Raw genomic sequence first — 66780 nt, forward strand, 5'->3', positions numbered from 1 at the left:
TTTTTGCACCTTTTCCTTTCGGTTCTCCTTCTTCAGTTCTTCCTCCTCTGTTCTCCTTCTTCCTCTTCTCCACTCCCATAGCGCAATGGAGTCCATAGTCGCCTCAGCCGCCCAGAAGCCACAGGAGCCGCTCCTCTTCGATCTCATCTCCGCCGTCGTCGAAGAGCCCAAGGTCCCTCTGCGTGAGTACCATTTGGGAGGATACATCTACCGGGAGGTCCGGAAAGAGCTGTAGGCTTACGGGTTACGAACTGCATCAACTTTTTCCGTTGCCGTCGGCCAAGGAGGTGCGAACTGCAGCAACTTTTTCCATTGCCGTCGGCCGAGGTGGTGCAGTCGTCCTCCACGCGTCCCTGATTAGGAGGGTCATTCAGATCCCACATTTTTTCTTCTTCTTCTTCTCTCGCGCTTTACTTGCTCAGTAGCTTGACGCGTCCCTGATTAGGAAATATCTACAAATAAACTCGGGTTCTTAACATCAAACCCAGAATTCTGGGCAAAACGGTATAAAAGAACAAGAACAAGAGGAAGAGGAAGAACTGAAGAAGGAGAACCGAAAGGGAAAGGGGCAAAAAAAACAAAAAAAATTAGACAGCTGTCAGATTGTTAGTGGCTGTGGTCAGCCCCTCCTGACCAGGGCTGGTCAGCCAAGTTCTTTCCTAACTTTAATCTCCATTCCTTTATGTGCTGGGCCTATGGGGGCAAATGTGCTGGGCTCCGGGCTCGCCTTCACAAACATGATGTAAACACATTTGGTATCGCGGGGCTGGAATGACACGACACATGAAGCACAGTAAGCTCATGACCGATAAATTCGTTGGCTGGTGGAATATAAACAGAAACCGCGAAGCTCTGAGGCTCAAAGCAACGGATTTTAGTTGTGAAATTGAGAGGATACCCAGACTTGATTCTTTCTGAAAATGATGCGCAAAACTTGTCCTTGTTGCAGCAGCAGCACAAGGGGTAAGCCATTTCTTCACTCTCCCACTCTTGTTGTTTTCATCAACAATTACATGAGCACAAGAAGCAGAGGGTTTCGTTCTCAACCCTCAAACCCCGCTGAATCTAGAGATACCCATCGAGGGAAGCTTGTGAGAGACAACCCCCAACCCTCTGTGCCCAAAGTCAGAAGTCTTGAACATGCCTTGAAGGTGTTCGATGAAATGCTTCAAAGAAGTCCTCTGCCTTCGGTTGTCCGTTTCACTCAGATATTGGGTCAACTTGTCAAACTGAAACACTATTCTCAAGTCATCGCTTTGAATAGACGAATGGGTCTGATTGGAATCGCTTCTGATGTTTATACTCTGTCTATTATCATCAACTGCTATTGCCATTTGAATCAAATGGGGTTTAGCTTATCTGTCTTGGCACAATTCTTCAAATTGGGTCTTCAACCAACTGTCACCACCTACACTACTCTAATCAACGGCTTTGTTCTCAAGAATAGAATGGCTGAGGCAGCAGGGATTTTCAGCAAAATGCTGCAGGCAGGTCATTGTGTGCCCAATGTGGTTACTTTCAGCACACTAATAAAGGGACTTTGCATGAGGGGTGACAACAGTGCAGCTATTCAATTGCTCAGGAAAATGGAAGAAAGAGGTTGTAAGCCTGACATTGTCGTCTACAGCACGATCATTGACAGTCTTTGCAAGGATACGCTAGTTGTTGATGCACTGAACCTCTTCTCAGAAATGATTAGTAGGGGCATTGCTCCAAACGTTGTTACTTACACCTCTTTGATTCAAGGAGTTTGCAACATAGGTCAGTGGAAAGAAGCTAAAAGTTTGTTGAATGAAATGGTCAGTAGAAACATCTGTCCGAATGTATTCACCTTCAGTGTCTTGGTTGATACACTTTGTAAGGAGGGAATGGTCGTGGAAGCCAAAAGTGTGATTGAAATGATGATCCAAAGAGGTATTGAGCCTGATACGATTACATACAACTCACTTATGGACGGTTACTGTTTGCGGGGAGAAATGGATGAAGCAAGAAAAGTCTTTGATCTAATGCTTAGCAAGGCCTGCATGATTGATGTTCGTAGTTGTAACATATTGATAAATGGATACTGTAAGCTTAAACAGATTGATCAGGCCAACCAGGTTTTTCAAGAAATGCTTCATAGGGAACTTGTTCCAGATACCATCACTTACAGCACTCTTATTGACGGTTTTTGTAAAGCGGGAAGAATACAGGTAGCAGAGAAGTTGTTCTCTCAGATGCAAGGTAGTGGCCAACTTCCAGATCTTCATACTTATGCCATTTTACTTGATGGCCTATGTAGAACCAACCAACTTTGTACGGCAATGGAACTGCTTAGAGAGATGGAAGACAAGAAGTTGGAACTAGATATTGTAATTTACACCATCTTCATTGAAGGTTTGTGCAAAGCTGGAAAACTTGAATCTGCAACAGATATCTTCTCTAGTTTGTCTTCAAAAAGAGTTCAGCCTGATGTGAAGGCATATAATGTGATGATTAATGGACTGTGTAATGGAGGCCTATTGGCTGAAGCAGAAAAGTTGCTTAGAGAGATGGGAGAGAAAGGCTGTTCTCCCGATGGTTGTACATATAACATAATTATCCGAGGATTTATCAATAACAATGAGACATCAAGGGCTGTGGGACTTATTCAAGAAATGGTGGAGATGGGGTTTTCTGCAGATGCATCAACTACGGAATTGATAATTGATTTGTTGTCTAAAGATAAAGTAGATCCAGCTTTGTTGTCATTGTTAAAAAGTTCATTATGAAGATAAATTGAATAGTTGAAACAGAATTCCCCGATGTACAACTGAAGGGATCTTTGGATGTATAATGTACTATATTTATTAATCCATCATTAGAAAATACAATATCGTTCTGTAGATGGACCAAAATTTTAGCATTTCCTAATTGGCAGATAGATTAGTACATTACTGATATCTAGTCATACAAACTTAGCAGTACCATACTATGGCAAAGTAAGTTCCATTCCACTGAAGCGTAGTGGCTGGATTTGTTTGGCCATGACTTTGAGTGAAATGAAGACCAACAGCCGTACAAACCTAGGAGTACCATACCATGGCAAGGGAAGTTCCATTCCACTGAAGCGTAGTTTTAGGGCCGGCCGCCATTGTTCAAGACCTGTTATAGTGTGCTGTACTCATGATATGACAGAGCATTGTTCAATGCATCCTTTTTATCTTTAGATTTTTGCCGCTGAATGTTTTTCAGTATCCCTTCTGATATATTACATTTTGTGGCTGATTGGGTTGAGGGCCTACTTCGCCTAGTCCCAAGGTCGGCCTTGATTATGGATCAAAAATGCAAGTTCTGATTAAATATGGAATTATCTGAACCAAAAATGGGAACACAGTATTAAAAGTGAAACTGAGCAAGTACAAAAATCTTGCATATGGATAGAGTTTCTTCCACGACCAAAAGTACAAAAATGTGATCTGATCTACTTATGGTACAATGTCTTCAGACCCTTATCTTGTTGGCCTAAGAAAATTGATCTAACTAGAAGTTCAATGATGAAATCAGGAAATTCTGCCACAATCAGAGTGGATAACTGACGGCTGAACAGTGACAATAAGACTGAATAAGATCAAAATTCAGTCTTCTTTTAATACTGTGTTACAGAATGTCCTCTACCTGTCACTGCTCCCGCATGAAAGTAGCTAGCCATCTCATTTCTGCTCCGTTTCCATTGGACAAGTAGTATATTCTCTTGCAATTTTCCTCTGAGAAAGCTTCCCGGTGTATAAGCCTCTGTCTGCCATAATAAAAACAGAAGATAAAGCTGATTATCTGGAAGTTTGCACAGACACAGCATTTCTACAGAGCACTGACCAAAGACTGGTTCATTATTTTATGTGGTTGCTGGCTTCCTATACTGATTCGAGTTTCAAGGACACCACACTATACCTTAAATGTTTTAAACTGAATGTTAAGCCACTCACTCGATGCATTATCTTGTACTATTTTTTTTCCCAGAAATTTGCATGACACAAAGTAAAACCATTGGAAAAAGATAGGCAAGAGATTCCAAGAAGATTGTGCTAAGCTAATGAATTGCCCATCTAGAATCCACTACTGTCTCGTGTAAGATAAGCCCCAATGTGATATACTATCAGTAACACTGCATTGTAAACTTGGCAATTAATCGGTAGCATACCTAAGGTAGTAATGGCAAACAGCTGCTGCTTCATCTAAAGTGTAACGAGGAAAGTTAATGCGAGCATCAGAGGGCACATCTGGCAAGTCTTGACGAAGTTTTCCTACTGCTGTTGAATGAGAAAAGGCACCCACCATCATGTCATCATGGATCATAGATCTAAAAGCCTTCACCTGCAAGAATTTGATCACATGTGTGTTGCATATCAGTCTCTAATGAACATGCACCTTCACCCAAACTTAAAACCAATTTGTACACTCAAAACTGAGATAAGACCAGGGTTTCAAGTAGAGAGATATTATTGAAGACGTATTCCAAGCTAGCATAAAGCTTAAAAAATCATGTTGATTCCTTTCAGTTTAACAGTTACAAATTACAACTGTACAACATAACTCTGAGACAAAAGGTGAGTACCTACCGTAGCAAGTTCTTTGGCATGTATTGGTCGAGTAGAACGAACAGTTACTGCCTCTTCATACTCACTGAACGTAAACCAGTTATTGTACTGCAGACAAAAAACAGCAAATTATGACAAAGCTCTAGAAACAAATTCACATAAAGAACTTGGCATCATGTGACCCAGTGATGTATCTCACCTGATCAATCGCAATCAGCACAGGGATATCTTTCACTAGAGATAACTCCTTCCTCAAACGAACTACCACTCCAACAGCTGCATGAGTGTGCTTGATTCCTGTATCAACCAGGTCATACAGAGTTGAACCTTCAGGCATTGCCATGGAATCAATTCCATCTTTCATCCATCCAACACCAGCTCCCTCTCCCAATGGAATAGGATCAGATATTTGGCACAACAATTGTTTTAAACGGGATTCATTAAATTTTAGGAAATCCTGGAATGAAATGACACAAAAGATGAATATAAATTTATGGAGATGGTGAGAAGCATATGATTCAAGAACTGCGTGATTAAAAGGGGTTCATATGTTACATCAAATTGATATTAATACAGCCATGTAGACAATCACTTTTTAAACATGATTTATTTATACACAAACACACACACACACACAAAAAGTTCATGAAGTCAATGACAAGGCCACGGAGGTTATTCATCCACATTTAAGTTAATAGTACATTATTAAAATTTTAATGTGACTTATAGCTAATAGAGAAAAAAGCTTCATAATCTTGCCTTGAGAATATTTTCAGCTTGAACAGGTGTATCCCAAAGACCTGTTTGTGGGTTTTTATAGAAAAAACCTCCATGAGTCCAGTCCTTGCCTCTGGGAACATACAAAACCAACCAACCTTCCTCACGAGCCCAATGAACTAGCATCGCAAGAGCCGTACTCTTTCCACAGCTTACAGGGCCATCCAAAACAATCTGTTTTTTAACTTTTGACCCTGAAAAAAATTCAAGGACAAACGCATTTTACATGTCACTGATTATATATGCCTACAAGATCATTCCTCCAAAGAATAATGCACAACTCATGCAAGGTCCAGATGGAGTGCGATCTAATTATTGACAAACTAAGAGTTCACCAATTATGAGTTGGGTGCAAATAACAAAGTATGGCCCCGATTATCTGAAAATGAGAAGTATAATGAGCAGCCGGGGGATCAACACATTCATTTCTAGCTTTCTAGCTTACATTAACAGTAACCCTTAGAAATCTACAGCTATTTAAACTAGACTAGACTAGTGATCATGTATAAATGTGCTTAATGATAATTGTAGTCCCAAAACTCTACTAGCTATAAATAATATATTTGCACTCTAAATCTTGAGCTTTAGTTCAACGAAGCAATCCAAAAAGCACATACCTTTGCTCCTAGCTGATCCCAACGGCGGGTCCACAACCCGCCGGAAATTGTCCCGGAGATCGAGAAAGCTCTGGCGAACAAGCACGGCGCTCTGCATTGCCTCCTCGAACTCCCTCACCATCCCCAACGGCAAACCCTCCGGCAACACCTTGTTCAACTCCTCCGTCCTTCAAACAAAACAACAATCACATCCCAAACATATCTAATTTCAGCAATTTAGGGTTAGGGTTTAGGGCTCTTATACTTGAACTTGAAGTAGGAGCAGCTGTCCATGCTGGTGAGCTGAGCCAGCGTCGGAGTAGAAGTGAAGAGAGGTCGGCCATTGGGCCCCACATCGAGCGAGGGATCGCTCTCGTCGGCCTGAAGCCGTCGAGCACGACCTTTATCGTCGAAGAGATCGGCGTCGGCGCCGGCGTAGGCATCGTCGTCTGCGGCGGCAGTGGCTTCGCCTTTAGACTTGTTACTCTTCTTGGCCTTCTTCACCGTCGACTTGGTGTCCTTGGACGACGAGTAGTTCGCCGTCGCCGTCAGCCTCCATGGGCCCGTCGCTGTTGCCCTTCGAAGAATCGTTCGCAACATTTCGCTCTCTTCACTCTCGAATTTCTGAGGTTTTGGGGAGAAGAAAAGAAGAAGAAAGAGGCTACTGGGAAATTGGCTGCACTGGGGAGATGGGTAGAATTGGAAATTCCACACTTCTTTGGGCCTCTTTTGCGTTTAGCTTTGTCCAATTCAAATTGGGCCTGGATTTTACCGAGATTCAAAATTGAGCCTGATTGTTAGATTGTGAGCCCAGTATAATTGGGCCCACGTACAATAAAAAACGCAAAAGTAGAAACCCAAAGCGTGGACCGAAAGAGATAACGATAAGTAGCAAATTGGTATTGGTACTTATAACTTTATACAGTGGGTGGTCATGGAGGGACAATAATATAATGAGGTTTGTGTGATCCGAGTCAGAAGTATTAGGTCCTATTATGAATTTCAACCAACAAATTTTAATTCAAAATAAAAATTAGCGTATCACTATATGTTTAAGTTTACATTATAACAGACGTCAAACATATAATAAGTTTTGTTAAACACAATCGTACGTTCTGTTAGAATTTCACGATTGTCTGTTTTATTAGAGATTCACAATCGTCTACGTTTACGAGATTATTATTGTGAGGGTAAAGCATGTAATAACGAGCTTTACTGCTGCTCTCCAGCACCTAATACTTATATCCAAAACTATTATGTTTAGAGTCCTTAATCTTATGTTGCTTGGGGTCATATTAATTTCACCCACAATGACAATAGCTTCGAATCTCATAAATCTGATGGGTGGATTCCAATATGCTGTTCCATTTTAGGAAAATGGGGTGACATATGCCCCTTTGGGTGGCACAAATTGACAAAGATTCAGTTAGGTCTTCGTTGGTTGCCATTTGCTAATATATATATAAGTAGGGCTACATTTTGTTTATGTTATGTTAATTACGTTAACTCCCACTAGGTAGTAGCCGAGGTAAACCCTACACTAAGTAGTAGCCGAGGTAAACCCAGCCGATAATATCTAATAAGCTCAAATATATAAATAATACTAATTCTTTTTTTCATTTTTTTTTATCCTTTGAGGACATCCGATAAAATTAGAATGATACAGAGAAGATTAGCATATGCCCTACGCAAGGATGACACGCATAAATTGAGAAATTGTCCAAATTTTTTGTCGGTGAGTTGTGGCCTGTTGATTAACTAGCCTATCTAACATTGTGGAGGTCATGGTTTCAAATCTCACTGTCGTCCAGAATCAAAAACTAGCAGGCCGCTCACCATGTGTGTGGAGAAAAGTTAAAGATAGTGGGGAAACTTTTCATACAACTATCACATTTTCTGCTATTTTTTATTTTAATTCTTTTGTTTTCTATTTTACAATTTACTATATTATCCCTAATGATTAATTATATTTCATAGTTCCATATATAATATTGTTTCTGGTGGCTTTCTCCGGGTACCTCACACAGAATGCTATACCGTCTGGGGTACCGATGCACCTCCTAAATCCTGTACCAAGAACACACGCTTAGAGGGGTAAACCGTACCGGACGGTTTACACCTCTCCGATGCCTGAGTGAGAAGCTAATATAGGTGTACAGTAAGTAAATAGTAGACAAAGGAGTTATTACCCGTAAAAGGTGGTTGTGCTAATGCCTTTATACTCGAGCATGTGAAGGAAGTCTCCCCCATCTTCGATGTGGGACACTAGTTGTTCTTCTGATGCCATATCAGTCCTGTGTGTAAATAATTGGGCTGTGCTGGCCTTGCCCAGGGTCTTGGGTGCCCGGGGTGGCATCCCCAATGAGCCCCGCCATGGTGGGTCGTGAACCCGGCCCATGGCATAGTACATGGGAGTACCGATGGGCCCAGCAGATAGTGCCAAACTTAGTTGAGACTTCCCTAGTATGTACAAGTCCCCCAAGTTCCCGTTCAAGATGTTTCTTGGGTGGGGACTTATTATTGTCTCGGAAGTTTGGCACTAGTGTGCCTATAGGGAGTCCCCCAAGTTTCCGTTCAAGGGATATCTTGAGCGGGTTACGTAGTAGGTAGCTAATCTACACGCTGCGATAGGGTGAGGGTTGGGCCTCCGGTACCCAATGGGGTAGAGAGGATTTGGCTCTGATACCCGATGGGGTAGAGGAGGTGAGACTCCGGTACCCAATGGGGTAGAGGATGTGAGTCTTCGATACCCGATGGGGTACAGAGAGGACTTAGCTCTGATACCCGATGGGGTAGAGGAAGTGAGACTCCGATACCCAATGGGGTAGAGGAAGGGCTTGGCTCTGATACCCGATGGGGTAGAGGATGTGAGTCTTTGATACCCGATGGGGTACAGAGAGGACTTGGCTCTGATACCCGATGGGGTAGAGGAAGTGAGACTCCGATACCCAATGGGGTAGAGGGAGTGAGACTTCGATACCCAATGGGGTAGAGGAAGGGCTTGGCTCTGATACCCGATGGGGTAGAGGATGTGAGTCTTCGATACCCGATGGGGTACAGAGAGGACTTGGCTCTGATACCCGATGGGGTAGAGGATGTGAGTCTTCGATACCCGATGGGGTACAGAGAGGACTTGGCTCTGATACCCGATGGGGTAGAGGATGTGAGTCTCCGATACCCGATGGGGTACAGAGAGGACTTGGCTCTGATACCCGATGGGGTAGAGGAAGTGAGACTCCGGTACCCAATGGGGTAGAGAGAGGGCTTGGCTCTGATACCCGATGGGGTAGAGGAGGTGAGACTCCGGTACCCAATGGGGTAGAGGATGTGAGTCTTCGATACCCGATGGGGTACAGAGAGGACTTACCTCTGATACCCGATGGGGTAGAGGAAGTGAGACTCCGATACCCAATGGGGTAGAGGAAGGGCTTGGCTCTGATACCCGATGGGGTAGAGGAGGTGAGACTCCGGTACCCAATGGGGTAGAGGATGTGAGTCTTCGATACCCGATGGGGTACAGAGAGGACTTACCTCTGATACCCGATGGGGTAGAGGAAGTGAGACTCCGATACCCAATGGGGTAGAGGAAGGGCTTGGCTCTGATACCCGATGGGGTAGAGGAAGTGAGACTCCGATACCCAATGGGGTAGAGGGAGTGAGACTTCGATACCCGATGGGGTACAGAGAGGACTTGGCTCTGATACCCGATGGGGTAGAGGAAGTGGCCTCGTTGTACCCGATGGGGTAGGCGGTGCATGTCAGCCACGTGGGGCAGACTGAGTGCAATAAATGCCCGTCCCCTCCACTGACGGTTTTCGAGACGTGGGACACGTGTAGTGATCTTGCGGTTGAGGTCCTTTTGTCTTCAACGGCCCTGATGCTTTGGAGATTGAATTTAAGAGGGAAACAGACTGTTTCCCTTCTCACTTTTTCCAAAATTCTGAGAATTTGCGAGTTTGCTTTTTCACCTTCCCTCTGTGTGCTTCTGTTGTTGTGAGGAGTGAAGACGAAAGCTTTGAGGTGCTATCACAGAGAAGGCCTTGGCCGGATTAGCGACTGCAGGAAAAGAGGTAAGAGAATGTGTTTTTCGTTTGGCATGATTTTTTTTGTTTTTCTTGGGTTGTTTTTTTTTTTGTGCTGCGCTTCTGGGTTTTTTTTTCTGGGTTTTAGTTTGTTTGCGTTTCTGGGTTTTTGTTTGTTTGCGTTTCTGGGTTTTTCAGAAAAGCAATACGTGTAAGTGGGTAGGGATTGCTACAGCCGATTGGGTGTTTATGGACTTTGCTTGAATTTCTGGGTTTTTCTGGGTTTTTCGTTTGAAGTGGGGAATTATCCGCGCTTCACCATGGTCTTAGATCTGGCTAGGCTAACCCTTGTGTTTCTGATTCCAGATACATCGAGTTTGAAGTCCCCGGTATCGTAGTTAGGATGGAATCAGAAACCAAGGGTGGGGATGCGGGATCGTCGTACCAGTCTTCCGCCAGGCAAGCTGAAGTGGACATCGATCGGTACTTAGCGCAAGTAAGTCAATTAGCAGAGAATACCGGATCCTCGACTGGGGTGTTCTCGGAGAGCAGTGAGGAGTCCGACGAGGGTGAGAGCGAGGGAGGGTCGGCTGAGGCCCCGGTAGTCACAGTGGCAATTCCCGAGGGCATACCGAAGCCTAGGTATACACTTGCGGACGGGACCGTATGCGACGAACCCCGGAGAAGCATGACGATGAAGGAGATCATCGCCATGCGACTGAAGTGGGGAATACCGGATACAGTGGAGCTTAGGCCTCTCAAGGATGGAGAGATGGCCGCAAATCCTGCCCCGGGGTGGGTGGCGCTGCACGAGAACCAGTTCCACCAAGGATTATCGCTACCTCTGCCCCGGTGCCTACAGTATCTGCTGCGGATGTTGAACCTGTCACCGGGGCAGTTGACCCCGAATGCTATTCGTCAAATATACAGTATGTTGGCCATGTGGGACTTGTGCCAACAAGGGTGGCCTTCCGTAAACGAATTCTGCGCGGTGCACAGGGTCCTGTACTCGAGGAAGCTGTCCTGTGCGGGTACGGTGACATTTGCTGCTAGGGACTACGAACCGCTAGTTACCGATATGCCTTCCTCGATGAGCAAAAGGTGGAGGAACAAAGTGTTTCTAGCCGGGGGCCGGTGGCAAATCAAAAATAAGAAGTGGCAGCTGACCGGTACCTTCCAAGCCATCGGGGACCAGGCCTACAGTTTGTCTGAGGTAGAAAGGAAGAGGATAGCCCGGGTATATGCCGTTTGGAGTGAGAAGGAGAGGAGCTCTTATAGATTCATCCGGCACTCTATACTTTATAGGCTAGGACTAGGATGGCTTCCCGGTGAGGCTGAAAGGTTTTTTTTTTTTGTGTTTTTTTTTTTTTTTTTTGACACCCTATCCTTTTCCCTTGACTAACTTCGAACTGATTGTAGTGAAAGCACCGAAGAGGAAACCCCGGAAAGGCAAAGAGGAGGACAAGATGGATGATAATTAGCTGATGGATATGCTGATGGGGCAGGGAGAAGACGCCCTTCACATCGAAGTCGACCTAGGGTCGAAAACTACAGGTCGGTCCGTTGAAGAGACCCTGCTGGAGCTTACTGATGCGGGATACGGGGAACCTGATCCTAAAGCTCCCGCGACCCAAGTCGTACAGCCGTCAGTTGCTGACGTCATTACAATTGCTGATACCGGAAAGGAGAAAGCGCCGGCCTCCGTATCTATTTCCTCCCGCTCCACTGGGAGTGATGAGGCCTTGCTTCCGGGTGAGAAGAAGAGATCTCACAAGCATCGGCACCGAAGTGAGAAGCACGAGGTGACGTACACCGGCCGGGACGTTAAAGGAGCCGGTGCCAAGAGACAGAAGAAGGATCACTCGGTACCCGAGTCGTCGCCTTTGCTTGCCCTGTTCGCTCCCGCTCTTCCGGTAATCCCCAAAAAGCCCATCAAGCAGCTGCTGAGTGAGTACGGGGTTGCTGATGAGAAGTTCGTGCGGGCCATGCTTAGTGACCTGAAGGATATTGATCTCGACCGGGTGCGGGCCAAAGACAATACTCCCAAAGAGAATCGCCGCATTGCCCGGGAATCCATGATGCGGGTACGAGTTTGCTTTACCCTTGTAGCCTTTTATTACCATATATATATTTTAATCGGTGCACTTGCAGGCACTCTTCAATGTGTACGCGGTGGATGCCAGCGAGGAAGATACTCAACTGAAGGAGGAGGTTAGCAATCTCTCCGGGCAGGTGAAGTTTCTTCATGGCGAGAAGGCCAAGCTGGAGAAGGAGCGGGACTCCTTGAAGAAGAAGGTTGAGTCTTTGACTCCCCTGGTTGCCGAGATGGACGCGGCCAAGCAGCGGATCGCGGAGCTTGAATCTGAAATCTCTGAGGCCCGGGAAGAGGTGAAAAGTGCCCGAGATTCCGAAAAAGAGGCTGCGGAGTCTGCCATATCCTGGAAGGAGAAAGCAGACTACCTGGAGGAGCGTCTTCCCGGTGAGAAGCACGAGGCTGTAGAGGAGTACAAGGCCTCCGAAGAGCTCATTGCCATGCTGGCTGCTGCCCAAGACAAAGCTGTTATCATGAAGTTCAAGGAATGGGTGGCGGCCGGGTACCTGGACAAGGCCAAATTCAGGCGGGGCCTTCTTGAGAAGAAGAAGAAAGACAAGGATGCCGCGGCCAGGTCTGGTGCCGGTGGATCCCAGAGTACCGGTGGGGGGCAGTAATACCTGGATACCCTTTTCTTTGTATATGTTTCCTTTTTTTTTTTTTTTTTTTTTTAGAAGTTACCCTTGCCTTGAACAATGGCGTAATTCCTGTGCTTGGTAGTCCAGGCTTTTGTGGATTAAAATTTTTTGAATTTGAATGGGAATTGGAAAGGAATTAAAATTTCTAGGATTTTGTACCTTAAGCACTTACTTGCATCACTTATTACCGGAATAGAGTAACTGACAATAGCTATGTCCGGGCATGGCGGAGTAGGTAAAAAAAATGCTAGAAATGGTCTGAATAATTCATTTTTCCATTCAAATACCACATGGTGGTTAAATACAGAATGAGTACCCGATGGGTAGCTTGCCATAGCTGTATGGCCAAAAAGCAAAAGCTAGGACAAGATGCTCCCGGAGCTACTTGTAATAGTACCGCAGGCGTTGGGTATTCCATGGATGCCGAGATACGACTCCGTCCATGTCCCGGATGAAAAAGGTTGCGGGGCCTACCTCTTCAATGATCTCGTAAGGGCCTGTCCAGGATGGATCCAGTCCCCGGGGCTCTGGGTAGACCTGCTTCATGACCCAGTCCCCCAACTTCAGTGTGCTGGATTGTACCTTGGCATCGTAGTAGCGAGCTATCCTCCGCTTGTTAGCCAAGTTATGCATGTGTGCCACATCCCTTCGTTCCTCTAGTAAATCGGCATCGAGTTGTAGACCTTCCGAGTTGGTACCCGCGTCGAAGTATTCAATCCGGGGGCTCTGGACCTGTGTTTCAATAGGGAGTACCGCTTCTGTCCCGAAAGCCATGCAGAATGGGGTCTCTCCGGTGGCCTCTGTTGCCGTGGTCCTGATAGCCCACAACACCTCCGGGAGTTTAGCAGCCCAAAGTCCCTTGGCATCGTCGAGCTTCTTTTTCAGTATCTTTTTGATAATCTTGTTGACAGCCTCGACCTGACCGTTGGTCTGGGGGTGGGCCGGAGATGCATATAGAATCCTGGTGCCCAAGTTCTCTGTGTAAGCCCTCAACTCATCATTGTCAAACTGGGTACCATTGTCCGTGATTATGGTGTCCGGGACTCCAAACCTGCAGTAGATGTTCTTCCACAGGAAATTTTTTACCTTTTCCGTGGTGATAGCGACAAGAGGTTCTGCTTCAACCCACTTTGTTTGATAGTCCACAGCGACTATGGCGTATTTGAATTGTCCCACTGCAGTGGGAAGTTTACCAATCAAGTCCAAACCCCACTGACAGAACGGCCACGGTGCCAGGAGGATGGAGAGAGCAATGGGCGGTGCCCTTGGGATATTTGCATACATTTGGCACTTGTGGCAAGAACTGGATATTGTTTGGGCTAGGGCCGACATGGTTGGCCAGAAATATCCTGCCCTTAGGGTCTTGTGTGCAAGAGACCGGGCTCCGGCATGGTTACCGCATACACCAGCATGTATGTCCTTCATTATTTTGTGACCTTCCTCCGGTGTTACACACCTCAGACTGGGGAAGCAGTGGCCTCTCCGGTATAACTTGCCATTCATGATCGTGTATCGAGCTGACCTTAACTGCAGTCTTCTGGCCTCGACCTTATCATCCGGTGCCAGGCCGTCGATCATGTATTTCAAAATTGGGTCCATCCACGAAGCTGTGTGATCCACAGCGAATATTTCTGACACCGTTTTAGAGGTGCTAGGTCTCTCGAGTATTTCGACCTTAGTGGCTCCATAGGTAGGACTTTGGGAAGTTGATGCAAGCTTAGCAAGGGCGTCTGCCTTGTCGTTTTCTGCCCTCGGTATCTGGGTAAAGATGTAGGAGGTGAACCTCTGCACTAATGCCCGAGCCAGAGCCTGGTAAGAGGACATGTGGGGCTCTTTTGCCTCGAAGTTACCGCTGACCTGGTTTACGACTAACTGGGAATCACTGAAAATACTAAGGTGCTGCACGCCTAGTTCCCGGGCGATCTGCAGACCTGCTATGAGTGCCTCGTACTCTGCAGTGTTGTTGGATGCCTTGAAGGCAAATTTGAGGGCGTATTCGTACACTTGATCGTCCGGGCTAATGAGCAAGATACCGGCTCCACTTGTTTTCTTGTTGGATGCGCCATCAACATATAATCGCCAAGTGCTCGGTGGAGGCGGATCCGGGGCTGGAGGTTCAGATGATTCCCGGGAAGGGTTATGGGAGGGAATCGCCTCAGAAATAAAATCTGCCGCTGCCTGGCCCTTGATAGCTGTCCGGGGTTGGTACTTGATATCGAACTCTCCCAGCTCGATGGCCCACTTAATTAACCTGCCCGATGTCTCCGGTTTCTGCAAAACCTGCCTCAGCGGGTGATTAGTGAAAACGGTGATTGAATGTGCTTGGAAGTAATGCCTTAACTTCCGGGCCGATACCAGGAGGGCCAGTGCTATTTTTTCAATGTCCGGGTACCTGGATTCTGCACCAGTGTACCCCTTCCCAGCATAGTACACCGGGTACTCGCAATCGGAGTCCTTCCGAATCAAAGCTGAGCTTACAGCCGTCGAAGATGCCGCCAGATATATGTAGAGCATTTCTCCTGGAACAGGTTTGTAAAGTAGAGGTACCGCTGATAAGTACGCCTTCAAGCCAATAAAAGCAGTCTCGTGCTCAGCTGTCCAGGCTATTACCTCGACGTGTTGGGTTTTTAGCAGATTGAAGAAAGGAGTACACTTGTCCGTCAGCCTGGAGATGAACCTTGACAGGGCGGCCACCTTGCCTGTAAGAGATTGGACCTCGTTCCGGTAAGTTGGGGATACCATGTCTAATATAGCCTGCACCTTCTCCGGGTTGGCCTCGATTCCCCTGTGGCTAATGATGTACCCGAGAAACTTTCCTACCTCGACCCCGAAGATGCACTTCTGCGGGTTAAGCCGCATACCATTGCGTAATATGATGGTGAAAACGATTGACAAGTTGGTTACGTGGTCCTCTGGAGTTAAACTTTTTACCAGCATATCGTCCACGTAAACTTCCATGATAGTACCGATAACCTCTTCAAACATAGAGTTGACGAGTCGCTGATAAGTGGCACCTGCGTTCTTTAATCCGAAAGGCATGACCTGGTAACAATAGAGACCCTTGTCTGTGGTGAAGGTAGTGTGCTCCTCGTCTGCCGGGTTCATTCGAATTTGATTGTACCCACTGAACGCATCCATGAAACTGAGTAACCGGTACCTAGCAGTGGAGTCGATTAATTGGTCAATCCGCGGGAGCGGGAAGCTATCCTTGGGGCATGCCCGGTTGAGGTTTGTGTAGTCCACACACATGCGCCATGATCCCTGAGATTTCTTTGGCACCATGACCACGTTGGCTAACCACCGGGGATACGTGACTTCCCTGACAAAGTTGATGGCCATCAACTTTTTTACTTCAGCCTGGATAGCCCGGTACTTATCGTGTGTGAAGGCCCTCCTCTTCTGTCTTACCGGTGTTGAATAAGGGACAATACTAAGATTGTGCGTGGCTATCTCCATTGGTATACCGGGCATGTCCTCATATGACCAGGCGAATGCAGATGAGTTTGAGCGGAGGAACGAGATCAACCTTTCTCTGATAACCGGAGAGAGCTTAGTACCTATCTTAACAGTCCTGTCCGGGAACTGCTCTGATAGCACCACCTCCTCAATGTCTTCTACGGCACCGGGCCGTTCTTCGTCTGAATCGGTATCGTTCCTGGGATCCTCGTACCGTTCCGACAGAGGGTTAGTAGCCACGGGCAACATCTCAGACTTTCCCTTACCGCGAGATACGGTTAATGAATAGCATTTCCTCGCTGCGGCCTGGTCACCCCGGATCGTAGCAATGCCGACCGGGGTTGGCACTTTCATCATCAGCATGTGACCTGCTATGAAGGTTTTCAGACGCCAAAGTGCCGGTCGGCCTAGGATAGCATTATAGGATGAGACGTAGTCCACCACGATGAACTCTGTTTGGATGGTTGAACAATTTGGGCTTTCGCCTACCGTGATCGATAGGTAATCTGATCCGAGTGGTTGAACGATATCCCCTGAAAAGCTAATAAGGGGCTCATTATCCTGTGACAGCTTGGCTCTCCCTCTGTTCAAAGCTTTGTACGCATCGCGGAATAATACGCTAACTGAGGCCCCGGTGTCCACGAGAACCCGGGACATTATATAATGGTCCATTTGGAGCGTGATTAAGAAGGGATCATCATGGGGCATTTTCAGATCGGCCTCCTCCTCTTGCAGGAATGTCACCGATGTCCATCCGGTACCCCCGTCCTGCCGCGGGGCCTTGTGGAAGTTGAAAACTTCCGGATGACCGAAACTAGAATTTCGCCTCTTCCTCTGGGGATGTAATTCCTTCGGGCCCCCACCGTGGATCGTGAAGATTTGGCCGTACACGTCCACCGCTCCTATCTCCTTAGCAGGCAGGTACCGCTGAAGCTTGCCCCTCTGGATAAGGGACTCGATAGTATTTTTTAAAGCAACACAGAGATTGGTATTGTGTCCAGCATCCTCGTGATAAGTGCAAAACTTTCCGGTATCTTGCTGGGTAAGTTTACTCTTCGGGAACTTCCTTGGGGGTGGGCCCGGTATCTCATCCTTACTTTTTTTCCAAATAGTCTCGTATGAAGCGTTAAGGATTGTGAACACCTCATACCGGGGGGGTGGTGGTGTTCGCGGGGCCTGCTGTACCCCTGGCTCCCGCTGATGGTGAGTGGTCCCATAACTGTTAGTCCTGGACGAGGACTCTTTGCGTCTTTTGCCTGAGGTATGGGGTGACCTGTCATGACTATGGGCCCACTCCCTCTTTCGTGGCTCATCCCTGACAGTTGAAGCCGGGGCTGGCACCCTTAGCTCTGGTCTGGGGGTGTCTCCTTAGGTTTCGAATTCGGCCTGGGCGTGTCTGATGGCAGTGGCCATCAGCTCGTCGTAGTTGGCTGGAGGATTATGGTTAATCCCATAGAGAAATTCTCCGCGCCTTAAGCCTCTCCTGAAAGCCAGCTCGGCCAGTTCCTTATTAAGGTCCCGGCACTTGGCGGTAGCCGCCTGCCACCGGTTTACAAAAGACTTCAAAGTCTCATTCTCTCCCTGCTGGACCTTTAACAGGCCCTTTGGTGTGTGTATCCCATCAGTGCGTAAGATGAATCGAGCCACAAACTTGTCAGCTAACTCCTTGAAGTTCCCTACAGAACCGACCGGCAGTTCGTAGAACCAACTCAAAGCTTCCCCTGACAAAGTTTCTTGGAACATATTACAACACACCTCATCCGTATATCCCTTGGCGCTTGTTTGCGAACGGAAGGCCTGTAGGTGCTGATAGGGGTCTCCAACCCCCGTGTAGTCAATCTTCAGTGGCTTCGACATATCCGCTCGAATGGCTCCTCTGACTTGTTGGGTGAAAGGACCCGGGCGGTCCTCGTAGGTGGCCAGGGCCCTCCATGTGTCCCTGTTTTCTGTGGCCTGCACCCTTGCCTGCAGAGCATGCAAAGAGTTGCTCATTTGCACAAGTAATGCCGTGTTTGCGTCGGTTACCGAGGGAATATTCAGTACTGGCTGTGGCAACGGTGGTGGTGGTAGATGCCTCAAGCTTTCCGGAAATAACTCTACCGGTACTTGGATTACCCGCTGGGCAGCGTTCCCGCCCGTTGCTGGTTGGGATGCCCTAGCCAGAGCCTGGGTGAGCGCCTCATTGTGCTGATGCCTACGGTCCAGTGCTCGGGCCAGCGCTGTGTTTTCATCTTCCAGCTCCTGGATTTTCTGTTGCGTAAGGCGGTTTGTTTCCCTATCGGTACTCTGTTGTTCCCGATCGATCTTGGATTGTTCCCTGAAGGCTGCTATCTCCGCCCGCATGGACTCAAATTCCGATACCGGAGACACTTGGTCCGGGACATGCGGGTCCGAGGATCCGAGACCATGAATTTCTTCAACACCTGGTGCTTCTGCTGATGAAGTACCCGGAGAGAATATCAGTGCCCGGGCGACACTTCTATCCCCTCCTGCCGTTCCTTCCGGCTCAGTCATGATTAGACCCCTATCTGGCGCGCCAATGTTTCTGGTGGCTTTCTCCGGGTACCTCACACAGAATGCTATACCGTCTGGGGTACCGATGCACCTCCTAAATCCTGTACCAAGAACACACGCTTAGAGGGGTAAACCGTACCGGACGGTTTACACCTCTCCGATGCCTGAGTGAGAAGCTAATATAGGTGTACAGTAAGTAAATAGTAGACAAAGGAGTTATTACCCGTAAAAGGTGGTTGTGCTAATGCCTTTATACTCGAGCATGTGAAGGAAGTCTCCCCCATCTTCGATGTGGGACACTAGTTGTTCTTCTGATGCCATATCAGTCCTGTGTGTAAATAATTGGGCTGTGCTGGCCTTGCCCAGGGTCCTGGGTGCCCGGGGTGGCATCCCCAATGAGCCTCGCCATGGTGGGTCGTGAACCCGGCCCATGGCATAGTACATGGGAGTACCGATGGGCCCAGCAGATAGTGTCAAACTTAGTTGAGACTTCCCTAGTATGTACAAATATATATAAGGGTTAAATTGGTAAAAAATTCAATTTTAGAGAAGAAATTCTCTTCTCTTAATAATAGTATAGATAATATGAAGCTTAAGCGTGTATTAGATTTGAATGAAAAAGCAAGCTGCCTGTCTGTATGAAGAAAATGGGAGACAATGACAAAGAAATAAATTTGCGGTGGGTTAGAATTGTGGTTATAGTTTATTTATACTCACCGTAGGGTTAACCAGTACGTACTTCCTTTAAAAAAAAAACCAATACGTACTTAATTAATAGTTAACTTTTTATGTGTGGTCTAATAAATATGGTCGCTAATGAGTGCATTCACCACCACTATCATTGACATTATAGTGGGGAGCTTAAAATTCCCCCCCCCCCCCCCCCCCCCGCGGTGCACAATAGTGAAATTCATGCATTAAGAAAGGAAATTGACATTTGAAAGTTGTATTCTCTCGCCAAATCTCACAAATACTAGTAAACACGTTCCAAAACTACTTGAAACCATAAAGAATTAATAATTTTGTTTGCCATAATAATAAGCTTATAAGTTATAACCTGCACTCCTCTAAATTATATAACCCGGTTCTACCTCTATACATTATTAAGTTGTTGCTTATAAAGGTTGGTAAAATGCAGTTTTCATAAGCTAAAAATTACAGTTGCTTATGGTTTAAGTTAAGCTTTCACAGACTAACCTTTAGTCCTTATTTTCTTTCTCATTCTCTTAGGAGTGCAGAATTTAAACTTAGAACCTTGTATACTACTTTGAAAAGAAATATTATTTGGTCAACTAGGTCTCAAACTCTCAATTAGATCCTTGCAACTAAGTATATTACCCATTTTTTTTATATGATCACTAAATTTTTTTTTCCAATATTAGTCATGATCGATGACCCTTGCCCGGCCCTTTGGACTTAGGGAAGTTCCAATTAAGGAAACAAATGGAGGGAAATAAAAAAGTACAACCAAGTAAATGTTGTTGGCCAATATAAAATTAAGAATATAAAACGTATTGGTTTGACATATGATCATGAGAATGAATTTCAATGATTTTGTGGTGATCCATTTTAAATTGAATTTTAAAAGTTAAAATTAAAACACTTAATGTTGAGATAAATCGTTATTAATGATAAGTGATCACAAAATCATTGATAATGATCCAGTGATCATGAATATTCATGACTAATGATGATTATATACCAAAAATGAAAAAAAAAAAAAAAAAAAAAACAAAGTGCTTGTTTTAAACTTAGTGAAGCATTAGGTCACCATGAACCATAAGCAATAAACGAGATAAAAAATAATAATTGTTACTATCATGTGTCCCATATATAATTAATAATTGCTCGTTTGAGTCGTATTGAAAAATCTATAAATTTCCACCGAGTTCATATTTGCAATTAAAACCGAAAGTAAGTAATTATACAACTTACATATTATTCCATGCAACCGTCCGAATTCCACACATGGTCTCCTACTCTATATAAACCTCAAAACCATCCAGCTTCCACATTCAAAGCCACCATTTCCAGAACTCAAAGCCTCAATAACTCAGAGCTCCAAAACTGGCTAACCCTCGAGAATGTGGCCTGGAGGGAGAAAAGAAAGGAGAGTTGGAGTCTCGCAACAAGCGAGCCGTGACGGCTCTGTACGACGCCTTCAACTCCAAAGACGTTGACGTTGTTCACCTCCTCCTCGCGCCCTACCTAGAGTGGTGGTTCCATGGCCCCCCTACTCATCAGCATTTGAACCGCCTCCTCACCGGTGCGCCGCCGTACGACTCGTCGTTCATATTCCTTCCTCTGTCGATTGTTGCATTCGGATCAATGGTGGTGGCTGAGGGATACGAGGAGGGTCATTCGGTCTCGTGGGTGCACGCGTGGACCGTCACAGATGGGATAATTACCCAAGTGAGGGAGTACTACAACACGTCCGTCACGGTTACCAGGTTAATCTCACCGGAAACTACATCACGGTCAGGTAGTTGCCAGAGTGTTTGGGAGAGTAAGCTCTCTGATAATAAGTCTGTACCTGGCCTCGTATTGGCCCTATAGCTAGTAGTTAATTCTGGCTGTTTCTAATAAATTAAACTCTTATGATAACAAATCATTATCTAAAAGTTTGGTTTTATGGATGCATGAGGCGAAGCTCATTAAGATTGGTGTATTAATTATGAACTGGTTTGTCTCTTGTATTTCTGGCTATAATTTGCCTTTGTTTTTATTTTCTTTTGGTTGTTTTTGTTTCTACAAAACAAAACCTGTTCGAATGTGGAAAGTGTAGAGTTTTAATTTAATTAGAGACCAGTAAGTAAACATCATTGATAATCAGTCATTGGTCTCTTACTCTCTTCAGGTTAGTAAGGGCTACAGTATGACATTTTTGGTAGTGCCACTTGACTGGTACGACGAAGTTAATGGTCATATATAATTTTCCATTCGAAAGTCTAAAGGCACTGTGCGATAAAAATTAAAAAAAAAACAGTTGCTAGTGCAATCCTAAGAAATGGCACCCTTATTATCGATTTATTTAAGGTTTTAATCTTGAGAACTTGTGGGATACACTAATTTATTTTCCTTGTATTAATTAATAAACGCCGGAGAACTATTCGATCGAAATGATTTCACTTATTTGGATCCTCATTCTAGTAATATAAATATAATGTACAAGAAACTATAGGCAATAAGAAATAACTTGAGAAATTTTATTTTTTTTAGCTCAAAAGGAGGGATAAGAGAGGCAAAAAAAACTTCATTACCACCCCATGTTATAAAAAAAAAATTAAAAAAAAAAGGAGGGACGAAGCCAAAACCTCCATAATAGTATACTGTATACATAAGACATTAAATAAAACTAGCTAACAAAAACAAAATTGAAGAAAACCTAAACGATCACTATTGCAAGTCAAAACAATGAATGGAGAAGTCGTCAAATCCCACCAAAGTAAACTTGTTAACATGGTGCCATGATCTGCTAAGATGTTAGCAACTTTGTTACCTTCCTGAAAGATATGAGGGTCGGAAATGCATTTGAGAAATGCAGTGCAAACAATTCATCCACATGCATGCATGTATGACCAAAGTTGAAAATTGAGGCATCATCGTAAAGATTAATTAGTCAAACAGAACAAAGGCAAATAGGAAGTTTGGGAATTTCTGATGTATTGGTCTTCTCCAAAGACGGAGTATATATACAAAGTATACACAATCCTAATAGGAAACTAATTACACTGTGATATTCTCCCCCTTAACTACACAATCCTAATTATACTACAATTCCTACCATTATAGAGAGTGACTCACGCCAACATAATTAGCTAGTTGAATACCTAGAGTGATGATAGCTAGCGTACACATACAGTTAATAATTGAGTTGATAATCTATGAAAATCTATTAATCTATACATATATCGCTAGCTAGCACAATATGCATGCACTTCTAAGTTCAATGCTACACACACACACACAGTGTTTCTCTGCTAATGACCTCCGCATATATTAAAATATGCAGATTTTCTTGATAGACTCACTTTTCGATCGCATATCCATATCTTAACCGTTCAGTTTTTAGGTATATATGAGTATATCATCTCTACAAATTTTCAGCCAAATTGATAATCATTAAGGCATTCAAAACTGCAATTTACAATTATGAACACGAACGGTTCAGTTTGGATAGATTTTCGGTTCGTTCATTGATTTAATCTAGTTCGATACTTTAACGATCATCAATTTGGCTAAAAATTTGCATAAGTGATATATACATTAGGACCTAAAAACTGAACGGTCAAGATGTGGATATGCGATCGAAAAGTGACTCTATCAAGAAAATCCGCATATTTTAATATATGCGGATGTCCTTAGTAGAGAAGCATCCCAGATGGAGTCACCATATATGCGGATGTCCTTAGCAGAGAAGCATCCCAAATGGAGTCACCATATATGCGATTGTCCTACACACACACACACACACACGGAAGCCGTTCAGAAGTGGACGTCCGCAAAACAGAAAAGGTGCGGACGTCCATCCTCACAGTTACATCAGGCATCGACTGCGGTGCTGCTCTTGCCGGACAGAGATCCTAAGCATCTCGGATGGCGTCACCATAAAGATGAAGGACAAGGCGATCGAGATCAAATTTCTAGGCAGCTAGCCCTCACGCACCATCAAGGTCGACTGTAAACTCGTAGCCGACGAGTCCATCGACAAGAATAAGCTCAAGATCAAAGTCTGGTCTCCGTCCGGAAAGAGCAGCGCCGCCGTCGGCGCCTAATTGAGGCGAGAGGATGGACGACGACGCGAATCCTCACTTTTTCTGTTTTGCGGATACCTGCTTCTGATCGGGCCTGTATGTATGTATGTGTGTGTGTGTGTGTGTGTGTGTGTGGGCCCGTTTTACCGGCAAGAGTCACGCCGCTGTCGACACCTTATCGCTGCGAAAGCATGGACGTCCACACTTTTGCAGCAGTGCGGACGTCCGCTTTTGATCCTCTCTCTCTATATATATGGTCATTCTAGTGAGGGATCTCTTTTTTTCCATCTTAAATGATTGATTATTTGACCAACTTTGTGATCACTTATCAACATCTCTACCGTTCCGTTGTTAGGTCTGTATGAGTAGATCAATTATGAAAATTTTCAGCCAAATTGATAATAGTTAAGGCATTCAAAACTGTGATTTACAATTATAAACATGAAGAGTTCAGATTTGACAGAATTGGTTCGTCAATTGATTTAATCTAGTTCGATACTTTAACGGTCACCAATTTGGTTGAAAATTTGTAGAAGTGATCTATTCATGAAGTCCTAAGAAGTGAACGGTCAAAATGCCGATATGTGATTAAAAGTGGGTCCCATAAAGGATCCTTTAAAATGACAAAAAAAAAGAGGATCTCTTAGTGGAAGGGTCATACACACACACACACACACACACACACACACACACACACTAGGACGTAAAACTGAACGGTTAAGATGTGAATGTGTGATCGAAAACTGACTTAAAAACTGCAGTTTTGGATGCCTCAACGATTATCAATTTGGCTGAAAATTTGCAGAAGTGATCTATACATTAGGACCTAAAAACTGAACGGTTAAGATGTGAATGTGTGATCGAAAAGTGAGAAAAAACTGGAAATCTGTTCCTAAGCTTAGGAACGGACCTCCGTTCCTGAGCAACGTTCTATATATATATATATATATATGTAGGGCTAAATACTATTTAGTACCCTGTGGTATGGGTCTAACATCGATTCAGTCCCTCGACTTTTAATTTCATCAAAAACACCCCTACAATATCATTTTCTCATCCAATAGGTCCTTCCGTCGGGATTCCGTCAATTTCTGCCATTAACTGCTGACGTGGCATTCCAACTCAGCAAAAGTGGGGTCCACATGGAAGTCAAATTCCCAAAATGATCCTGGCCAACTGAAATGGAAAAATCTAAAATAAATTCAAGATTTTGAGGTTGGGGAGATTCGAACCCATGTCTGGACCAAGGTTTTAAATATCTGCGATATATCCGATATCTCCCCCGATGTCTCCTTTTTTCGACGGACCGATATATTTAGGGGTGTAAATATCTTATCTTTCACCGTTTCTGCGAAATTTCTCCGACATCGTCAAATATCCCCGATATATTAGATATTTACGATATATCCCTGATAAAGTGAAGAAATATCTGTAAAATTTGAGGTAAAAATATGGCTGTTTTTTTTTTTTTTTTTTTTTCCCTTTGGGGCTTATAGTCTTTGATTGCTGACTAGTGACTATTGTTTATTTACACTCATTCGGACAATAGGGGCAGATAGGTGCTTATGTTTGTCTCTTTTTATTGATTTTAAATTATGGTGAAGCCTTAGAAAGCTGGTTCATGCCTAATTGCCTAGACAATCTCTATTGCTGGAATCAACGTAGAGAGAGTCTTATATGAAGAAGTTGTTAAAAACCCAGAAGATAATTTAGATAGTAATGATGCGTGGGGTGGTACAGCAACTCCAGATAGTTCTGATGATGGTGGAGAGGGTGGAAGCGGAACAGGTGGTGGAGGTGAAAGATATGACTATGGAGAATCTTCTGTGGATGGAGGATTCCAATTTACATGTGAAGGTAATTGTGACGTCCCGAACCTAAATTTACCAGTTTACGAGTCTTTCGATGGGTAAACGACATTTACATTTACTTTTTTGGCTCCGTTTCAACATTTTAGAGGCCCTAAAAGTTGACTTTTTGTTCGGGTCAAAATTTGAGAAAATGTTCTTCATGAAAGTTGTAGAGGACGTTAAACCGAGCGCGTGCATATATGGTACGTAAAAATCGGAGTTCGTATGCGAAAGTTATAAGCGAAAAGGTAAAATTACTGTTTATGGTAACTTTCTATAAATAGGACGAGTTACTGTGGTAACTCGTCATTTTCTCTCTCCTCGATTTTCTCTCCCTCTTCCCCCGCGTCGCCCTCTTTCCTTCTTTTTCCGATTTCTTCACCGTCCGGCGTCCGATTGACGTGATTCCAGTTGTCCTTGGACCGTCTCTTCCTCCTCTACACGATGGTACCAGTGGGTATCGGCGATTTGGCCGGCAAACCCCGAATTTATGCAAGCATGGTTACTGTAGCAGTTTGCTTCTCCGGCGAAATTCTCCAGTTTCCGGCTATCTTCGGCGGTGAAATTGGCTCTATTAGGAGCGCCTCGGGTCACTGATCATCTTCCCTCAAGACTTCTAGTTGGAATTTCCACGTTTGGAAGGTGAATTTGAAGGATTTCCAAATTTGTGGGTTTGGAGATTTCCGGGTTTGTGTTCATCGGCAAAATTGGAGCATTTCAAGGTATTTTCTCACTTGGTCACAGTTATGAAAAGTGCTTAGACTGTTGAGATGATTCTGTGGTTGAAATTTGGTGGCCGGAGGAGGAGTTGGCCGCCGCATGAACAGTGTAGCTGCATGAATAGTGCGACGGTGAATAGTGCGGTGTATGAACAGTGATTTATATTCTGTTTTTTTTTTTAGCTAGTTAAATCCTATAAATATTGTAGAGCTTGTATATGAAATTTGGTGAATTTTGGAGAAGCTTGGAATTAATTATGAATTTTTGAAGTTTAGGGTTTCGATTATCGAATTACGAGAATCCGGCCGTCGGATATCTCTTGGTTCTGCCTTGGAACCTTTAAATTAACGAAATGGTATTAGTGGTAAAATTTGGGTTGAATCAGAGAAGAAGTGGCGAGATGATTTATGAGGATTTGATTTTGAGAATCGTATTTAATTGTTGAATAGTTATTCACGAATTATAATTGTGTACAGGGCGATATACCGAACTATTGCTCGATGAAGGAACTCGTATGCGTGATCGCCTAAATAGTACTGTGAGTGGACATTTGTTTTTAAATTAATTATGCATGCAGTATTATTATTTCCTTCCAATTGAGATTTAAATTATGTTTTGAATTATTGGGTTTTATGGTTTATTGAGCGTTGATTTATCGGGATTTATTCATGAATTACGAGATTAGTATTGAAATTCCTTCCCGAGGGCTTTTAGTAGATTTTTGAGATAGTTATTCAGGAGTTATTGAGTTGAGAAATGATTTTCGGGAAGTGACTGATTAAGAAAATATTATGAGAATTATTGATTTCGAATATCAGTTGATACGATGATATACGAGTACGAAGGATTTAGTAAATATTTGAGCATAGTTGAATTATCGAGATTTATTGAGTTTTGAGCTTTTCAGCCTTGAAGTAAGATTGAGTTTTCTTTCCGAAAGCATTTATTGATTTACAGAGTATTTGATTTATGTTTTCGAGGATTTATTGAGATATTGAGGTATGAGTTAGCGGGATAATCCTGAGTTATGCTTTCAGTGGATTATTAATGATTTATTGAAGTATTATCGAGTTTATTTCCGAAAGCAGGTAATTGTAAGATGCTGTTTCCAGTTTATTGAGGAGGCTATTCAGTTTATTGAGGAGGTTATTTACGGCGCATGCGCATATTACCTAGTTGGCAGTCCCTTCTAGGTAATAATCTGGTTGGCAGTCCCTTCCGATGCGTCATTTGGGTGGCAGTCCCTCCCAAATGGCATGAGATGGTTAGTTGGCAGTCCCTTCTATCCACCGCCTCCTATTCCGGTTGGCAGTCCCTTCCGATGCGTTATCTGGGTGGCAGTCCCTTCCAGATGACATGAGGTAGTTAGTCGGCAGTCCCGTCTACTACCTGTGGTTAGTTGGCAGTCCCTTCTACCACCGCCTCCTATTCCGGTTGGCAGTCCCTTCCGATGCGTCATCTGGGTGGCAGTCCCTCCCAGATGGCATGAGATGACTAGACAGCAGTCCTTTCGAGTTATCAAGCAAGCCTCTTGAAAATGATGTTTTTATAAGGATTGAGGATGAGATTTTAAGAGATTTTAAGATGTTTTATTTCTACGCGATTAGATTGCAGTAAAGATGATGATTAAAAGTATTTTCAAGATTGTTACTGCATGCGAGATTTTAGAGAATAACTTGGGAAAACATTAAGTTTTACTTATTCATTCGAAATTACTTATTTTTCGTCCACTCACTCTAACGGATTTTAAATGTTTTCCCCTGGGCCCTTCGGTTTTAAATGCCCAGTTTGCAGGCCAGTTTAGCTTGAGGTCGAGCGTACTTGGGGTTGAGGCATAGTTGTCATAGCTTCCGCATTATAAAAGCATCGGTCATTTATCTTGCTTTCTATTCTCTTGTTCGCCTGTACATTAGATTGCTCTGATAACCTATGAGATTAATATTCTTAAATTCAGAATTGTTTATGAAATGAGATATGTGAGATGTTGTGATATAGGGAGCAGGGTGGCTCCAGGAGAATAAGGATGGATGATTTAGAAGTGTGGATGTTTTTCTACAGGTTTTGGGTTGTCCATTTTTAGGGGAAGTTCTGGCAAATTTTTGGTAGAATTTCTTCTAAAGTGGGCCCCGCAGGGCCTCTTCGGATTTCAGGGTGAAATCCGGGGCGGGTCCTGTCAGTAATTTTGATCATACCACCCAAGATGAAGACCACGGAGTGAGAACAGCTGGCCATGGTGCTCAAGAGAAGACCCGATATGGGAGGAGGACTAGAGGTGCAACTGATGATCAAAGTACCCCATCTGATGTTTCTTCAATTGCCTTAAGTTTTGACTCAATCAGTTTAAGCACAGAGCGCAGTGGGATTTCAAATGAATCTCATAAAGGCAACAATCAATTTGGTTATGATGCTTATGGATATAATCAATATGGAGAAGTATATGATCAGTCATCTAGTTGGGTTCATCCTTATTATCCCCTTATAGGAGAAACAGTCGGCAGCTCTAAAGAGATCTATAACTATCATGTTCATCACTACAATTTGCACTATATGTGTCATATGTCTTGGTCTGATTATTGCATTTTCGTAGACCAGCGAGCGGCTTTTCAACCGCCTAGAGTCTCTTTTTGGATGTAGATGAAGTTGACATTCATATGTATTTATATGTAATTCTAAATTTCTAATAAATTTACTTTTTTCAAAAACGACATTTTCTTACCCTGTATCCCCGATATATCCCCGATATTTCCAACATCTCCCTTTTTCAAAGTACCGATATATACAACGATACCGATATTTAAAACCTTGGTCTGGACACATGCAATTGAAAGCCAAAACCACCCATATATATAGAACATTGCTCAGGAACGGAGGTCCGTTCCTAAGCTTAGGAACGGATTTCCAGTTTTTTCCCACTTTTCGATCACACATTCACATCTTAACCGTTCAGTTTTTAAGTCCTAATGTATAGATCACTTCTGCAAATTTTCAGCCAAATTGATGATCATTGAGGCATCCAAAACTGCAATTTACACGAACGGACCGAATCTGTCGAACCGGAACCATTCGTGTTTATAATGGTAAATTGCAGTTTTGGATGCCTTAACGATCATCAAATTGGCTGAAAATTTGTAGAAGTGATCTATACATTAGGACCTAAAAACTGAACGGTTAAGATGTGAAAATGTGATCGAAAAGTGGGTCAAATATGGAAATCTGTTTCTTAGCTAAGAAACGGACGTCCGTTCCTGAGACGGACTCTCTCTCTCTCTCTCTCTCTCTCTCTCTCTCTCTCTCTCTCTCTCTCTCTCTCTCTCTCTCTCTCTCTCTCTCTCTCTCTCTCTCTCTCTCTCTCTCTCTCTCTCTCTCTCTCTCTCTCTCTCTCTCTCTCTCTCTATATATATATATATATATATATATATATATGAAAATAAACTCATTTGCTATGAATTTTTTAAACTTTTAGCATGAATTTCATTACGAACGTGTATACATTCATGATATAATAAAACTATAAATGCAAGAGGAAAGAAAATTATTGACCATCTGCAGTATCTATCTACAAAAAATTGTAATAACAACTTAGTTGATGCATCAACCTTAAAATGGGAGGAAACTTAAATGTGTGTAGATGTTTATGTGTATATAACATTAGATAATACCGTACCGATCATCATTCATAACCAGCATCTACATCAAATTATAAAATGTAAAACAGTTGAGAAATTTACTTGAAAGATTTTCACTAAACATGTTGTGTCGGAAATTTTTTTTTCCTTAAACTACCATTTTTCATGAATAGCATTCCTAAAGTTAGTCATATTTATAGGTAACAAAGATGAAATGGATTTACGAATATTAGGTTACATGTTTTACAACTTTATAGAACACGTGAGGCATCTAAATTAATTCTTTCTGAAATCATACAATCTATGTGAAAATTAAATTCTGAGAAACATGCTAAATATTTTTGTCTGCCAAGAAAACATTATGAACCCTACAAAAATAATCTTATGGTTATATTACCTATATATTTGAGTACAAAAGTATCTCCTTCTAGTATAAAAATAGAAAGTAGAAATAGATCAGTGGAGCCAGAAATTCTCTGAGCAACTTCTAAATACCCACAATGAATTTCAAAAACTCATTGTGCGGTGAAAGTCTTGGGAAAATATATATTTTTCTTGGTTTCTGTGATAGCATGCGAATATATCCAATGAAATTTTTAAATTTTTTTTTTTTTTTAAGGAGGTCGGTGTGACTGCTCTCAAGTCTTGATTAATGAAACCATAGAATACAAGGGGGAGACATAAAGCCTGAACCCCATATTACAATGAGTAATGTATTCTAACATGCACCAGTAGCAAAGAGTGATTGACTGACTACTCTATTTACTTTGACAAAGCAGTGACATAACAGAAAAATAGCTCTACAAAGGAGAAGCATCATAACAAGTAGCGCAACTTTCCTACTATGTTGCTGCATAGAATCTAATCCGACGACACTTTGTTTCATCCTACCACTAGGAGGTTGCGACCAATTGACAAAGCAAAAAACTCGCCTCCTAACTAGGGCAGGCACGCAAGGTGTGCAGACCAAGACAACGCCCATATCTTTTTATTGAAAACAGTAAATAAGTTACAACTAAAGAAACAAAGTAACTGAGAGCTAAAAACATAGCTGCCCAAATTGGGCTCAAATCCTGAACCCAGGCACAAACACTGTCCAAGATTGGGAGAAAGCCATGTCAGGCCTATGAGCATTCCTGCCTCAACTCTAACGTCGCACCACCACCCACACTAGGGCATAACCACAGTTGAGTGCTCCCCACCATCGCATCACCATTGTCGAACCAAAGCCACCTACCTTAACTGAGCTAACGACCCCGGTTAGTCGCATATCAAACTAGAACAATCTCCGGTCCAAGCCTGCAAACCATCGATCCACCCAGAGCACAACAAACTCTGATCTCGCCTACAATCAATCCCGACCAGACCAATATCTAATCCCGCCTGCAATCAAATCATATCATATCAACCTCCGATCTTACCCTCAGCCCAACAAGCCTATCGCCTGGACGCCGAGTCCCAGTGCTACTAAGTGGTGTGGTCTGCCCCTTCGCACCTGTCTTCCACCAACAATCCCACTACCATCGGTCCCGGAAACGCTCCTGTCCCACCACACAATCTCCCTTCTCCATTTTTAACCCAGGTTTCAGGCCCAAAGTCCCACCAGAGACCAACAGAGCAGCCAAGAGAGGCTCAGACAATCACGTCTCGTCTGACAATGACATCGCTAGAATGTGCTGCCGGACGGAGAAGAAAATAAGGCTGGGGCTACAAAAGTGCAAGGGCGCGTTCTGTTCTCTTAGGGTTTAAGGGTTGGGCTATAACGTTCAATTGTTTAAGAATGCATTTCTTTACAAGGCTAAAAATGTCCTCTTACTTTCGACATAATTGATTCCTTTCTTGGTTAGAAAATTTTACCTCCTCACATTTAGATAGCTAACAGGGAAAGGAATATATGATGATGACAATTAAGAGTGAGGAGGTAAAATTTTCATGATCAAAACAAATTTTCATGGGCAAAGATGTCAACTTAGGTGTTAGAACTGCTCTCTCTCTCTGTCTCTCTCTCTCTCTCAATTTTGGTGAACAAAATTTCAGTTCAGGAGTCAACTTTACATTGATCAACTTTGTCATAAAATCAAAATCATATCTGAAAGCGATCGTAGTAGACTCGTAGAACATATAGTGCCTGTAGAATCCACAGATATTGCGAAAATACAAAACTCGTCTTATATGATTTATGGCCGGCCGATCAGTGAAATATTCTCCAAATTTTTTGAGTTATTAAATAGGACTAAATTCTGCTTACTACCCTGTACTTTCAAGGGCTCATCAGTTCAGTCCCTGCACTTCTAATTTAATCAGAAAAGTCCTTGCACTCTCCAATTTCATCAAATCGATCCAATCAACTACCACTCCGTCAATTTTCAGGGAAAATTTTCAAACTACCCATCTGCATTCACAACACTAACACGTCGACGGACTGCCTAGTGATGGGTAGTTTAGGAATTTTCCCTGTGAGAATGTCCCACGTCAGCATTTTAACAGCGAAAATTGACAGAATAGTGACGGATTGGATCGATTTGATTAAATCGGGAGTGCAATGACTTTTCTGATTAAATTAGAAGTGTAGGAACTAAACTGATGAACCCTTGAAAGTACAAGGTAGTAAGCAGAATTTAATCCTATTAAATACTGCTCAAACAGTAGAGGATCGATATGTCTGAGAAACCAATCGAATACCTATAATGTATTATTTGTTCCCTTATATATTATATGATCTTTGGTAATAATTAAATGATCGAGAAGCAGTAGTAATATAGATCAGGCCATCGATCTCTACATTTAGTTTAATAGTACGTAGCAGAATGAACGAACACTCTGACCACAGTGACTCAGAGATAATACATGTTCAAACTTTCAGATAGCTAACACAATATCCGGCAACGAGCGCCGGAACCGCTCCTTTGAATCACTCTGCCACAGCTTCACCATCTCGTCCTCGGCCTCCGAAACCCTAACCATCAGCGTCACCCAAGTGTTGAAATACTCGCGCAACTGCGTGATCATCCCATCCTTGTTAACAGTCCACACCTGCACCCAATATGCCTTCTTACCTTCCCATCCCTCCGCCACCACACGGTCCCCGACCGCCTTGAGGCTTCGGGGCTGGAACTTGAACTCCAAGTGCCTCGACTGCCCGGTTAGCATCTTCATCATGTGCTGGCACTGCGGCGGTCCGTGGAACCACCACTCAAGATCTGGAGCCACTAGCATTACGGTGGTTCTGGTGTCTCTGTGTGCTAGGGCTTTGTAGAGGGTCTTCACAATTTTTCTGTGGCGGGATTGGGGATTTTCCGGCATCATTAACTCACCGAGAATGCCAGCTTTCCTGTGGGATTTGGTCAAAAATGGCGGATCCCAATTGTCAGAATCTCAGGACGAACCAAGGAAGGCTTTAGCTAGCCGGCTAGCTATAAGTCTTATTAACTTTATTGTGTTCGTGTGAGACATATATATAGGCACAGCTTTCCTTTTTTGTCTTTGGAGAAAGACAAATAGGCACAGCTGTAGTGCAAATTAACTGGGGAGGGTTTGGTATGACTTACCAGCTAATATATACCTGGGAGTGAAATCAAATTCACAATTACTTAATTAACGGCTTAGTTTTCTTGACCAGAAGATCCAATGCCCTCGGAGGTTAGTATATTCGTGAAAATTGGAGAGTCGTGTTCCAACAAGTTTTTACTTGAGAGAAGCATGCAGATCGTGATATTTAATTGTTTTGATATGTTTGAGGCATCTCGAATGATATTTGCTTATTTTTTTTCATCAAATATAGAAAAAAATTAATTAAAAGTTAAATTAGAAACTAATTTTAGTACTGTCATGAGAAATTTATTTTTTCCTTTGGGGAAACTATGCATGAGGTTTTTTTTTGTTTTGTTTTAGGACTAAATTCAGTTTACTCCCTCAAATTTTGAGGCAAACATCAATTTGGTCCATGATATTTTTTTTTTATCACGATCATCCATGCACTTTCAAATTGCATCAGCTGTGTCCAAATTTCAAAATCACCTTCATTTGGGACATAATACCTGAACCCCAAATTACAATAAGCATAAAGAAAACATCTCAAAATAAGATAATAACAAGAGTCTCTACAAAGTATGTATTCTAACAAGCACTAATTAGGGAAGAGTGCATTTCTAGCTCTCCATTCGCTTTACAGAGGTAGTGACATACCGGAAAGTAAATGCTTACGTACTCAAAGCCATAACATACTAATACGATAAGCTTTCCCACTATGTTGCCACAAAAAAATGAATCTGGTGACACTGAATTAGTTTCATCTTACCACTAGAAGGTTGCAACCATTTGACAAAACAAGGAACTCGCCGCCTCACTAGGGCAGACAAGGTACACAAGGTGTACAATTCAGGACAGAGCCCACGTTGCCCTAACACAGATTGATTGGGATTTATTTCCGGCATAAAGCCACAATCTACTAAAAAGTAACAATAAAACAAAGCAAGAAAAATAACAAGAGGCCAATAATGGCCCAATAACTCAGTCCAAGCCCCATCTTCGACCCATCCAACATAGAAATTGCAGGAGTCTACTTGCCAAGCCCAACAACACTCTTGACTGCCTGCCACCGTCTCACCCTCATCTCCTTCCCGGCCACCACCATCGTCGCTGCTCCGTCGCACTCACCAACACCCTCCTTTCTCATACCACATCCACCCCCTACCATTTCGGTCACCATCGAAGCCACCGCCTCCTCACCTCTAGGAAGCTCGGAAGGAAACTGACCTTGCAATCAAGGCCGCCGTCCAAGTTGCCCACCATTCAAACCATCGGAAACCACTTCCACGACGACCCATTCAAATCCAGCGACAGTCACTGGTAGTGCAAGCACAACTAACCAGCCACCAACCCGTGCAAGCTAGAGCAAAACCAAACAGACACTGTCGAGTCTCGATTCAGATTTAAAAGCACTGATCCGACCACCCACCGCTAGTTTGGTGTTGAACGCCTGTAAGAGACACCCACTACAACTCAAGTCATCTGAGAGAAGCAGCGGGAGGAACCTACAAGGCCAAGAAGCACAGAACCCGTCCGACTACACGTGCCACACGCCGATGAGGCCTTGGCGCTTGCAGCCGGAGGCCCACACCGACATTGGTGCGCTACCGGATAAGAGAAATTTTCGACCAGGGAAAACCCTAGCTATTAGAGAGAAAAAACGAGAACGGCTTTCCAAATTTTCTTCGTGTCTACGTTTCAAACGTAATAATTAGCTTACATGTTCCCAGTATTGTTAAACAATAGGAAAAAATTCTGTTTACCCCCTCGAACTTTGGGTCTAAAATCAGACTGGTCCTTAAACTTTTTTTTTAATCGGACTGCTCCTTGTACTCTCAAACAACATCACCCGAGTCCAAAAATAACGTCAGCTGCTGAGTTGGAGCCGACAAGGGGGCCTACACTTTAGATTTTTAAACCTTGAAGGAGGGCAGAATGGACATTCCAATTTAATATAATTTCTAATTTTTATTTTTACTCTCTCTCTCTCTCTCATCTTCTCTATATCGGCGACTGGATTACGCGTTTCACCTTCACCTCCTTCCCACGATGGCGCCGTCAATGTCATCCTCGAACAACTCTAGCTTCAGCCTTGTAATTTCTCCCCCTTCAATCTATTCAATCTTCACCTCCTCCCTCTCAAATCTCAGACCGCGACATCTCTATCCTCGCCAAGTCCGCCTTCACAGAGATGGTCGCTCCGCCGTCTGCAAGAAGCTAGCCTTCGACCTCATCCGCTCCACGTGTCTCACCGCCGACTTGTAGGACACTGTCTGCACCGGAGCTCTCACATATCTGACCCGCGTTGGACATCATCGCCAACTTCCTGAGTCGGGTCACGGTGTCGGAGACCTGGGCCACCAGGGCCCGCTTCTTCTTCTTCGGCTCCCTCTCTCTCTCTTCGCCTTCTCTCTCTTCCATCCTCTCCCTCTCTGCTCATGGCCATCAAAGGTGAGAATAAAGACAGTGGATTTGAATTTGATAGCATGCAACTGGATTTGAGTTTGGTTTTTGGTTTTGAATTTGATAGCAATTGGGTTTTGGATTTGAATTTGATAGCAATTGGGTTTGAGTTTGGGTGTTGATGGGTTCGAAAGAACAAGAAGAAGAAGAAGGAAAGGGAATTGGATGATTTTTTTTTTTTAATTATCGACCTCTACCTGTCTATTACTCCGGATTTCACTTCAAGTTCATGTTTTGAGAATTGGGATTTTGAGGTTACTGTTCATTTAGGGTTTCACTGTTCAAGATTGTCTATTGATATTTGTTGGTTTATTTCCGACTATATATATGAACATGAGATCGTGATTCTTATTGTTGGGTATAACTGAATTCAAGTGTTGGTTGAATTTGGAGAATTGGAGTTTTGGGTTTTGTGGCTACTGCGTATTCATGGCTCTTGTTTCCGTTTCCGATCAAGTAACAATCCCAGAGCAGAGTAAATTGGTTTGAACTGTTGTTCGTGAAGTCATTGTTGTTGATTATATTAATTTTGTATTGGAGTCACAGATTATTTGGGATAGAAATGGAGAAATTGAGTTGGAAAGCAAGAATTGAACGGGTTTGAATGATGAGCAATTGTGAGTGTAATAGTGTTTTGAGTTATGGAGTTGAAATGGAATTTGAGTTAACTGTATGTAAATTGACGAGGAAGATGGACAGTACGTTCAGTGAAAAAAGAAGAAGAGCGGTCTGAGATTCAAGAGGAAGAAGATGAAAGTGAAACGCAGCGTCGAGATCACGCCGCCGATATAGAGAAGGGGTTTCTAGCGTGGTCGGGGAGAGAGAGAGAGAGAGAGAGAGAGAGAGAGAGAGAGAGAGAGAGAGAGAGAGAGAGAGAGAGAGAGAGAGAGAGAGAGAGAGAGAGAGAGAGAGAGAGAGAGAGAGAATTTTGAGAAGAAAAAAAAATTAGAAATTATATTAAATTGGAAATGTCCATTCTGCCCTCCTTATGAGTTTAAAATTTTGAAACGTGGGCCCCTTGTCGGCTCCAACGGCTATAGTGACGTCACATTTGGAAGCAAATTCAAAATTTGGACTAAGGGTGATGTCGTTTGAGAGTACATGGACCAGTCTGATTAAAAAAAAATTTAAGGACCAGTCTGATTTTAGACTCAAAATTCAAGGGGATAAACTGAATTTAATCCTAAAGAATATGCTAATCTGGGGAGGCTATGTTTTTGGTACCAAGTGTAGACAAGTTCAAATTGAATATAAAATAGATGAAGTTTCAACAACTTCGAAGCAAAGCCAATATAATCACAAGAACTTTATTTTTCTACGCCAAAAAATCTTGTCTAATTATATATATGACCCACGCGAATCACGTACGTGTATGCGGAACAAAACGAATAGAAACTAAAAAACAATTCATGTGCATGCTAATAAGGACTTAACTGTGTGTTTCTATATTCACAGTTAATAGCTGTGCAGTTAGCACCTTCATCTTTAAGTAAACAAACAAAAATTAAATAAATAAATAAATAGAAACGTAATCGGTTAACATCTTTTCTTTATAATTAAGATTTAGAGTATTGAGTCATAATTAACGATGTCGTCAAATCATAAGCATGCATGAGTAGTTTACCTGAAACATTAGTGATGCATGTCGGTCATACTTCAATCGAGTTTAGGTACATGATATCATGACTGAAATTAAGGAGTACACGTTTTTATTTTCATTGTTATACATACTTTTACAAGAGTAGTTTACCTGAAACATTAGTGATGCATGTCGGTCATATTTAAATCGAGTTTAGGTACATGACTGAAATTAAGGAGTACGTTTTTATTTTCACTATTATAATAGGGAAAATTTTGCAAACAGTACATCAACTAAAGACCACTAATAATTTTGATACATAAAGTTTCAAACCGATCATTTTGGTACACGAAATCTAAAACCCGACCCACTATATATATAGACACGATGTCAATAACGCCGTTAACTTTTATGTCATTGTTCATTTGTTAAAGGGTAATTTAGTACTCTCACATTCTGGCTCACTTTTTTGGTAAAAAAAGAAAAGAAAAAAAAAAAAAAAGAGGATCTCCTCTCTCTCTCTCGGCCCCGACTCTGCACCAGCACAGCTGCCACTATCCACACACCTCTCTGTCAATCCATTTATCCCAGAACCCATCTCCTCTCCATCTTCCCTTTCAGATCAATCCATTATTCTGGCGGCCGGCCTCGATCCTCCAGGACCTCCACCATCGTTGTGGGGTGCGAGGGAATCTCCCAATCCGACCCGAAATTGAAAGGAGATTGGAGGTTAACTCCTCTGCGACCCAGCCGCCGTCGACCACCTTAGAGAACCACCATACCCTCCACAGACCTCGTCAGAGTCTCTTGAAGCCACCGCCGAACAACAAAACATATCCAAACCCAGAAAGCTCGACCCTTCTCTCTCTCTCTCGACCCCGGCGACCACCGAGGGTTGTTTGATGAATCCTTAATAAATGGCTTGTGTAAGGAAGGCAGGTTGGATGATGCAAATGGGTTGTTTGATGAATCCAATAGAGAGAAGATGTGGATGGTTGGAATTGCAGAGGTGATCGGGATTGGGAGGGGGAGGGGGGAAGAGAGATGGGGTGTTGATAGAGTCATAGTGAGAGAGAGAGAGAGAGAGAGAGAGAGAGAGAGAGAGAGAGAGAGAGAGAGAGAGAGAGAGAGAGAGAGAGAGAGAGAGAGAGAGAGAGAGAGAGGGAACGCTGGGTGCCCAGAGAGAGAAGGCCGGGTGCTCATAGTAAAAATCTGAATAGACCATATTACCCCTCAAATTAACAGCGTCATTGACGTCGTGTCTAGATAGTGGGTCGAATTTCAGATTTCATGTACCGAAATGCTCGGTTTGAAACTTTATGTATAGAAATTATTAGTAGCCTTTACTTGGTGTACTGTTTGCAAAATTTTCCCTTATATATACTTTTACATTGGCGTTGTTTGATAGCAGGATCTTTACAACCTCAATGCGCCAAACATGTCTATTGATCGATGATTTACAACTTTTCGGGCAGATATACACATGTAGATGATATGGGTGCTAACAAAACTTTTAATTACGATCTAAGCAGTTTGGTTTGGTCTGGTACGTATGACAAGAAAGAATAAGCTTAGATCGATGAACAACATCATTTGCTGCATTTGATCCACTGGTACGTACTAACAATTAATATTAAAAATCAATCCATGCTGCCATTGTGCTATGTGTTCTAGAAACTCCGGCCGGCTCATATCTGACACTCATAGTCGGCAGTAATAACAACCAAATTGTGTATTTGTTCCAACATATTCTTTTAGCTTGTCTCTAATCACAAATAATTAATTACACTTCTTGTATAGCTAAAATGTTTCGGTTTCTCTAATTTGCATCTTTATTTACCCTAAATACAAAGAATATATTCTTTATACTTCGCATAACTAACCCTAGCATATACCTACAAGAAAATGACTCATTAAAGTGATTCTAGACATATCAAGAGGGAGAGCAAGAGCAACCCTAGCTTTGATGGCGGTTCTTCACGCTGTGTTTAGTGTCGACGGAGACGTTGACGGGTTGGTGGCTTTTGGTTTGTGAAGGCGGCCTGTGGTGTCGTGGATTGCAGGTGAGAGACTTGCGTTGGGAAGCGTTCACGTCTTGCAGATCAAAGGCGGTTTGGTCTGAAAGCAGCAGTGACGGTGATAGCGTCGATCGGAGAGCGGTCGGCGGCGGTTGTTGCTTACTTTTGAGGAGAGATTCAACGACGACTAGTTGGTTTGGAGATTTCTTTCTGATTCCGGCCAGTTGGTTTTGTTGCTGGCTTGATGTAGTTTTCAAGGGTAGCGGCGGGTTGTTAGTTCAAGCCGGATTGCCGTCATTGATGCAAGGCTAGAAAGGCCGGCCGTCGGAAAGTTCGACGGCAACGGTGCTAGATTGGCAGATGCGGGCTAGGGTTTTTATCCACTTTACTCGGTTTTGGGCTTGGACCTTTTGGCCTGGGCTCAAAGCTGGGTTTTTAGGGTCTCTTTTGTGGACCTTTTAGGAGGGTGCCTTGCCATCCTCACTTATCACTTAGTGGTGAGGGTGGGCCTTACCTAAGAGGTAGACCTTCTTGGGCATTGAGGACTATGTATGGTCCATGACCAATCGTTTCGAATCAAGACTGCTATAGGAGTTGGTAATTATTTGGATTAAGATTGGCGTAGCGGTTTATGGATAAGGAGTTGCTCCTATTTGTTTGCTAGGAAGTGACGTTCTGTTAGTACCACAACTGGGTGATTGGCTAATAGGATGCTAGATAATGATTTTGTCTTAGAAGACACGGAGTTGTTCTTTGTTTATAAGCTCGCTAAAATAGCAAGCTCCAATCAGACTAGTAATGACTTACATTTACTTGATAGAGTTTCGGGATCCTTGTCTGTTTCCTATTTAAGTACATGTTAGACTCTAGCCCATTTTAACGGCTATTGAATCTAATGCAATCAATATCCTTTAAAAAAGAGTAAAACCCACCACTAGGGTCAAAACTTTTCTCCACCGGACAAAATGATACCCAACTTTCAAAAGTGATCAAAATGATACCTAAATTTTTTAAAGTGATCAAAATGATACCTAAATTTTTAAAAACAAATCAACTTGATACCCAACTTTCAAAAGTGATCAAAATGATATCTAAAGTTTTAAAAACAAATCAATTTGATGCCTCAGTTTATTTTTTTTAGGGCCAAATACTGGTTACTACTCTGTGGTTTAGGTCCAAAATCAATTCAGTCTCTGGACTTCTAATTTCATCAAAAACACCCTTGTACTTTCAATTTTGATCTAATAGGTCCAATTCATTAATATTCTGTTATGGGTTCAAGTTATAGTTAGATTATTTGTTGAAAAACTATTTATTTGATAGATTTCTAATAGTGAGACTCACTCCAAAATTGACTATGTAGGCCACCTCAACACCACATCATAAAACATAGGCCATATATGAGACACGTCAACAAGTTAAATGACTCATTTGTCGGAAGACTAACAAATTGGACCTATTAGATCAAAATTGAAAGTGCAGGGGTGTTCTTGATGAAATTAGAAGTTTAGGGACTGAATTGATTTTGGACCCAAACTACGTAGTAGTCAGTATTTAGCCCTTTTTTTTTTTAACTTCTTTGTTAAATCAAATGCAAAATCAAGCACAAAAATTGAAGTGATTTGTGGTCAGAGGGCCATCAATCATCTATAACCCAATCTTCTTCTTCTATAGAATTAAAAAAAAAATCTTCCATTCAATTTCAATTCTACCATCAATCGTACAAACAAATAAAGTTCGGATGTTTCCCAACTTCTAAAGAAACAAAGAAAAATGGGAAGGGAGAGAGATGCAGAGATAGAAGAAGAAGAAGAAGAGAATTAACAAAGTAAAATAAAAAATAATTGAAAAATAGTTTTTTGTGTAAAATATTATTATAACCTCATAAAATATTGCACCATACGTGATCAATTTTAACAAAAAGTTACAAAAAATTAAACCGAGGTATCAAATTGATTTGTTTTTAAAACTTTAGGTATCATTTTGATCACTTTTGAAAGTTGAGTATCAAGTTGATTTGTTTTTAAGAATTTAGGTATCATTTTGATCACTTTTAAAAATTTAGGTATCATTTTGATCACTTTTGAAAGTTGGGTATCATTTTGTCCCTTAGAGAAAAGTTTTGACCCTAGTGGTGGGTTTTACTCTTTAAAAAAAGAAAAGAAAAAAAAGAACTAACCCTAGCCTTATTCTCCTAAAACAAAAACTAACCGTAGTCTATACACTTGAAAGTATAAATAACTGTGTGGCTATGGCAAAGGCCGCCAATCAAATAGCTATGGATAAGGCTAGGAAGATAAATTCATCCATATGGATCGGAGAATCTCAAACGGGAGAATCTCAAACTCCTTGTGAAGGGCTTGTAGCTGCTGCCATTTCAGTATTTCATCTATGTTGTACCTTGATACTTGTTCATACAATTCCAAATGTGTTTTAAAGTGTCATTTTGAAGGATAGTCTCCAAAATGACATGATCGACTGCCTGAAACAGATATTTTTTCATCAACAGCCATTTATTTGCATTATGCTTGGACTCAAACATAATTGAAGTTTGGGATCTTGGGGGAATCTATCCCTTCATAGCCATGGAATTCCAAACTCCAGAGAGGGACGTAGAACATCTTAGTTTTCGCTTTTATTTAGTGGAATCACTGGGTGAGCTTTTGTTTGTGGAGAAATGAATGGTTTCTGGTGTATTCATATATGATATTCATAAGTTGAACTTCACTGCCTATGTGTGGGAGAAATTGGAATGTTTGCAAGAGCAGGCTCTAGTTTTGAGCGAAGAAGAATTATCCACTAGAGATTTCCCGGAACTTGAAGCAAACTGCATTTACATAGCCAAAAGAGAGGAAAGAAATTCTGATGGCCATGCTGTTTATGAGAAATGTCCAACAGTTGTAGTCTACAACTTGCAAAACAACGGTTTCAAGTCGTATTATATGTACCAAGAGGATAAGCCCATATTGCATTCACCACTTGTTTGGATTGTCCCCAGTCCGTATGAGGTAATAGGACATATTAGCTCAGGAAGATTGTATTACAACTACTGCTACAATCACCACAATTCTATTTTGCCTATGCCGGAAGGGACACATCTCTATTTTGCAACTGTTATTGTATTTTTTTTATGGATTAAATACTTGTTACTTCTCATACTTTTCCCTGAAAAACAGTTTGGTCCCTCGCCTTTTAAATTAAACTGAAATGATCCGAAATGACTATTATGCCCCTCATTTTCTATTTTTATTATTATTTTTATTTTTTTCTCTATTTTTTTAATTTTTCTCCCCTTTTTTTATACTCTCTCTCTCTCCCTCCCTCTCTCCCTCTCTCCTGGCCGCACGGTCTCTCTCTCTCCCTCGACCTCTCTTCTTCTTCTCTTCCTCTGCCATCACCGGAGACCACCACTTCCGGCCACCATCCATTCTCCAATCCATATCCAAAACAAAGTCTCGAGTTTCTTACCAGAAAAGAAAGAAGGGAACTTCAATGGAAGAAGCAGACGCATTACAGCTAAAATGCGCAGCAGAAGCCAAATACAAAGAGTCCAACTTCAAATCAGCCCTCAAATACGCCAAGCGAGCGCATCGCCTGAGCCCGAACCTGGACGGCGTCTCCTCCATGGTCACCGCCTTCGAGATCCTCCGCACCGCCCACAAGAACGCCGCCCCAAATCCTCCCAACTGGTACAAGATCCTCCAGGTAGAGCCCTTTGCCCACATCAACACCATTCAGACCAAATACAAGAAGCTCACTTTTCTTCTCCACCCTGATAAGAACCCCCATTTGGGCTCCGACGAGGCCTTCAAGCTTGTAGGGGAGTCCTTTCGGTTCCTTTCTGATAGGATTAGGAGGAAGGAGTATGATATGAAGCTTAGGATTGGAGAATGGATGGTGGCCGGAAGTGGTGGTCTCCGGTGATGGCAGAGGAAGAGAAGAAGAAGAGAAGTCGAGAGAGAGAGAGAGATCGTGCGGCTAGGAGAGAGGGAGAGAGGGAGGGAGAGAGAGAGAGTATTAAAAAAAGGGGAGAAAAATTAAAAAAAATAGAGAAAAAAATAAAAATAATAATAATAATAGAAAATGAGGGGCATAATAGTCCTTTCGGATCATTTTGGACTGTTATATGAGAATTAGAGAGAATAAGGACTATTCAGTTTAATTTAAAAGGCGAGGGACCAAACTGTTTTTCAGGGAAAAATTTGAGGAGTAACAAGTATTTAATCCTTTTTTTATTATTGGATCTTTCATAATTTGATCTTGGTTCTCAACTGCACAAATTTCGTTTTTGATTGGAATAGATGCATCTACTAGGCTATGCAGTCTTTTTGATTTGTCAATCACACGGTGTCTTCCTAGGCCCATAGACTAATCCGTGCTCGGGGGATCTTGTCAAAACGCTTCCTCCCCCCTGGCCACCAAGAATATATTGGGATTTAACTCCAATAAGCGTCGACGAGATTCGAACCCGGGTGTGGGGGTTCCACACCTGGAGGCTCTTACCAACTCGACCACCAGTGGTGGTTAGGCTATGCAGTCTTTAGTTTAAGTCCATTTAGTAATCCTTTATATCGGTTGGTACGGTTAAAAAAAAAAGTTCAAATTTGAAACCACAAATTATTAAATGTACTTATAGCATCAGTGCGTACTCACACGATACATTTGCAAGTGCATCCAATAGAGAGAGCATATATGATGATTTGTTTTGCTAATTATAACTTTATCAAGAGTTTTTTTTTTCGCAGTTATAATTGTTCGTTAGCTATTACATCTGACGTTCATCATGATAATGAATAGTTAAACAATTTTTCGATCTCGCAAATTTATGCGGATATAATCCCCTAACAGCGGACAGGACTGTTTTTCAAACACATTCACACGGATAGACAGTTCTATGTGCAAGTAGTATTGACAACGCTTGCAATGCTCACAAATCATTAATCCCTCGTTATACCGTGTGTATTGACGTATTCACACAAAAATCCGTATGGATTCTCATCCGTGCGATGGGTACTTTTTTTCTAGTAGTGATCCTTTACTGAAAGAATCTTTTCGGCAAGCTTAAATAAAAAAAATTGACCCGACTAAAAAGAAAAGGAAAAAAAGAAGAAGAAGAAGAAGAAGAGAATTTGTAATAAAAAAGAAAAAGGAGAACTAAACGAAACCCAAGCCCAATGCAATAGCAAGAAAATGAACCAAGCCCAATAGTATGTGGGCTAATAATAGGAGGCTTCTCTTAGTATTCCTAGGGCTCGATTGGTCTCCATCTCCCTCTCTTTCTTTCTGAAACTCAAATCAGAAACTCGAAGCTGCTCTCTCTCTGCGACCATGCTTTCAGGGGACATACCACCAAGCCAGACCATATACATTAAGAATCTCAACGAGAAAATCAAAAAAGAAGGTAATTCTCTCTTTCTGTTGCACCCTTTGTTTGGTTACTGAGAAAAAAAACCTGAGAATGCGACTATAACAGAACTAAATGTTGAATCTTTAACTCAATCTAAAGCCAAATTAGTACTAATAGGCTTGACTCAGCTGGGTTTCTTTTGTAATTTGGTTTTTGGTTCTCCTTAGCTGAAGTAGAGGTTTAGGGTTTTAGTTTGAATTGGGGCGAATGTAGGGAAATTGGGTTTAATTGATGCAGAGTAAGAAGGTATGCTAGTGAATTTATGCTCGCAAGTATTGGAAGGACCATACTTGGTTGCCAATTGCAGGGATTGATACGGATGCTAGCATTTGGATTTGTGGATTTGAATTGGGGGATTTAGATTTGGCTATCTGGTTTGAACTATTTGCATTAGGGTTTAGGGATGTATAGTGTTGTGAATCGAAATGAAAACATTAGATGTAGGTGTTGTTGTGATTTAGTTCTTTTGTTTCGACTAGTCAACTCAAAAGCAGATTTTATCAACCTTAAAGGAACACTTTCAAGAGTCTCATTAAGCAAATTTACACGAATAGTTTGTTCTTCTGAAGCTCCTAAAACGATCACAACATCAGATTTTTATGTCAAGTTCTGAATGGTTCTGGTTAACTTTGGGTGCCTATTGGATCTTGAAACTTGAGGAAACAACAGTATATAGGTCGTGACATTAGAGCTGACAGTTTTTTTTTATCTTTAAGAGTCTTGGTATCTTTTTGGACTCGTCTTTCCGGTTGATGGCTTGTTTAACTGCTTTTCTTAGCTTCTGCATAGTTTTGTATGTAAAGTAGGTTATGACAATGTTCTTTTCTCTTTGCAGAATTGAAGAGGTCCCTCTATTGCTTATTCTCTCAGTATGGAAGGATTTTGGATGTTGTTGCCTTGAAGACACCCAAGCTTCGAGGGCAAGCATGGGTTGCATTTCTTGAAGTGACATCTGCCAGTAATGCTGTGCGCCAGATGCAGAACTTTCCGTTCTATGATAAACCCATGGTGAGTCTGGATATTTGTTAGTTTATTGCGCCTATGTTGGACATGTTTGTTAAAGTCCCAAGCTTTCGTGCCTAACCTTTCTTCTTCCATTAGATCATAGACTCTTATTTGTGTGTATGTGTGTATCCATGTCATGTCTCTTTTGGCATAGGCATTACATATAATGAAAGAGGAGGTTGTCAAATACCTATTACCTGGTCTCTTAAATAAAACAAGAAAAAATAAAAACAGAAAAAAAAGGGAATAGCATGGACTAGAAGATGTGTTCAGCTGTTGACTGTAAATGTCACAGTGCCTCTGTTTTGACTTTCTGGCATAATGTTGCTTGATTACAGCTTTATACTTTTATGTTTGCTTTGATTGTTATTTTTTCAATAAAAAAACTAATTCTGATATTCTATATCCATTGAACTTTTTTATCTAAATATGGGAATTGTTGGTGTCATGCAGAGGATTCAATATGCAAAAACAAAGTCAGATTGCATTGCTAAAGTAGAAGGAAGTTTTGTTCCAAGAGATAAGAAAAGGAAGCAAGAAGAAAGAGGTGACTAAATCTTATTTTGAAATTTTCTATAGTCTTGAAGCTTTTAATAGCATTTCAGATGATTTTAATGCATAGCAATACTAGGGTTAGAATGAATAAATGAATAGTTTAAGAAATGAAAAGGGAAGGACCAGCTTACTTTTTTTTTTTTTTTGGGGAAAGGGTTATTTGTTAGAATAAGGGAGACTGACTGTGTATATGCTGTCATTGATCTTGGGAGCACATTGCTTTCACTTGAACCAATAGAGGTTTTGACATATACTTCATGTTAGATGGGGAAATATGGTGTTGGGTAAGTGGATACTGATAGTGATTTTAATAGTTTGAGAGACTATTATCATTTGCTTAAGGCATGACTGAAGAAAAGGCAGTCATTTTGGCTTTGAACTTTGTCAAACTTAATATCTATTTCTGAATCATATATTGTGTTGTTCTTGAATGGTGATTGACCTAGGTTTATAGTCTAAATTTACCACGTGGCCTGCTACTGAACATTCAGATTTGTGGTTTATACTGAAAAAGAAAATGTTTGCTCAAATAGTTTCTTATCTTATATGCAAGTCATAATCTGAAAATAATTCTTTTGGTAACAGCTGCTGACAGAAAGCGGCGAACTGAAGAAGGGCCACAATCTGCTCCAGCAAATGGTGGAGCTACTGAAAATGGAGGCAGAACTGTAAGTGTTTCCAATTTATTCATATATTTAACTTGCACTCCAGATGTTGAAAAATGAGTTCTTTTAAGTGCGGTTGATTTAATTAAATTTTGTGTGTTGTATTATCAGCAGACCTCATACCGCAGTGGTAATCCAAATGCAAACGAAACAGCAGCTCCTAACAACATTCTGTTCATAGAGAATTTGCCCCATGAAACCACTAGTGCAATGCTGGAACTGCTCTTCAAACAATACCCAGGGTTTAGGGAAGTTAGAATGATTGATGCAAAGCCAGGCATTGCCTTTGTAGAATTTGAAGACGACGTACAGTCATCCATGGCCATGCAGGCCCTTCAAGGCTTCAAAGTCACCCCGCAAAATCCCATGGGCATCAGTTTTGCCAAGAAGTGACCAAAGAACCATTCCTATGTTCCTAACTGAAAATAACTCTTCCTATTTCCTGTTGTGAAGTGTTGTTTAAATTTGTGTTTCATTGAGGATATGTAATAGTTGAAGACTGAAGAGTATTTAGTCATACTTTACTCATGTTGACTTCATGAAAATGCAGAAGCTATTGATCCTATGTTTGGAACTTCCGATTATCATGGAAATGATGCAAGATGAACACAATTTTCTCACCCCCTTCCACACAAGGCCATCAACCTCTGAATTAAAAATATGAAAAAACTATATGCAGTTCATTAAAGCAGAGGTGCATCACACTTAACATTTCAACAGCTAAATCCAAGTATAGCTCGTTTCTCAATCCCATTCTTCCTGAAGTTCATTGAGCAGCTTTCTCACAATCATACCTAGACTGACAAGCACAAATCAAGAAGAAAAGTAGATCCACATTTGTAATCTTGGAATTGAATTTCTGGCAGGCTGCAGAGAATGTGCGCAGCAATCTAGTACCTTCATATATCACACATATCTTGATGGAGTTGTGTTTAATCTTCGATGTTGTGCTTTCCGGTGATAATATAATGGCTGTTGGCTCGATGGGTACTAATTACTAAGCATTACTTTACTGATTTTACCAACAAGAAGAGATCCAGTGGACAAAGTTAAAAACTAGGTACATGTTTCAAATCAAATCTCAGAAGGGTTTGCTACTTGGATCTCGTAGAGAGAGAAACTCTGCCTTCTCTCTAAAAAAAACCCAGCCGACACAGCTTTCCCCCTCCTCCCCCCTTTCTTGCCAGATCTAGATCTCTTTGATCTGGATCTTTGGCTTGAAAGTCGGGTGAGATACCCTCCCTCTTCGTGAGGCTTTTTCCCTACCCTTCTCGTGGTAGCTCTCTGCCACGGCGGTGGCCGGTATGATTTCTCTTCTGCTTTTGTTTTCCTTTCATCCCCAGATCCCTTCTCCCAACCGTTCCTAATTTATCAATTCCAGTTTACCCATCCCTATCAACCCTCTGTTCTACTTTTTTCTTCATCCTCCCCATCCCTACCATCCCTCTTCCTTCTCAAGTCCTTTCCCTCAGTCCTCTCTTCTCTTTTCCCTTTCTTTTCCTCAATATCTCAAATCTCTTATTCTTCATGGTCAAGGTGCACATCTTCCTCACCTTTCAGACTCCACTTCACTGATAGCTCGTTGGTCCTCTGGAGCTCCGACGTCGGCGTCGTTTGGATCGTCTCTTTCAACGGGGTTGTCCCCTTATTGCGTGTACATCCGATGAATTCGGTAGTGCAACAAGGGTCTGCATGGTCTTTGGCCGTCTGTCCCTTTGATCCCTTTGTGGATCGTTTATTTTTTTCTTCTTTGTTGGTCCCTTTGTTTGTTTCGGAAGTTGTTTTGTATGGTTTAGAGATTTGGGTTATGGAGATATTTCGATGGGTTCTGTGCTGCTATTCTTGTATGGGATTGTTGGTTGGACTCCAAGTTTTCGCCCGCCGATCTGGTGACGTTTCTGTGTCACCCTTGGGTTTGGCTGGTGGCGGCGACGTCACTGCCTCATCTCTCTCCTGGTCGATCTGCACTGTGTTTGAAGCTTGTTGGGCTGTTTGTTTTCGTTTGTTTGTTCTTTTTCTTTGAGCCCGGTTTGGGTCTTTCGCTTGTAATGTTGCTTCTTGTTAAATAAAAATCCTCCCATCACCAAAAAAAAAAAAATCAAATCTCAGACTTGCTATGTACAAGAATAATTACAACAGTGAATATATGAGATTAATTGTCAGCATTTTCTTCCTCCTCCTTCCTTTTTTTTTTTTTTTTTTTTTTTTGCTAAAAGATCGTGGATAGGAGAGGAAAAAGCCTCCCTATTGCACCATTTTATTAATCAAAGAAGAAGAATGAAGGAGGAGGACCAAAACCAATACCTCGGAGAAAAAAAAACAAACAATAGACTAACTAAAACGAAATTGAGGCAGACCGGATGTCACTATTACAATACGATACTATAAAAGGTGGAGGATCATCCCGCCACACCAAATTAGAACAAGACGTACCATGATTTGACAAAGCATCAGCAATTTTATTTCCTTCCCGAAAAATATGAGAAGCTCTAAAGATCATATGAGATATTTGGTATAAGCAATTCAACCAACGAACTCAAAGAGACCAAGGGACAAGAGAAGGTGTACGGATATAATCAAGTACTAGAGATGAATCAACCTCCAACCAAATATGTTTCCAATCTCGAACCCAAGCAAGCTCAATGGCCTTTATGACAGCCATTATCTTCCCTGCAATCGAATTAGGAATCTCAAGATTTGAGGCAAAAGCTCCAAGAAATTGACCTTTATAATCCTGAAAAATAGCACCACAACCACCAACTCCCTCTTCATGTTTCCATGATCCATCAGAATTAATTTTCACCCAACCAAGAGAAGGTGGGAACCAATTAACTTCAACTGCTCTAGGAGCACGACGAGGCAGACATGGGGCTCCAAAACACTTCAATATTCGTAGCTCTTGAACAGTACTATGCATGGGACTCGTTGTAAGATGACTAGTTGCTCTTATATGCCCAGATATAAGCCTACAAACAGCTTGAACTGAGAAGCAACGACCATCAAATCTGGTTTTGTTCCTCACATGCCAGACAAACCACAAAATGGAGGTGAAGCAAATAAGCCATAATTCCTTTAATTCTCCTCCTCCCCTCTCAAACGTCTCCCTTACTTTCTTCTTTTCACTCATCACTTCATTCCATTTCAGTGATTTCACAATTCACATAAGTTGTGTAGGCACTAGAACAGTTGATATGGTAGCCACACCAAAGAGATGAGCACAGTGAGCTCCGTGATAGAATTTGATATATCAGGAAGCGACCAAGACAACCTTCTTTGAATCTTAGAAGCTTATTTCACCACCACCAAATCATGTTTCTGTTACGCTATGATCTCTATTCTTACCTATATATGAACCACAAGAAGAGCTAGTGTCTACCAACTGTTTTAAGTTTACCAAGTAGGGGTTTAGTAGCTATTGGCCATCGTAACAGATCGAGAAGCAGATTCAGGTACAAATTAATGTACAATAATGCATTGTAATGAAATAAAGGGAATCTAATTCATAGAACTAAAAGAACAACGAAGTTCTTTCTATACTTATTATTCAAGAAGAACTACATAGAGAATTGAACATAACCACTATATCTGCCCATGCCACGGTGTGCAATCATACTCCCTTCGTACGTTGTTAAAATAACAATATCCATCCCGCCTTATATCTTCCACAAACAAATTCCATATTTGCAGACGATGTCTATTATTGAACTCCTTTGGTTGTATGCAACCACTACTACACAAAAGGCTTCACACGACGGTTTAAAACTGTCGTCTCACGTTTTGCATTTCCGTGGTCTATCGAGGCGTCGTCTGATGAAACGCTGTCAGACGACGGTTTTCAACCGTCGTATACCGATCATTGGGTCGACGGTTTGTAGCTAAATCCGTCGTCTGATAGACCGACAGATCTGCCGACATGCTGTCGACAAGTTGTCGATAGAAATATGTCGTGGTGTGACTTCTACTCATACCACAGTTTTTAGGATTCCAGCGTGGTGTGACTTCTACTCATACCACGGTTTGTAGGATTCTAGCGTTGTGTGACTTCTACTCATACCACGGTTTTTAGGATTCCAGCCTTGTCTCTTTGTTGTACAAAAGTCAGTTTTTATTTTTAAGACGTTGTGTAAATTGTATACACACGACAGTTCTTCCAGCATAAAATGTGGTGTGATGACTTAAAAATTCAGTGCGCGCGCTTTCACACGACAAATATAACTTTAACCGTTGTATTGTGACATTTGAGACGATGGTTTTTGCTTACTTGTTGTCTGTGTGTGTATCCAACAATGATATCAGTAAGAACCGTCGTGTGAATTGTAGAAATTTTGTTTGATTCCACCCTATAATCCTCATCATACGACATATTTTTCTATATATTGTTGTTGTAATGGCAAGATTTAGATTCTGGAATGAAAATGACCAAAAGAACATAAAATTAATCATAATAGATAGTTGTTATAATCCCGTAACAATCTAAATGGGTCTGATAATGCTAATTGTATCTACAAAATAGGAGAACAGAAAAAAATCCAAGTCAAGTTCTATTCACTGATCTCCTGCTCTTCTTAGCTTTTGTCTTCAAAATTAGGCTTCACTTCATAACATTGGCACTCTCCATGGCCTAAAGAACAGTAATGGGGCTTCCTCATTGAAAGAGTTCTAGGATGTTGCAGTGCTCCAAATACAGGAAGTTGTTGTGCTAATTATACAGCAGCCAAATACTCTCATTTGGTGCTCCAAGTACTTACATTTACGGCAGCTACAGCATTCTCAGAATCCACCGCTTCCTCACTGCTGCTAACCAGACAAGAAAATAAGCTTAGCAGCTATCCAAAGAATAAAGTTTTAGTCTGTATATATGCACGTCTTGTATACAATTAAAAAAACTATTAGCTTTACCAACATTTTTCAGTGCATCAATGACTTACAGAAGCAACCAAGAAGCAGAACTTAAATGTCTCCCCTCCTTCACAATAACCTATCATGCACACAAAGCACGACTAAAATTGATATATTTAAGCCAAATACACCAATTCTCGGCAACTAATTCCAAACAGATATCACTAGGATAAAAGTAAAGGCCATTTTACTCTAATTCTTCATTCAAACACTGCAAACAGAAAAGGTACTAGCAACACAGTGCAACACTTGATTTGTTCAAATAGCCAAAACTCCCTAAGTGTGAAACCAGAGCCAGTTTGAAAAAAAACAAAAATATAAGTTATAATGCCTTGATTAAAGAAGCTATGAAATCACACACATACACACACAGCTATCTATGTTAATTGTAGTGAGGAAGGAGCAGAGTTAACCAAAGAAAGAAAAGGCAAAAAAAAAAAGAGCAGAACACTGCTTGTTTTGCAGACTTTATCTATGTAACCTCTTGGTCCAAATAAATGACGTGAGATAAAGTAGCTGATGAGTAAAGAGAACAAATCAAGACTAAAAGTTCTCCCATGCTTCAAGCTGACTAAGAAAATATACTAGAGTGACAATTGGTTTACTCTCAAGGCTAATGGAAAGTTACATTATCGAAGGTATGGGATCCCTGCAATCAAGTAACACTAAGAAAGTTGCAAATATAGGCACATAGTTTTTGAAGACAGAGGACAAATGCTGCAGCTCCTACTAAAATACAATTGTCAAGCCAGCTACAAGATATGTGTAATTGAAAAGGAAAGACAGAAACTTTCCAAATCAAATTGAAGCAGAACAGAAGAAAGATTGAAACTCATAATGGAAATAAAGGGTTGTGATGATTTGCAACCTTCACATCAGCAATAATAAGATCAAAGTTTATGAAAAGCAGCAAAAGCAAGGAGCTTGAGCTTACTTGAATGGCCAAAACGCAAATACACAACCCAAAATGCAAAGCAGCAAAAGCAAGCTGCTTGAGGCTTCCTCCTCCTCCTAAAACGCAAAATTAGGCACATCCCACAATTAGTCAAGGAACAAAGTAACTACTTCTACATAAGACTTGGTCAAGAAAGTAAATGAAAACATCAAATCACCTTCGTGAATAAACATCCAGCAACGAATCATTGTCATCCACTATGGGTATTGAACTAACTTCATCTGCAAAAGAAATATGCAATAGTATTAGCCAAGTAGAACCAAGACTGGTTATAGATAAAACCATGTAATTAGACTCTAAGTGTAATAAAAGAGAGAGATATGATGTTATACTCACTGAAAGAAAAAAGAGAAAAAAAAAAAAATAGAAGAGTTGAGGAGTAAAGATGCCCTGATAAAATACAAGTTAAAGTTATACATACTGACATAAGAATTAGAACTTGATTTCTGTATGCGATAGAATTATACCTTGTAATATATCACTTCTGATTCTTTATCTCAAACTCATAAATTCCTACTGTATAGTTCACAATAACAGAAACCATATATCTCAAATTCAATGCTAAAGCATCAAGTCAAAAGGCTGCTTTATCTGCCAAACTAGAACAACAACAGCAACAAAAAAAACAAACATATAAGAATTGCAGCACAGAGTCCATCCCTCATTATTATCATCTTGATGAAATTGAGAACTTCTGGAACCATAAAACCCATACAATTGCCCTGCACCTAATCAAAGACTATTTCTTTTTCATAGAGTTTACCAAAATTTAAGCTAAACCAAAATTAAAAGCTGAATTCAATTAATACCGTTGTTGACTTGGTTGTTGTCTTTTGGGTAAGCTTATAGTGACAGAACCCAATCGGCAACTGCGTCCTTGTCAATCTGAAAATCCAAAATTCCAATCAGTGAATGAAAAAAGTGAATCCCTTAAACGGCGATGTATTGAGGAGGAGAGAGATGACGCAAGCGGTGGAGAGCGCAGAGGAGGTCGAGGCCGGAGACGACGAAGTAGGCGACAGTGAGGCGGTTGATCTCTTGGATCTGGTATTGGTGGGGGAGGAGCTGGTACATCATCTCCAGAAAAGTCACTTGCTTTTCTCTCTCGAGACTCGGAATCCATGGCCGGAGATGGAGATCCAAGTCTCTGTTAAGCTCCGGTGACTCAGATGCACAATTTTAAAGTCTGCTTATGAATGTCAGAACTCAAAACATTGCATCTGTAGTGAATCGAAACAGTAGAGAAGTGAGAAAGCTGACAAATCGAAATCGAAATAGAATCAACACAGTAAAGGAGACGACGAGAGGAGTGGCCGGCCTGAGGCAGAGGAGTGGGGAGAGAGAAGGAAATGTCGCCGGTGAAAGTACCCATGATGCCGCCAATAACAGCATCCACTGGTGACGATGACGATGACGGCCTCGACGAGGACGAACTGCTTGGAGAGACAATCGTGGAAGCCATGCTCGAGAGTGAATGGTACCAGAGATTGAAAATTGAAACCCTAGAAAATTGGGGATTTTGAATTCAGCAGAGAGTGAATGGGGATCTGGAAGGGACATCGGAGGCCTAACAATGAAACCCTAGTCTCGTTGTTGTTGAAGAAAAGTGAATGCGATTGAGAGAGAGAGGATGGGAAGGGATCTGAGGTAGAGTTGGTTTTTGTTTTGGTTTGTCGGGGTCGGGTTTGTTGAAGAGAACCGTGGGAAGAGAGAGAGGCAGGCTGGCTCTTCAGCCTCTGAAATTGTCAAAGTGTATTTTTTTTTTCAGTGGTTTAAAGCTATTGGGCTCTCATTTGGACAATATTAAGTCTTTAGAGAAGCCCTCACACAATGGTTTTCTAATTTATGTTGTCTGAATGCCAAATTTTAAATTTTGAGTTTGCCTCCCCTCTTAAACTGGTTGGGGGGAAATGGCTGGGGAGGGGGGAAATGGCTAGAAGGACTTGTTTCTGTCTTGCATACCTATTGATTCATACCACAGTTTTAGATTATCCGTCGTATCACCAATACATGATACAGCTCAAAGTTTGGAGTTTGGGGAGAAATTTGGCACCATTTAAATGGGGAAACTTGCCGTCCAGTAATCATTTTAACCTCACACCACGCTTCTATCTATAAACGTCTTCTGAAATAATTTATAAATCCAACATGAAAAACAACCGTTGGTTGAATTCATATTAATTAGAAGACGGAAATTTTACAACCGTCGTCTCAATAATGAGAAATGATTCACACCACGGAAAACAATGTACCGTCGTATGAGAGGTGTCGTCTGATTCATTTTCTGTAGTAGTGAACCAAGTTGTCAACAACACCATCTCATTCGGCATCACACTCCAATATGGTATTCCTCCGAAGTATGCTTAGTGAAAAAACAAAGTCAAAGTGTGATCCATAGGGAATCACTAGACCACCAAAATCGTGCTTCTGTAACAATGTTGAGATCGATGGGAGCTCCACCGAATAGATCATTAGTGATGTTAACATGCATTTTTGCATTAGTAGCAGCATCACAAATAGTTAGGAACAGAGTAAGCAAGATTGACAGTATATCATTTCTTGCAAACAAGCTCATGATTGTTTTTAGGAGGGTTAAGGGCATGTATAGCAGATTCCTTATCATTGTCTCAATTTTTATAGTGCCTGATTTGTGACATTTAATTGTGTCTGATTTCACTTTTAGCAAATTAGAGATCTCTATATCAATAAGATCAAGCAATGTAGATTACACTTTCAAAAAGTTAACTCTATTTAATTTGAATGCCTTTTCAAAAGTAGGCATACGCCACTTAAATTATCATGCTCGTACATGGAAATTCAAGTGGCCATAAACCACAAGTACGTTCACAACTCCATATGTTTGGAACTTCCGATTATAATAGAAATGATGTAAGATGAACACAATTTTCTCTCTGATATTCTCCAATCTCCACTCCCTTCCACATAAGGCCATAAGCCTCTGAATTAAAAATCAAAAAACTATATGCAGTTCATTACTCTATCATTTCAACAGCTAAATCCAAATGTAGCTCGTTTCTCAACCCCATCTCTTCCTGAAGTTCACTGAGCAGCTCATTTCTCACAAATCATACCTAGACTGACAAGCAGAAACAAGAAATGTAGATCCACATTTGTGACCTTGGAATTGAATTTCTGGCAGGCTGCACACAATGTGTGCACCAATCCATATATCACACATATCTTGATGGAGTTGTGTACTAAAGATCACTATCACTACAATAAATATGGCCTATAGATACCATTCAATCCCCACAATTACATCAATGGTGACAGCACCCAAAAAATACTCACCATTCCTTTTTTTTCTTTGGTCCGACACTCACCAAAGCCCACAAACGTGTCCCTGCAATTTAAAACAAATATTTGTCTAACTATTCACAACTCACCAAACGCGTCTTTGTGTATATCAATCAAGGGCAAAGCCCTCTCCTCAGAAACAAAACGCTAATTCCTGTTTGGATCTCTCTCTCTCTCTCTCTCTCTCTCTCTCTCGTCCTCCTTCTCCTTCCTGTATCTCTCGATCTCTCAATCATGAACAAGGTAGTAGATCCAAAATCCATGCAGATCCCCCACTATCGATTTTGGATCTGCTCCGATGGTGAAGTTTCTGCTGGAGCATCTGGAGAAATCGATTTTGGATCTGCTCCGACGGTGAAGTTTCTGCTGGAGCATCAGTCTTAATCGAGTTTGGATCTGCTCCGATGGTGAAGTTTCTGCTGGAGCATCTGGAGAAATCTGGGTGTGGGATATTAGACGGGTCTTGCTGGGCCGTTCATTGCGAGAAGAAGATTGCCCGAGTATACACCCGCCGCGGATGGGTACTATACATTTTACCTTTTCTCTTTGTTTCGACTACTTTGTGTTGAAATTGAAATGATTTTGATTATTACAAATGTGACAAATAGAAATTGATTCTTTTCCTTAAATTTGAACCTCAAGTTTATTTATTTACATACTATATTTCTGGAACAGATTCGTGCTGGCCATCTTAGTGGTGATTGCCACTGTAAACGTGAATTTTTGCTGTGCCAAGAAGATTCGAGAATTGTGAACAAGTGAGTTTCTCAGCTATATATTTAAATAAGAAATTGAGATACCCTCTTTTGTTTTCTTCCTTTGCATACATAGTGGAATACTCTGTTACCAAGAAGATTCGTGAATTTGTCTTTCAAAATTTGAAATAAGGGAGCTCGATGACTTCTTATAATTCTACCTCTCACTTGTTTATAGTTTACACCGACTTAGGTATCTCAGTAGGCTGTAGGTGACCATTTTTGGTATAGCCGCGTAACAGTCAAGTTATTCACCTGTATGTATATAAACAATGAAAATCAGATTATGGCATAGCCGCGTAACTATTCTTATGGGTTTTGTTGTTCCCCCGACAGAGAGGAGGCGACAGTAAAAAGAAAGAGAGAGAAGAGAACAGGGAAACAAGAGAAAGAAGAAAGAAGAAGAAGACGGGAAGCTGTGTGTGTTTTCTTTGATCAGTTGGTATTTGTCTACTGTTCTGCTTGAATTATGTGTTTTTCCTTTTTTTTTTTTCCCTCTCCCATCTTTACTTGAAACTTGGAAGTAGAAGATCAAGGTTTTATCACTTGAGAATTCCTTGCAGTTTGCATCGGCATAGGGTTGGAAAGGGTGCAACTTTTACTAGCTTGGCTTATTTTGTGTGATAAGGCTGAAATTTATACAACTTTTGGCCTAGATAAGATTAATGTCCTTTGCTTAAATTTATACACTTTAAGGTGGTGTCGTTTGTTGGGGAGCTGTATCTTCTTTGCTTTTAAGGAGGAGTAGTTTGTTAGTTTGCACTCATTGGTCTGCAATTTAGTTAGGGAGGAGCAGTATAGTTTTCATGCAAGGGCTTATAGATTTGCCTATTGTTATTGTTTTCAATTCATTATTTGTTGTAAATTTGTCTGTAATCTCTAGGGAGGAGCAATGTAGTTTTTATGAAAGAGGTTATAAATTTGTTTGCAATCTTTGGGCAGTTTAAATTCAGTTTAATTTTTGATATTTTACAATGAGTTGTTTTAAAAGGTTTTTTCTGATTCAATGATGTCCAGTTTGTATTTGGATTATATTCACTTTTAGGTAAGATTTTGGTTTTACATTTGAGGTTTGCGATGATTTTCATGTAAGATCGTTTGAGTAATTTTGATTTTCTTTAGGTATCACTGAATTTCAATTTAGGAATAGGGGAGGGTCTATCTTAATACATGTGAATTGTTTTTTGGCTTTTGTTTTATCTGTTTTATAATTACTTTCATGATCTCATTATTGTTTTTTTTTTTGGGTTTTGCAGATTGTGTGCGACGGAATTTTGTATCGTTTCACTGCCATTGTTCTTCTGTCTGTTGATTAACATTATCTTCATCTCTTATTGTTATTCAGGTAGACCTGTCACAGTTTATTATCTTGATTTTTGGTTTCGTCTGTTTTCGGTGCTTTTCTTTTTCGTATTCAGATCATAGTTTGTGTGATATTGCTGCTCTACAATTGTCTAAATTCAATTGTTTGATTCTGTAGGCACTGGGAACAGTGTGCTATCAGCTTCTGTTACTTTGGATTCAGGTATGAATTTTATAGGAACAATTATTTGCTGCACTGAACATTGAACAGTTATTTGTTTAAATCATTGGTTTTTATGTGAACCATGATTGCTGACATTCAAGAGTTATTTACTTCAGTGAGTAATTTCAGTATTATATGGTTCGGTTCTTAAGATTTGTTCATATCCTGCATTTGTGCTTTATCTAGATCAACAGAAAAAAGAAACAATGAATGGAAGACAAGTAGGTTTGCATTTGTTAATACTAACTACTTCTATTTTCGTTTTCTCTTCTTCATGGTTTTTGTGCTCATTGCGCTCTTCTCTTCTCTTAGCTTGTTGCTCAAAACATAAGGGTAGATCATCATCCTGGTGGTGGGCATTGGTTTGCTGCGGGTCTCTCTCCTAATGTAAGCTCGCTGCTCTAACTGTTTGGTTGTCCACATCTTTAACCTATCTTTTCTATAACAATGCTTGCTCCTCTGCAGATTCCAGGCAGAAACAGGGTCTCCATGCATAGCAGCCCACATTTTCAGGATTGAAGTAGCGGTGAGTCTTCGTTATCCCATCATCATATCAGATTGTAGTTGTTTTGTCCATGGCTTTGTGTAACATAATCCCTTGAGAGTACTTGAGAAAGTTAGATGAAGCTCTTGAGGTATATACTTACAAGTCATGTGCTGCCGTTTTCTATGACAGTCTTTAGCAATAGTTTTTCTTCTAGACACTGTTTGGTTGTGTAATTATTTGATTAAAAGTACTTCCATGTGAACTCAATAACTTGATATGAATGTTAGGTTGCTGCTCATAATTTTGCTCCTGTGTTCATAATCTACAATGCTGGAACTGATATTCTAGATGGCGATCCTTTGGGCAGGTTGAAATTAACATCTTTCTCTGATCTTTTTCAGTCTTGGAGAATATCACTTGCAGTCATGACTATGATCTATGAATTGTAGATGTGATCTTTGTTTATGTGGCTTGTTTATGTAGTCATCCATGGAGGAGAAGTGGAAGTTGCAGATATGATGCCTAGATTTGTTTATTTTTTCTTTCACAAAAGTGATTTGATAACAACTATTGAGGTTGTATATTAATTTTCATTTTTTTTTAAATTTGAAATATTGCAGTCACCATTGTTAAAATAGTGTGTTTTCTGATCATGGGGCCCACAGTTTGAAAGTCACCAAAAAAATTGATAGTGCCTTTTTGAGTCTTTGTCACGCCAGCAATGGCAACAATTCAGGAATTGGTGTCTAAGATGGTGGCTATTGCCATTACACACCAATCATTGTTGTCTTTTACTTCAATCCACACCATTGTGAATGGTGTTTATAGGTCAGTTTTGTGGTAGTGTATACTGATTTTAGCAACAAGAGGAGATCCAGTGGACAAAATCTAAAACTAAGTAGATGGTTCAAAGGAAAGTTGGGCTTTATCTCAGACTTGCTATATATGTACATGGAAGAATAATTACAACAGTGAATAAATGAGATTAATTATCTGCATTTTCTTCCTCATCCTTCCTTCTCAAACGTCTCCCTTAGTTTCTTCTTCTTTTCACTCATCACTTCATTCCATTTCACGTCAGTTGTGTAAGCGCTACAACAGCTGATTTTTTAGGTAAATATAAAGGTTTCATTCATAGTAACACAGGTCAGAATGGCACAATACATAATTCCCACTAGAGAGGATAGGTGTCATTACACTCGAAACAATTCCGCTCCTATACTCAGGAGCCTAGCAGAACAACATAATTCCAAACTAAATATAATAGCAGACAAAGTTCCAGATGCCAATGCGCTCAATTGCGGTACACCAAAGAACTTTGCACTAGATGTGTAGAATCACCGATCATTTTGTAGGCTAAGCACAAAGGCTTTGGTCCCTAAAAAACTTAGGAAATTATTGAAAGTAAAACAAATTACTAACATAGCAGAGGCCCAAAAAAACCTCAATCACTCAAGCCCAAATAGCAGCCCAAGGAATGAACCAAGGAAGAGCCCAACTCAAGGCCCAGCAGTATTGGAATGAACCAAGCCCAGACGTCCTCTCTCTCTCTCACACACACACACACCAGGAGATAGCACCGCCGCTCGACCTTGCCGCCACAGCTCCGAGCGACCCGCACCGCCACGTCCCATGCTGCCTCAGCCTCCGCGACTCGTACCCCATGCTACCATGGTACTATGCCAACTTGACCCAATCAAACCGGCCCGCACCACTACAAAACCAAACAACGATGCAGCGAACTAGATCATAGGCTCCCACGATCCAAACGTCTCACCCCGATCCTGGAAACTCCCGACGAAGCGCCGATACCCACCGTGAATCAGAGAAGACGCTCAGAGACTTCCGCCAAAACCATCATACCGAAACCTCAAGCAGGAACCCTTCGCCCATGAATTCTCCTAGGCAATAGCATCAATATCCCGTCAAGTAGCAGACCGCAGCACGTCGGCGAGGTCAGGGGCCAGCCAAGATGTTCGGGTGCCACCGGACAGGACTAATCTGCACGGACACTGACGCCGACGGCCTTAGAGTTTTCTCATCGCAATTCTTAATCCGCTAGAACAGCTGATTTGGTAGCCTCACCCAAGAGATAAGCAGTGAGCTCTAAGATAGAATGTTGTTAAACAACGACAAGCGTGGTCCGTGGCCCACCATTGTACTGATACTGTCCTAAATTAACTACTCGTTAAGTGTTGGGTTTAAATCACAAAATGCCTCGGTACAATTAGATGTGATCCACCCATTTATAAGTTATATTTTATTTGTCACTTTTCTAATGTAAGAAATCAATTAACAATTCAGTTCCAACATTGGAAAGGAGAGTGAAATTCACTCCCAATTTTACAATTCACACTCCCAATTTTACAATCCACACTCCATGTTTCTTTTTTTATTAAATTAAATTTTTGTCTTAGTAACTTAGTTTTGTCTTTTTATAAGAATTTCAAACAAAAAAAGAAAGAAAAAGTGTAGATTGTAAAATGGGGAGTGTGCATTTCACTCCCCCATTGGAAATTGGGACGCAAGTCTCATATCGGCAACTTGGTCAATACAACAATCCAAGACACATATCGGACACTTAGTAACAATCTAATCGCAATTTTTCGATGGCAAAATAAGGAACCCAAATTTGGCCCATAATGCAATTGGAGAGGGATCCGCTCTGATTCCATGTTACACAGCGACAAGCGTGGTTCACCATTCTACCAATATTGTCCCAATTCAACCAACCGTTAGGTGGTGAGATTTAATCACAAAAAACCTTAGTACAATTGGGTGAGATCCACAAGTTATATTTTATTTGTCACTTTTCTAATGTGAGATCTTTCCTCTCCAACAAATTTGATAGATCAGGAAGCGACCGAGACAACCTTCTCAGAATCCGATTTCACCACCACCAAATTATGTTTGTGTTATGCTATGATCTCTACTCTTACTGTCTTACATGTCATATTTACAACAAATTACATATATATGAACCACCAAAAAAGCTAATGTCTACCAACTGTTTTTAGTTTACCAACAAGTAGGAATTTAGTAGCTATCGGCCGCCGTAACAGATCGAGAAGCAAATCTAGGTACAAATTAATGTATGATAATGCATTGCAATGAAATAAAGGGAATCTAATTTATAGAACTAATGGAGTTCTTTCTATATATACTTATTATTCAAGAAGAACTACATAGAGAGCATTCAACATAACAACTATATATGCCCATGCCACGGTGTGCAATCATACTCCCTTCGTACGTTGTTAAAAACACAATATTCATCCCGCCTTATCTTCCACAAACAAATTCTATTTTTATAGATGATGTCAATCACTGGACTCCTTTGGTTGTATGCAACGAAGTTGTGAACTACACCATCCCTTTCGGCATCGCACTCCAATATGGTATTCCTCCAAATAATGCTTAGTGAAAAAAACAAAGTCAAAGTATGATCCATAGGGAATCACCAGACCACCAAAATCGTGCTTCTGTGTTGTACAATGAATGTTGAGATTGGTGGGAGCTCCACCAGATAGATCATTAGTGATGTTAACATGCATTTTTGCATTAGTAGTAGTATCACAAATAGTTAGGAACAATGCAAGCAAAATTTACAGTAATACATTTCTTGCAAACAAGCTGATTGTGGCAATCAGCTTGTTTGCAAGAAATGTATTACTGTCAATTGCCTCACTTTTTATAGTGGCCTCATTTAATTGTGCATGATTTCACTTTTAGTAAACTAGAGATCTTTATATCAATAAGATCAAGCAATGTAGATTACACTTTTAAGGTCACTCTATTTAACTCGAAGGGTACCTTTCCAAAAGTAAGCGTAACCACTTGAATTTCCATGCTTGTACATGATTAAATCAATTAAGTTCTAAACCTGTATTACATGTGTAGGATTCGCAAAGGAGAGTAAATTTTTCTATTTCTCACTCAATTGATCTATGACCATCCATCTCAACAGTGATCCTCTAATCACCTTCTTTGATCTTCCCGAGCTTTGCAAAACATCACCATATGTTCATTGAATTTCGGAGCTTCGCAAAACATTCTTCTATTGCCTTGCTCAGGTCAGGAAAATCAAGGAACTGAAGACAATGTTCTTCTTGTTTGGTCAAGACAAAACTCACACCCTTGACCAATATCCATTTTCTCTGCACAAATGAGAAATTTCAACCCAGAATGTCTCTCTAATGCCCAGGAAATAAAATGCTCTGCCCTAAAACAAAAGCAGAAAAACAGGGGGATGGAAGAAATCGATCACACTCAAAGGTCAAAGGCTCAAAGCTTGCGTTGGAGAAGAACTATCGTCTTATCATTCTCATGGACTTTTGTTTACCTGCAATTGAATCTTTTGCGTGTGAAATCTCTTCTCTCTTAAAAGAGTATTAATTGAAGTGACGAAAGAGGGAGGTAGTGTCTGACTCGTCTGACTTGAAGAATGCATGTGAAAGCTTAAATGATATGATCACCTTTAAAGAATCAGAAAGGGTGAATAAATTGTTAAATTGTTTCTCTTCTGAATTCTGATCTTGTACATTTTCTCTTCATATTGTTCATAATTTCATAATAAACAGATATTTTGCACTTTAAGGTTCATGATCTATACTGCTATTTTGTGTATTGGATGAAATGAGACAACTGAATAAAGCGAAAACTTGGTAAAAGAAGAAAATCTGTTCATAACATGATCAAAAATACATGATACAAAAATTGTCCACCACCCCCTTCATCAGTTCCCCTTTCAAATCAAGCCCCATTATTGATGTCAATGAATTTGTAGATAATTTTCCTAACTAATCAAGTAATCATGACACAAGCACAAATCTACAACAATTGTAGATAATTACATATATATGTCTTTTGCATTTGAATTTCTTGCAGCTTACCAAACAATTAGTAAAATTTATAGATGTTCAAGCAGGGTAATCTTTGATGTTGTGCCTTTGAGTGACAAAAGAGATTAGTACTAATTAATCCCATTTTCTGACTATATCAACAAAAGCAGATTCAGGGGACAAAAGACATATCTACATGATTACGGGGAAATTTTGGGTCCTTTTAGGGGTTGCAACACCATTTTTTTCTTCTTAATTATCATGTATCTTTGTTCTTCTTACAGTAGGCTGAATCAATTGGGATCTCATACATTATCAATCTTCGATCATCCGAATTGGAGAACTGATTCTCAAGTTCATCAAAATGTGATGACAAAGGTTTATCCACAGAACTCCTAACATGACACCAAATCTGATCAATTCGGTGCAGCAGCTGTACGTGCCAAGCCACTAGATCCATCAAACATGTAAGCAAGTTTTTTCCTCAAAAATATTGGGTACATCACAAAAAATCGGTGAGTTTCTTCTGGAAGAAATACGGGTCACTACATGATCTATTGCAACTACATTCTGGTCTATACATGAACAAAATCAAAAGCAAAAAACAACAAAATGATACAAACGTTAATCAGAACCAAAGCTGCTTGTTACTAAAATCCAGATGGTTGATGTTGAAAATTAAAAACACTTGTGCGTGCTTCATCTCCGTGGTACTTCGGATGTTGATGATGTTGAGGAACTCGAATAAATCAAAAGCATAACTCCAAGCATAATTGGAAATGGACCTGACTTATAGGAGACTCAAGAAGAGGATCCCGCCAGGGGTTCAACGATGGCTTCAACAATATTCTTTGATCTTTTCTGAGGATCTGACTCCGAGCAACATCAAGAACATAGTTTTGACAGAGATCCTCCAATCACTTTCTTTGACCTTCCCGAACTTTGCAGAACATCACCATAAATTCATTGATTTTCCGAGCTTTGCGCGCATTGGCACATTGTTCTACTGCCTTGCCAAGCTTGGGAAAATCAAGTAAACGAACACAATGTTCTTCTCGGAGGCTTCTTGTTTGGTCAACACAAAACTCAAACTCCTCATCAACAACATCGATCCATTTCTTTTGAACTTGCCAGGAGACAGAACACTCTTCCTTCAACAAAAACCAAAAACAGGGGATTGAAGAAAACTGAGATTAATGGAAAACTGAAAAAGAAGCCGTAAACTAACACTGGAGCTTGTGTTCGAGGGCTATCATTTTATACATCACTCAGTATCATTCACTTGGTTAAATTGACTTGTGAAGAAATAAACAATATGTCACTTAATGATCGATCTGCTCGGAAATGAAAGAAAATGAGAAACTAACAGCTGAAATGAAAATGAATGGAGAGTCGGAAACAGATTCGTTCTTATAAAGAGCTGGATGGAGTTATCTATGACAGATTGAAGGAATTCACTCCTCTCAAACGGGTTTGGAGAAGTGATTATCACAGATATATATTTTCGGAGCATTTAATAACCTTCTTTGATTTTCCCAAGCTTTGCAAAACATCACCGAAAGTTCATTGATTTTCCGAGCTTTGCATTGGGCATAATCTTCTAGTGCATTGCAAAGCTCGGGAAAATCAAAGAACCGAAGAAAAACGGGGGACTAAAAATCAAGAGGCACTTGCCTAAAACTGTGGTCTCAAAGCCTGTGGTCGAGGATTATCAATTTATAGTCTTGCTTGCTTGCCCGAACAGATATAATATCTGATCTGCTGCAGAGACTCTGTCCAAAAATCTTTTGCGTGTGAAATTTCTGGGTCTTTTAAATCTTTTGCGTGTGAAATTTCTGGGTCATAATTTTTGGAAGCACAGACTGTATAGTCTGACTCCTTTGAGTGTCTCGGAAGTAAAAGGTCAAAGTGACCACAGTTTGAACTTTGAAGCAACATTCACTTTGATTACAAAGTTACAAATAACTGGTTCAGAGTTTCTGACCAAAAAATAATTGGTCCCATACCCAAATCTTTTTGGTCGATGATTCAAATCTCCAAACTGTAATGTTCTTCCAAATAGTAAGCTTTGAATTTCTAACATCAGATTACACATTTATAACAACAGAAACAGATTCAGTGGAAGTACTGGACTTCATTGTGCAACATAATTACAAGGGTGCAAACTTTTAATAATTTGCTTATAATGAACTAATCAGTTGTCTATCTAAACAAAAACCATCTGTCTTGCTAATGTTGTCTCAGGAACTCTGTAGGTAGCTCATTATCTTGATTAATTGATTGTTTTGTACGTAGCTTATTCATATTGGCTGACTCATCCTGCACACTGAGGCATTTCCATTTATACAACTCGGCAACAAAATTGATATCAATGGTGAAAACTGCAAAGCGCTACGGACATACATAAAATATATAGAGGCTGAGGCATTTCATCATCGGTTTTATGTTCCCGTGGTTGTATGTTTTGATTGAAAATAATAAAGGCGTGAGGATGAGCCTCCCACTGGGTTCTAAACTTATATATATATATATATATATATATATATATATATATACTAAGGTTCGAAAAATCGCTAGGCGCTAGTCGGGCGGTGGGCTGGGGAGGAGCGCCTAGGCGGTTTTGTATTTTTTAATTTTAATTTTATTTTTATTGCTTTTATTTATGTAATTAAAAATATATAAACATATTTAAGACTCAAAAGAGTAATAAAATTAGACCTAAAATATTTAAATTTTAAAAGATTTCTAAATTATGGGCCATTAAAAGAATCCTAATAACAAACCATTAACTAGCACTGGCAGACCTCTAATTATGGGTCTTTTAGCTGATGATCTTTTTGTTTCTCCGTAGCCCAATAATCAAGTTGGCATTATTTGAGCTGGATACCTGGCCGTTGTTATGAACTCTTCTAAGGGCCAATTTTGTCTATTTAACTCAAAATTCCAAGGGAAACCCTAAGCTATATAAATGAATGCTTCTTCTTCTCCGTCAGTTTTCCCCCACACACATACCCCTCCAGATTTTGGGTTTCTGCCGTAGCCAAACAACGATCTCCGTCAGTTTTCCCGCACACACACACACCTCGAGATTTTGGGTTTCTGCCGCAGCCAAACAACGAAATGGTAACTCTCTCTCTCTCTCTCTCTCTAGATCTCTCTCTCTCTCTCTCTCTCTCTCT

At 41.1% G+C, this 66780-nt stretch overlaps 6 protein-coding genes, 3 long non-coding RNA genes and 1 other non-coding gene across 24 annotated transcripts; 7 read left to right on the plus strand and 3 right to left on the minus strand.

The window, feature by feature from the left end:
- Positions 1–716: 716 nt before the first annotated feature.
- On the plus strand, positions 717–2778 carry LOC133732150 (putative pentatricopeptide repeat-containing protein At1g12700, mitochondrial). The gene has a single exon (XM_062159632.1). It carries the CDS (start codon positions 921–923, stop codon positions 2748–2750), a length of 1830 nt encoding a protein of 609 aa, XP_062015616.1. The 5' UTR covers positions 717–920; the 3' UTR covers positions 2751–2778.
- Positions 2779–2808: 30 nt separating this feature from the next.
- LOC133732151 (uncharacterized) lies at positions 2809–6571 on the minus strand. 3 transcript variants are annotated; one of them, XM_062159634.1, is made up of 8 exons: positions 6195–6571; positions 5951–6117; positions 5316–5527; positions 4756–5013; positions 4578–4664; positions 4160–4332; positions 3637–3757; positions 2809–3312 (listed from the first exon to the last, which is right to left on the minus strand). In XM_062159634.1, the coding sequence occupies exons 1-7, from the start codon at positions 6527–6529 to the stop codon at positions 3640–3642; spliced, it is 1350 nt and encodes a 449-aa protein (XP_062015618.1). In that variant the 5' UTR covers positions 6530–6571; the 3' UTR covers positions 2809–3312; positions 3637–3639. The 3 variants fall into 3 exon arrangements, with proteins under 3 accessions (XP_062015618.1, XP_062015619.1, XP_062015617.1); XM_062159635.1 differs by having other exon boundaries at positions 2809–3332; XM_062159633.1 differs by lacking the exon at positions 2809–3312 and having other exon boundaries at positions 3358–3757.
- Positions 6572–7557: 986 nt separating this feature from the next.
- LOC133734988 (U6 spliceosomal RNA) lies at positions 7558–7659 on the plus strand. Its single transcript, XR_009858730.1, has one exon. It is a non-coding gene; the product is annotated as a U6 spliceosomal RNA (small nuclear RNA).
- Positions 7660–19298: 11639 nt separating this feature from the next.
- LOC133730298 (senescence associated gene 20-like) lies at positions 19299–21332 on the plus strand. Its single transcript, XM_062157919.1, has 2 exons — positions 19299–19330; positions 20709–21332. Exons 1-2 carry the CDS (start codon positions 19299–19301, stop codon positions 21205–21207), a joined length of 531 nt encoding a protein of 176 aa, XP_062013903.1. The 3' UTR covers positions 21208–21332.
- Positions 21333–25583: 4251 nt separating this feature from the next.
- LOC133734428 (uncharacterized) lies at positions 25584–28553 on the plus strand. Its single transcript, XR_009858263.1, has 3 exons — positions 25584–25977; positions 26452–26513; positions 27763–28553. It is a non-coding gene; the product is annotated as an uncharacterized LOC133734428 (long non-coding RNA).
- Positions 28554–32330: 3777 nt separating this feature from the next.
- Positions 32331–33040, minus strand: LOC133733534 (wound-induced protein 1-like). Its single transcript, XM_062161162.1, has one exon. The coding sequence runs from the start codon at positions 32905–32907 to the stop codon at positions 32461–32463; it is 447 nt and encodes a 148-aa protein (XP_062017146.1). The 5' UTR covers positions 32908–33040; the 3' UTR covers positions 32331–32460.
- Positions 33041–44431: 11391 nt separating this feature from the next.
- On the plus strand, positions 44432–47386 carry LOC133732840 (U2 small nuclear ribonucleoprotein B''). Of its 2 annotated transcripts, none has more exons than XM_062160431.1 (5): positions 44432–44590; positions 45432–45604; positions 46055–46148; positions 46742–46824; positions 46933–47386. In XM_062160431.1, exons 1-5 carry the CDS (start codon positions 44518–44520, stop codon positions 47212–47214), a joined length of 705 nt encoding a protein of 234 aa, XP_062016415.1. In that variant the 5' UTR covers positions 44432–44517; the 3' UTR covers positions 47215–47386. The 2 variants fall into 2 exon arrangements, with proteins under 2 accessions (XP_062016415.1, XP_062016416.1); XM_062160432.1 differs by having other exon boundaries at positions 46936–47386.
- A 1971-nt stretch (positions 47387–49357) lies between these two features.
- Positions 49358–49948, minus strand: LOC133730299 (uncharacterized). Its single transcript, XM_062157920.1, has one exon. The coding sequence runs from the start codon at positions 49946–49948 to the stop codon at positions 49358–49360; it is 591 nt and encodes a 196-aa protein (XP_062013904.1).
- Positions 49949–53759: 3811 nt separating this feature from the next.
- LOC133734409 (uncharacterized) lies at positions 53760–54267 on the plus strand. The gene is made up of 2 exons (XR_009858255.1): positions 53760–53900; positions 53999–54267. It is a non-coding gene; the product is annotated as an uncharacterized LOC133734409 (long non-coding RNA).
- A 1751-nt stretch (positions 54268–56018) lies between these two features.
- On the plus strand, positions 56019–59599 carry LOC133732399 (uncharacterized). Of its 12 annotated transcripts, none has more exons than XR_009857094.1 (8): positions 56020–56514; positions 56669–56751; positions 57085–57190; positions 58005–58093; positions 58229–58660; positions 58739–58908; positions 59048–59127; positions 59381–59599. It is a non-coding gene; the product is annotated as an uncharacterized LOC133732399 (long non-coding RNA). The 12 variants fall into 12 exon arrangements; XR_009857097.1 differs by lacking the exon at positions 59381–59599 and adding an exon at positions 59244–59317; XR_009857098.1 differs by having other exon boundaries at positions 56023–56514; positions 58739–58799; positions 59381–59597.
- The last annotated feature ends 7181 nt before the right edge of the window (positions 59600–66780 follow it).

The sequence above is a fragment of the Rosa rugosa genome, chromosome 2 (genome assembly GCF_958449725.1).
Source record: "Rosa rugosa chromosome 2, drRosRugo1.1, whole genome shotgun sequence".
Classification (NCBI taxonomy): domain Eukaryota; kingdom Viridiplantae; phylum Streptophyta; class Magnoliopsida; order Rosales; family Rosaceae; genus Rosa; species Rosa rugosa.

Coding starts and splice junctions, on each gene's coding strand:
- LOC133730299 (XM_062157920.1), bottom strand. CDS start 49,948: ATGAGTGAAAAGAAGAAAGTAAGGGAGACGTTTGAGAGGGGAGGAGGA.
- LOC133732151 (XM_062159634.1), bottom strand. CDS start 6,529: ATGTTGCGAACGATTCTTCGAAGGGCAACAGCGACGGGCCCATGGAGG. Junction 5,014..5,315: donor AAGCTGAAAATATTCTCAAG/GCAAGATTATGA, acceptor ATTTCATTCCAG/GATTTCCTAAAATTTAATGA. Junction 4,333..4,577: donor ATGCCAAAGAACTTGCTACG/GTAGGTACTCAC, acceptor AAATTCTTGCAG/GTGAAGGCTTTTAGATCTAT.
- LOC133730298 (XM_062157919.1), top strand. CDS start 19,299: ATGGGAGACAATGACAAAGAAATAAATTTGCG. Junction 19,331..20,708: donor GACAAAGAAATAAATTTGCG/GTGGGTTAGAAT, acceptor TCAATAACTCAG/AGCTCCAAAACTGGCTAACC.
- LOC133732840 (XM_062160431.1), top strand. CDS start 44,518: ATGCTTTCAGGGGACATACCACCAAGCCAGACCATATACATTAAGAAT. Junction 46,149..46,741: donor AAGGAAGCAAGAAGAAAGAG/GTGACTAAATCT, acceptor TTTTGGTAACAG/CTGCTGACAGAAAGCGGCGA. Junction 46,825..46,932: donor CTGAAAATGGAGGCAGAACT/GTAAGTGTTTCC, acceptor TTGTATTATCAG/CAGACCTCATACCGCAGTGG.
- LOC133732150 (XM_062159632.1), top strand. CDS start 921: ATGATGCGCAAAACTTGTCCTTGTTGCAGCAGCAGCACAAGGGGTAAG.
- LOC133733534 (XM_062161162.1), bottom strand. CDS start 32,907: ATGATGCCGGAAAATCCCCAATCCCGCCACAGAAAAATTGTGAAGACC.